The sequence below is a fragment of the Fulmarus glacialis genome, unplaced genomic scaffold (assembly GCF_000690835.1).
Source record: "Fulmarus glacialis isolate BGI_N327 unplaced genomic scaffold, ASM69083v1 scaffold9537, whole genome shotgun sequence".
In the NCBI taxonomy this organism is placed as follows: domain Eukaryota; kingdom Metazoa; phylum Chordata; class Aves; order Procellariiformes; family Procellariidae; genus Fulmarus; species Fulmarus glacialis.
In genome coordinates this window covers 7,873-73,591 of record NW_009221256.1, presented here as the reverse complement: position 1 = coordinate 73,591, position 65,719 = coordinate 7,873, and the positions used below count along the sequence as shown (strand labels likewise).

At 39.5% G+C, this 65,719-nt stretch overlaps 1 protein-coding gene across 1 annotated transcript; it reads left to right on the top strand.

The window, feature by feature from the left end:
• Positions 1 to 12,844: 12,844 nt before the first annotated feature.
• LOC104079123 (neuron navigator 2-like) lies at positions 12,845 to 64,313 on the top strand (the record flags this gene model as incomplete). Its single annotated transcript, XM_009581034.1, has 8 exons — positions 12,845 to 12,969; positions 15,549 to 15,642; positions 15,874 to 16,083; positions 28,388 to 28,505; positions 35,343 to 35,395; positions 51,479 to 51,551; positions 59,019 to 59,286; positions 64,156 to 64,313. Coding segments are annotated over exons 1-8 (1,099 nt in total), but the record flags the coding sequence as incomplete, so codon positions are not given.
• Between the last annotated feature and the right edge of the window lie 1,406 nt (positions 64,314 to 65,719).

Below are 65,719 nucleotides of genomic sequence, written 5' to 3'. Positions count from 1 at the left end.
GAGCGTGATGCTGTGGCGGTGGGAACAGAACAACAGCACCATGAAGCTGGTAAGGGTTTCGGAGCAAAACCTCGGGAAGCCTGGTCGTGCTGACTGATGGAAAAGGCATTTGCCCGGCAGTTTATTTTCCCCTGCACGTTGCGCATTAGCGAACAGGAGCTTTTGTCTGAATGAGGTAAAGAAATACCTAATAAATAGTGACATAGGTGGGCTGGAAGGGCTGATGCTGAAACGATGTTCCCTCCAAGTGGAGTGCTGTTTTGCAATAGAGTTGCAGCCGGTTCTGTTACTCATTAGTTCATCTTTTGGACTGCTTTGGGTTGTTTTGCGTGTTGGTTCATCTCTGTAGTTAAGCTCGTTTAAAAGTAAGCATAGAAACATAGCTTATGTGTATAGCTCTCCCCTTACCTTCCTTTATTTATTGTCTTTTTCACTTTTTCTTCCTGGAAACAGTTTTTCTCTCTTTCAGTCTTGCTAAAATAATTTTGTCAGCTGGGAGCATTTTGGGGTTTTGTTTGCTCAACAGTTTGTTTTTAAATTCCCTTCCCCCCTCCTCCCTTCCCAGGAAAGTAAAAAAACCCACTGCTCCTTGTAAGTAGAAAGTGTGTGGCTTCTTCATTCCTCCAGCATGAATGAGATCAGGAAACTCACGTATCTGCCTGTCTGTTTGAATTACTGTCCACACCAAGATTTAAACTCTGGTCAAAACTTGGAGAGACTTCCCGGGAGCAGCTTTTTTTTAAAAGCTATTTGATGTAAAGAATATCAAGGTAGTGCCTGTCTGAGATAGCTTTAAATTTGTTTTCTCTGTCTCTCTGGCAGATTATTTAAACAAAGAAAGTTACATTTCTGTGCAGTTTTTATGTAAAAGACTTCTTTTCCTGAGAAATTTATAATGAAAACCAAGGATTTGCTACAGGTCTAATCCTTTAGCCTTTACATGTGAAAACTCTGTTGAAATCCATGTGGGAGTCAAAGGTACTCAGCACCTCTTCATATCAGGCTCTGTGATCACAGAAATTTCTGGTGCGTCCAGTAATTTAGCAATCTCTGTTTTTACATACTTTCCTTGCGAGGAATGAGGTGATAAACACGTGTTATTTAAGGAGTATTCTGTTCTAGATAGAAAAGCAGCTCTTCACGTGGGATCAGATAGTTTCAGATATTTCATGCATGAGTAGCCACTGGAATAATGAATTTGTGAGCTGGCAGTGAAAATGTGTGGCTTAGTGTGGGGGTTGCCCGAGCTTTGTTCCAGCTGAAGCCAAGTATTTTGGAAAGGGAGGTTAAAGTGAGCCCTCTCTCCCTTTTCATATGCAAAGACCTCTCTAGGAAGCAGAAAGAGCTATGTACACAGGTGTATTAAAAAGTCTTTGCCTGTACATTGGCTTTTAAACCAGCCGCGGATGGACTTTAAAAACAGAATAAGCACCTGTAAGAATGAGCATATTAAATCAAGCAGAGAAAAGCAGATGGGAGCTGAGAAATTAAATAGCTGCTGGTATTCAAGGCACAACAAAATCTAAGCAAGTAATGCTCAGACTGTTAGAAAAGTGCTGGATTTACCAGCTCTTTTGGCAGGAGGAGAAAAGTATAAAAACCTTCACCCCGTGCCTTATTCCGGACTCCCTCTCCCTGTAAACCGGTGGACATTCATTGCTCCCTGTAATTAGGGAATTATAGAGATTGCTCTTGTGGGGCTGCCTCCTGTATGGCGGTGGTTTGCTGGGTGCTGGGGCAGGGAGAGCTGTGGGTGCTCCTCAATCCTGGCGGGGCCTGGCAAGGCTCTGCCTAAAGCGCTTGGATGAGCTGAGCTTTGTGCAGAGCTCTTCCATAGGCCTTGGCTTGTCTGTAGTGATAAAGTAGTGGATCAAAGAAAGTCAGCTTTATAATAATAATTAAAAACAAGAATCCTCAGTTAAGTAAGTATCGGAGTAAACAGACCAGATGATGCCCAATGAAAATGTCTTAGGTATCTGAAAATACAAAAAAGAAGTTTTTAATTGGCAACAACTAGAAAGAGGAACTCAATACCAGAATAAAAAATTTAAAATAAAACATAAATAAATAAATAACTGCATATCTTGCAGGAAGTAAGGTGGAATGCTCAGCTGTTTGTCATGGTACTTAACTGCAAATGAAAATTTGCCTTTTATGACAATCAGTGAAGCCGTGCTTTTCTGTTTTTTCTCTGGCCATGAAGTTATTGAATACACAATTTCTTACAGTTGTCCCTGTTTCTTTGGTATAACTTTTCAAAGGATTTCAAAGTACTTCACCGGCAGTTCACAGAGTCTTAAAATAATTTCCACTGGATCCCTGTGAGTGAGAAGGACGTCATGTCTCCTTACCCTACTACGGAAAGGCAGGCACGGGCTCTGTCAACATTTGAGAGTGGGCAGCAGGGCTTTTGCAATAGCTGAGGGCAGGAACTGAATCAGCAGTGCGCTGGGTTGGAGTCAGAGATGGAGGGTGTTGGTGTCATCAGTGGAGCTGGTGAGGGCTTAAAGGACCCGAAGGATGGCTGCAGAGCACCATTCCTGACCGATTCCCTCCCTCTTCTCCCCAGTGCTTTCTCTCCCTCCTTCTCCCTTCGGGCCAGTGAAGTTTCTGTGGAAGAACGAAAGAGAAAATGCTTGTCAGCATTTGCTTGGGGTGAGCTGATTATGGCTAGTATACCAAAAATAACCACATATGTAGTGTTGAGAGTTTTGGGTGGTGACAGCAAGAATCACTTTGTAGTTGAAAGCGTAAGATTGAGTGTGGCAGCTTAGGTTTTTTCCTAATTTGTAATATAGGGCTTTTTAAGCGGCCAGGGATAAATCCCTTTGCCTACTGTTGTCATGAGTCCCCAAATATCAGATCCTGCAAGACTGACTTAGGTAAGTTTGTAAAAATTGGGATGTTGCCATAAGAGTGCAATGAAAAAATAGGCGCCTGACTTTGTGTGCAACTCAGGGTTGGTAGCTCCTCCTCCAGAATATTGCTCTTGAACAATTTTGGGGGATGGTAGCCTAATTTCCATCACATACTGCTATACGATCCATTTAGCACCCATTTTATTTCTGTGTTTGCTTTTGCGTTATGAAAAATATGTTGGGGGATTCTGATGTTTAAGGTGCATCTTCATTACTTGCAGCCAAGGGGACTTACCATAAACTACTTGGGAATATAGCTGTAGAGGATTAGCAAGTCTACTACAGGTCCAACTCTAAATAGGTTATTGAAAAATTGGGCTTGCTACTTCTGTGGGCGTAGAAATAGATTCTAAATACAGCAGCATAAAAAATAGGGAGTGAAGAGGGTATGGGTGACTTCCATAAGATTCCTTTGTTGAGCTACTGCCATAAGCCTTTGACCCTTTTTATTTTGGGGGGGTTGGTTTGCATAATACAAAAATGTACTGCAGCATCTATTTGAGTGTTTTTCAGTCTTGTTCTAGAGTGATGCTGTTCATTTAGTACACTTGTGTTCTAGAGTGTGTTCATTTAGTACACTTGTCTTGAGAGTTAATGGTTTGGTTGTTGATGCTTGCGGTAGACTTTCCACCACTTCACTGCTTTTCTGTTAGGTACTTTTCATGCCACTCTTTAACACTTAAGAAAATTATTTTAAATATTTGGAAACAATTTGTTTCAGAAATATTTGAAAATCATTGCTATATTGGATATAGTGTTGTACACTATTGAGTTGAGGGTAAACCAACCAGACATAAGACCATATGTGAATTGTGTCACCTTCACAGCCAGCATTTCATTTTAGACGTTTTGCCTGTTAATTTAGCTTGGGAACCAAGTTGATGACATCTTCTGAAAGACAGACATAGAAGGCAAATAGTGTTTTTGTTAAGGAAAAGAAGTGTAACCAAGATCTGGAGATTACTGTCTGATCCCCACAGAGTCCTTAAGAGTAACTTTAGCTATCCCAACTATTTTTATAAATAGCATCACAAAATAATTTAGGTTGGAAGGGACCTCTGGAAGTGACCTACGCCAACCCCTTGCTCAAAGTAGACCTCACTTCAAAGAAACATCAGGTTGCTCTGGGCCAATTGATTTTGCCAAGCTCCAAAAACACACGGCTTCTGTCACGGTGTTTCACCGCTTTCATTGAGAGAATTTTTTGCCTTAAATCTACCCAGAATTTCCCTTGATACAACCTGTGATGCTTGCTTGTCTCTTGCTGTGCAACTGTCTTCTCCAACCACCCTCCCTAGATGTTTGAAGACAGGGACCAGAGGCCCCCACCGTAGCCTCTTGCGTTTCAGAGGCTGAACAAACTCGGCTCCCTCTCCTCCCAGCAGTTTTCCTTGCTTGCTTGCATTGCTTGTAGCTTAGCGAGAACTGGCATCTAGTTCCTGAAACGTTCCAGACTTGATTGTGGAAAACTTTAAAAAAATCTTAGTTTTTGTGTTAATCATCTGTTTGGGAGGGTGGGAAAAACCCTGACAAAATGTTTGTACAAATCTGTTTGTCATCTTGAATTACCTGCATAATGCAAGGTTGCTTTTACTGCTGGATATATTTCCTGGGCAACCCCGACAGGCTTCTTGCCAGTCTTTGCGGAGCATATTGATGTTATTCCTGGACATTCAGAGGAGTGGCCAGGCAGTAACCAAGATACCTTTTTGCTGAATAGACTATGCCCACTTTCTGAAGTACTGCCAACTCTCGGGAGAAAAAGAAGTGCTTAATTCTGATTTTCTTTCTGTCTTACATTTGAGATGAGCAGAACAAAATTTCAACATACAGTGTAAAACCCTCCTCTTTTTTTGTTTTGTTTAACTGTTATGAGTCAGCTACACACCTTATGCAAACACCTTTTTTTAATGTAATCAAAACAAGGATCTTTCCCACTCACTGTTTTATGGCTTTGGGAATTTGCAAGGGGTAATATATTGGTTTTGTGATGATTGAAGGTTGTTGTAAAAAGCATGTGATCCTTTCTCTTTATGCAAGGTTTAAATTATCCTGGGTTTGAGCAGCCCCCGGCCTTGTAGCATGTGTACACAACTGTGAAATCTGAGAAGGTTTCAGCCTTTTACAAGATATTTCCCTACTATTTTATCAATAGAAACATGGTAACTAGCCTATCTGGATGTAACTAGCAATAGATAACCTTTTCAGGGTTTTTTTGTATTTGGGGTTGGGGTTTTTTTGAGCCTACAAGCAACTAATGAATGAAAATGGTGCGTACGTCTTCTCAAGTAAGAAGAAATATTCAGAGTCTGACCTGGAATAATAAATGACCCCAGAATAAGCCATATTAAAAGTTTTATTTCTTTAGATGGGATAAAATAAACTTGATTGAAGAGCCACATTAGTGTCAGCAGGGACTAGCATTTTACTGTGAATGTACCATAAGCAACACTTTCAAAAACAGTTTTCAGATGCGCAAACATTTGAGCTTGTTAGGATTTTATTTAATGTAGTTTATTTGTAACTTTTTTTTTTTTTTTTTTAGGAAAGGAGTAGCTTTTGTCTTTTCTTGGTTGGGATTAGGCTTATGGAGAGAAAACAGCTGGAGAAAACTGAACAGAAGGCTGCTCAGCTTTCCCTGTTCACCGCTGTTCTTTCTATTTTCAGTTTATAAAACTTGAATGGTACTTACAATTAAGTGTATAGAATTCTGTTTTGATTTTTCTCTCCCCGTAATTCTTTTCTGTTTAGATTTTAACACGTTGAAGAACATCAGAGAAATGTGCATGTCTTTGCATAAGCGCTTTATATATAGACACCTGTAACTTATGAATAGGACCAGATTCTCATTTTCATAGCAGCAAACAGACTCTTGGTGTGGACGTGCCTTGGTGTCCACCCAGCCGGAATCTCATCCTTATTGCGAAGATATCGATGCACTTGCTCAAGCATGAGGGCTGAGGGAGGTTTTCCCATCCTTGCCCTTGCAGCGAAAAGACCCTGAGCTGCAGGGAGTGGGAGACTTGCTCCTGCTGGGATCACTGCTGCGGTCAGGAGGTGCGGGAAGGAGTTGGGCCATGTCTTCATCCCATACCCTTGTGGCTGGTGGAAAATGCCATTCCATGTGGGCTAGGTAAGAAGGAATGATGTCTCCTGCTCATACAACGTAGCTCAGTACCACTCCGAATGTGTGCCAGGAGGTGAATGGTGCCAACCGGACCGGTACCTGAGTTTTGCAGAAGTTAATTGGCCATAAGCTGAGTAAACCAATGGATTTAAAAAAAAAATATTCCTATTAAAAAAAAAAAAAAAGTTGTTCTTGTAAAATTGTGAGTTAATTCAGAATTTTCCCTGTGAAGAAACCGTTAAAAGATTTATCACTATGTATAAAATTTCTGTCCTGGTTTACACATGGCTTCCCCTGCTATTAAACATGTCCCTTTAATGCACTTACCTCAATGTGCCTTCTGGACTAATGTGTAGCATACAACAAAGAAAACATACTTATTTGGAAGAAGCACTTCATTCTGGAAGAGATTTTCAAGTGCTTAACTTAAAAACTGCAACAGAAGAATTGACTGGGATGATAAGAGGTTTGAAAAGTTACAGTTTGATAGACCTATTTTTGCTAGCTGACTTAGCTATACTTTTCATTAAGTAAGGTAAACAATCACAGCAGTTCCCTAAGCTTTTGCCATCTATATTAGTGACTTATAAGCAGTTTATTTGAATCATCATAGCGTTATCTTGCAGCTGATAATTGACGTGATGTTGGAATCGGATCACAGCCTATTACAGAGCTTTTCCAAGCCGAAAAGTTTGGAACCTCAGCCAGTTGTTAGATGTCTAGATCGAAGGCTTAGTCACTGGCACTCTACAAAGGTTAAAATAAATAGCAAAGTAAAATTCTGTGTTTCATAGGTTAGGATATTTGTGAAAGATGCTATTGCATATAATCATACATTTCCCACCCTTCTATTTAATCACAGTTCAGGAAATGTTCTTTTGACACACAAGCCTGTGAGCGTACAGTGTGTTAAAAGGACGCACACGTCTTTTTCCTGAGGAGGATCAGTCAAGAAAGGACAACACAACTGTGAACTGCAGCGTCATAAGACTGTGAAAAAGGCAAATTTGTTCCTAAGAGGTATCAGGAAAGGTACTTTCAGTAGAGATAAGGAAGTATGAATGCAGTGAAACTACCAGGAGGCAGGAGAAACCTCGTACAGGAGAAACCTTATACACAGTTGTGGTATCGTTTATGAAAGACCAGTTCAAAGGAAACAAGAGCTGTTGGGTTGACCAAGAGAAAGAAAAATCTGGTTGCTTGACACTCATAACCAGGAAAACAAGGATAATGTGGGCACATGAGTATTCTCTGTAAAGACATCAAAATACAGCAGAGTGTTTCTAATCAATATGGGCAGGTACCGAAACAGGCTCTTTCAAAGGGGTAAACTTCCACATACCTTTTAGGAGAGACTTTGATCAATTTATGACAGCAGTTCTATCATATAGTTAGTTGAATTGCTAGATACAGTGACCAAAAGGGTACTTTCCAGGTTGTGTTCCTGTTTAACTCCCGGAGCTCTGGATTCAGTAACTGGAATAGGGGTGTGTGTGCGTACTGGGACTGGCTGGGATGGAGTTAACTTTCTTCGTAGCAACCCATCTGCTTAGCTGCTGGCCGGGGTCAACCCACCACACTGTGTATTTGTTCTGTACAATATATAGATATTTAAGTATTATATAGACGATAAATATCTAAAATTGTATTTAGCAGAGTTCTTTGTTTTAAGTAAGGAGTTGACGTCATTCCAGATGACAGATTACATAAAAGAAACTAGAAAACAATTTTAATGATGTGTAAATGCTTTAATGTGCATATTCAGTTCTTTATATCTCAATGTAAATAAACACCATATTATAACTGTTTTATTACAAGCTGTGTCACATTTCAGTGCAAATATTAAAAAAAATATACTTCTTATATAAGGAACTTCAGAAGTGCAAATCTAAAAACGTATGTAGGTGCTATATGTTGCCTGTTTTAGGCTTTCTGAAATATCCCAGATTAATTTATTTGTCTGCCTTAATTTAGAATTCTGGTGCAGGGATTTGATCCTCATTTAATTCTGTTCTGTGATTATGGCAGTAAATGGAGACTGGAAAGAGATTTGAGGTAGGCTAGCCTTGAAAAAACATTCCTGTTCTGGTACAGGGTGCCTTTTGGGAGTGCAATTTGATTTTAGTTTATTTACTTCTGTCCCTCACAGGACACCGAGGGAAGATTAAAAATTATATACGCTGTTCTAAAAACCTTGTTATTTCGTTTACTCCCAATGGCATGTGGTTTTGTGCTAACTCTCCTTTATTGTAGAGCACAGAGGGATAGATGCAGATGGTGGGTATTTAATAGCATGTGAGATGGAGGGATTTCTCTTTTTTATCAATGTCAGACTTTACTGTTACAATGTACTGATTAACGTAACGATACCACCATGTTCGTGGATATAAAATCTTAAAACTAATTGGCTTGCATTCTCTTACTCTTTGTGGAAGGCTGCCCCAAAATTTTCCTCCAGCCTTACCTGCTTGGACATACGCATAGCCTATTTGTATGCATTTGGGGGGTTTTTGCCGGCATGTGTGTTAGCTGTTCTGCTCCTCTTCCCCAACGTTCCTAGGCAAAGAACATCTTGAATAAACCAAATTCTTAGAGTCTTCTTTCACAAGACAGTTTCTTAATTTCCCAAGTCTTTTTCTGTACCGTTTCTAGTCTGAATTCCTCCTCCAGGAACACAGGTGAGAAGAACTGTACGAGATTTTTCAGGTGAAGACTTACAGGGCAATGTGCAAGGCCTTTAATACGCCTTAATTTTCATTAAAAATTTACACGTGAGTGAGCATTCAGTCTCTCTGCCAACCAATACTTGCGCTTTTTATTAGCGGATAGTTTGTGGTTAGGGTCATTATGGTGAGGCTGTGACTGCTCAGATGTTTTCTGTGCTGCCCTTCTGTCTGAAAAGTCTTACTTCAAATATTCACCATTCCCTTTTGATAAGCTTATTTATTGTCATAATGGATCTGCTTTTTCATTTTGAAATGTGCACAGTTTTATTTGACAAACATAAATTGCTTATAGATTATCTGGGCAGTTACTAGATTTTATTACAATGATCCTAATCTTGTTGTCCAAGGAAAATGACCCTACATAACTTTCCTTAAATATTTCTTCAGGGTAGTTACTGTGAAAGTGAAGGAAGGAAGATGATTTTGGTGCGGAAGGACATTATACTTCAAAGAGGCTTCTGAACTAAGAAGTAGTTGTGTATCTTTTTTTATCAGTATCTTTTTAAAGGAAGTACTGGAGAACTTCAAGAGCACTCCTTGAGTATCTGATTTCAACTACCGGGGTGCGTATCATTGTTCTAGCATCTTACACCATCATGCCTACGTTGTAATGTGTTCGTCACCTGTGAAATAGATGGGCATTATAAAGCAAGTTGGTTTTCTGCTCTGTGCTTCACATGGCAGCCATTCAGAGATTCACCAAACTCTTTTTAAGGGCTGTTTCCTTTTAAAAAAAAAAACTTTAGAAGTCTTTTTTTTAACGACCAAAATGCACGTAAATAATCTGGGCTCAGAATTAGACTACCACTGGCTTCAATACAGGGTATATGAAAAGATCTGCATTTTCAAAGAATTACCTGAATTCTGGCTGGGTTTTGGCAAAGACTTCCAAAACCACGCAGGTGCTACCTTGTTCTCCTGAGCTCTGTGATATGTGTTTTAGAATTTAGAAGGTAGAAATATTTGTTGTTTGATTTTTGGTTTAAGACATTGTAGTGGAAAATTTACATTAGGAGAGGATTCACAATAAAAGATATGAGGATTCCTCAGGATGAGATGTCTGGGGAATTAGTCTGTTCTGGCCTTCCATAAAAACACTTTATTTTCATAACTAAGTGTGGATTTAGGAGGCAAATTTTTGGCCTTTTGAAAAACATTTATTTAAATCTTGAGATTGCCTAGGTTCATTTACTGAGATCACAACCATGTTGTATGAGGTGCTCCTGAAACATAAAGTTGGCAGCTCTTGTCCTGGAGGCATGTAGTATATATATGTCTAAAAAGTATTATCTAAATAAGACAGACAAGGGGTGGGAGGGGTGACAGGCATATAGAGACGTGAAGAGGGCTTTATTTTCAAGGAATAAGAAGCAGAAATACACCTGCTATTCTGGGCACCTTAGTCTCATGCAGATATGGTTCTTTTCCTGTCACTTCAACAACCTGTGTTTAAAATATTGAAAATATTGCCTGGTTGGCTTTTTCCTTTGTTGAGAGAGAGTGAATGTAAGTAATTGGGTACCCTGCCCCCACAACAACATGCGACTATATCTCTTTGTCCCCAGATAACCAGTCATTAACTGATTAACAGCTACAGCACTGAATGGCCTGTGCTGCCAGGAGAGAAAGCCATGGGGCTTCTTGCTTTCTTTAATGCATTTATATTGCATGGTACTCGATTTTTCTGCTCTGGAGTCATCAGTTGCTGGGCCCAATCCTGTTTCCACTGAGATCCGCGGCAAGGCTGAAGAATGCATGTGCTTTTGGGGCAGGCGTATGTTGACATGGGTGTTGATGGGACAATCTGAAATCTTTGTTTTGGGAGAAGCAAGCTTAAAGATGCTTTTAAGCCTGGCATCATTAGGTTATTTTGGGACCCACCTGTACTGCTAAGCCCAGCTAATTTTCACATGCGAGTCGTGGGACCTTAGGAGGGTTGTTGTTATCTTGCACCTGAGATCACATCCTCCCTCGGGCTCGCCAAGGTCCATGATGTGTTTTGTGGCTCTCAGCCGTTTAGTGATTTTGAGCTGTAGCTCTTCGGGTGAGGAACGATGGCCACTTCAACATTAGAAGATCTGTTTAAGATGGTACCTTCAATTGTTGTTTCTTAGTTGTGTATGCGAATAATCTATTTTGAAGTCTTGAAGACTGGAACTAATGAGGCGGTAACACTGTACCACTGTACACGTAACTTATTTCCTCATCGAAGGAACCAACCTGACTCTACGAAGCAGGCAGAAAATTTAATACGGACTTGAGTGGGTGCTTGGGAGGCCTTCCTGTAAGATTATTATTGCGTACATTTTGTACGCAAATAGAAGTATACAGAAATACATTCAGGGTCACTTTGAGCTAAAAAGAAAATGCTTAATAAATTTAGTTTGTACTCAGAGGTAAAAGAGTACCTTGAATCCAAACTACCTAAAAGCAATAGCTTATTTTTTATGATGGTACTTAATATTAGGCTTACTATCCATTCTCAAGTAAATTTTTTTGTTTTATAAAATAAAGATCCTTTAATGTAATTTTGAAGGTAGAGCGATTGGAGGATTGGCTACATGTGTTTAACAGTAATGTAGATGGGGCCATGTGTTGGGTTCAGTTTGGTGTCAGCTGTTCATTGCTGATCTTCGACTGGTTAATTTAATGTTCTCTGACATTTGCTCAACAAGCTTTTTTGTTGTGTTTTTTTTTGCTGACAACCGATTGCTGATGAATTGACTGATTAGAGAATAAGGGAGTCTGGAGATAGCATAAAGCAATATGCAACACATTTCGGGGCCCATGGATCGCTTGCTAAATATTGAAAAGGAGAGGGTTATTTTTAACCCCATGTAAAAGTTACAGGTTTATTATTTTGTTAGACATCTGCTTTACTGGTTAGACACAACTGATGCTAATTGTGTTTAATCCTTCTGTGGGGGTGGAGGCTGGTCCCAGGGCTAGTATGTACTTTTATGAGGTCTGTCAGTCTTAGCTGTGCCCATGGAAATACCAGTCTGCTAATCTGATCTTTGGTTTATTTGCTTTTTGAGACAAGCATCTGCAGAGAGTTGGAAAAATAAAATGTCAGCAGCATGAAGCAGGTGTCCCTGAAGCATTTGCAAAGCCCTCGCTTATCCTTATCCCTTACCCGAGTGTTGTCACATCCTAGTTTATAAAGTGTAAAGGATCACACTAAAGAGACGTGAGTTTTAAAACACTACAAATACTAACTCGTATCGATTGTCAGAATACTTTAATGTACTATTACTAAAAAAGGAAAAATTGATAAGGTACAGGTACAGAATGTATTAGATGTGCTAAACGCAATTATATCATACCTAAATGTTTCATTCAAAATTGATTGATAAGAGCTTATTTTCTGCATTATTGGTTTGCAAAACACAGGACAAATGTCAGCATATAAAACTGCACAGACCTTGCCCCTTACACAACAGGCAAGTGCTAACAACTCCTTCAGACTGTGGCTTGGCTTTACTAGCTAATGAGTTGATGGAGGTAAGTCTGATTTAGGGTACCAAGCATCAGCATTATTCCATGCCATGTTTTATACACATATTCGCTCTTGGGTTTTTTCATTTTCTGGCTACAATCTCAACATCGCTAGATTTTAAAGTAATCCCAATTCTTACCAGTTACTGCTGAAGATAGTTCATATTTAATAATTATTTCTTAGGTCAACTGTGTTGTAGTAATAGTAAATTTTTGCCTTATGCACTAATCAAATGAAGTTTGAGGACTTATACCGTATGCCAAAACATGTATCCATTCTTCAAAACCTCTAGGAACTTCTGAACAGTGCCCATATCACCATAGTAAAGCGATCTGTTTCTTTTGTAGGCACTGCTGTACCAGCTTATCAGTATTCTTTACAGCATATGTTGGGAAGTGTTTCTGCTGCTGCTGCATGCTCTTCAGAACTACATCTGCGTGCCTAGTCTGAATTTGTCTATGAACTTAAATGTGAACATATTTTTTTAAGTGCAGAAAAATAATCCTTTGGGGGTAGTGTCTGGCATGGTTGTCATCACTGCAAATGAGCTATTTAGTGTACCTTTTAAATGGGAATGGCAGAGGCTAATTTTCCTAGTCAACCTGTAGAAGATGACAGTTTCACCGGAGTACTGGAACATCTAGCGAGCATGAAGTTGCACTTCAGCCGCTCCCGGTGTTATGGCACTAAACTTGAAAGGTTGGTGATTTCATGAAATTTTGAGAGCACTTAAGGTAAAACCTATATTGATTTGCTGCTTTATATCTTAAATGGAATTATTGCTAAGGCTGATAAGATGTTGATGTGTTTTGACTTACTTCCTTAATGAAAGATGATTTTTTTTTGCCATGGTCACTTCATGATGACCTCGTGGTCTGAAGCTCAAAGATTCCTTATAATGTAACTTTAAAAAAAAAAAAAAAAAAGTATGGCCAATCTATTTTTCAGGGCATTATATAAAAGACATCAGTGAGAATGCGGTTGAGTTTAGATGCTTCTCACATTTTAAAAATGAGATTGTGCTCTGATTTACTTACAGTTTCTGCTAGAATCTTCAGGTCTCCTAGATAGTGTTGGGGCCAGAGTGGATGAACTGAAACTAATTTCTGTAAGGATCCGTTTTTCCCAACTCCTACTCTAAATATAAATTTGCCCTGTGGAGCAGAGCAGCTGCTGCCTTTGTCAGCTCTTATATAGTTCAGTGGGATTTTTTTTTTCTTTATTGGTCTTTGTGTCAGAATTGCTCTGATAGGGACAAGCATGCGCTCCTTTAATGCATGCCTATAAATGTCACTCACCTCCATGAGGTCCTTAAAAAGATGTCCATGTCTGAGCTGCAGCGGGTCTGGCCTAGAACCACACACTAATTGTCAGCTGCCTGAATTCTATCCCTCTGATTCTCACAGGGTGTCACCAGCTTATATTCTTTGAAATATATTTGTCATTTTGCTGAGGCTGCCGTACATGTTACAGTGGTAAATATGATCACAAGTAAAAGTCTAATGCCAAGCAGTCTTGCTCTTCAAGAATCCAACAGTGATGGTTCAGGAGAAAATCTGCAAGAGATAATCTGGGAAGTTACTTGTAGAGATTAAAAATGGGTAATCCATATCATCCTAGTGATTAAGAGATTGCACAAACAAAACTTGCAATAAAAGTGTTGCCAAAGGTGATAAAAACAACACTGCAAAAATGATAGTACTAGGGAGTTCTGCAGTAGAATCACCACTGTTTTTTTTAAAAAAAAAACAAAAAAACCCCCAAAAAAAACCCCAACCAAAAAAACCCTGAAAACAAACCACACAAAAAAAACAAAAACAAATGCAAAAAAAACCCAAAAAACAATGAGCTGCCTTTTTCTTTTAGGTTGTTTTAATAGTAACTTTAGATTTAATTTGCAACTCAACCATCTGCCTGTGGTTTAATTCATTTGCTACAATTCCAAGTTTTAAACAGTGCTCTTAGCCTGCCTTTTGAAAAAAATGGCCTGTAACCTAAAATCTCAACATTGCGCTACAACAGCTATTGCAACTCTTTCTTTTTTTCTTTTCTTTGATTATGCAGATCAAAATGTAGTTGACAAAGAACTGGAGAAAGTAATGCTATAAATATTTGTCGTGTTTGAGCAGGAAAATAAACAATCAGTCCTGATAGCTTTTTTGTTTTTGTTTTTGTTTTTTTGTCCTAGTATTGGTATCTCTGTGGTTAATTTCTGAATTAAGATTTTTAGGATATATATATATATGCATACACCCTCTCTCTCTGATTTTTTTTTTTTTTTTTTTTTAAACTAGCAGCACGCTCTTTGTTCTACATTCCTCCAACCCTTGCTCCAGGCAAAAAAGAATAACTGATTTTGCTGATGTCCATAAGCCTTGTTTCTAGGCTCTGTCCTCCCGAATGATTACCAGTAAATTGCTCTGATTTTATCTGCAGCTAAGCCAGTATTCTTATCTGATGTTACTTTAAACCATACTCAGTTTCATACATAGATGTGCTTTCACCTACATCCTATGGTGAAAATTTGACCACATCTATAGCATGGATCAAAGTGAGTGTTCTTGTCTGAAGGAAAACTAAGAGTTTACGAAGTTTAGGGACAAAAAAAAAAAAAGTAAAATATTTAATATCCAGTAAAATGACCACAATGGATTAGTTACAGGGGTTTATTCCCTGTAAATTCTGTATTATTTTTCTTCTCATTTAAACCTGTTACTCAGCTAATTTTAAGAACCTAAATTTGCTGGCGTCACACGTTCCTAGGTGTAGGTGTTCAAGCAGAAGCAGGATTAATGTGGGAAACTAAATGCAGGATCTCAAACCGAGAGAGAGAGATTATGTAGGTGTGCATAAAATTACATAGGAATTTGAGTGACGGAGGCCCCTGCGAGGACAGCCTGCTGTCGTTGCGTTGTGCTTCCTGAATTTTCCAGAGCTTGCAGGTCTTTTGATCAAGCTCCGTGCTGCCATATAATTGTTAAAAGAGTATTAATAAGAATAGAAATATTTCAACCATCCACATTTTAAAAAGGTATGTATTAACAGAGATCGTAAGGAACTAAAATAATAAAGTCTTAGCCTGGTAGGTCATGCTGTTCAAGACTTAGCAATTCCCCTTAAATATCTTCATGTTAAAACCCTTTGTGCTGAAAATAGATGAAATCTACAATAGATCTGCCTCATGACAGTACTACTAAAGGACTGTTCTCTATATATTTCTGAAGAAAGCTTCAGGAGCAGTGCAAAAATTATTTCCTTTGCTTGAATAATTTTTTCAGGAAGGTGCAGAAGGCCTTTAAGCGGCCGCTAGCTAAGCAAGGAAGCTCTCAAGAGGAGATGCCTGAACCTCCTATGCTTGTGGGAATTGTGCCTGTACTTTCATTTCTTGATCAACCATAAAATACTGTTTTAAATTATTAATCACTAGCCTGCTCTAAATTTTACTTTACTGGATTTTTTTTTTTTTTTTTTTTTTTTTTTTTGTAGAAGGCTACGTTAGAGGTTCAGTATCAGAAATTTTAGTAAAACCCTACAGCATTGATTTTAATCGCCAGATCAATGAAAGCGTAGGCTGGTGTCACTTCAGTGAACCTCTCTAATTAGGAGCATAGGATTTGCCGTCGCGGATCAGGCCGATGCTCTGCTGGGTCTCTGAGTCGGTTCCCAGCGCCCAGGCTGGCCGGCTTCGGTGGAAGTAAGGCTCCCCGCTCCCTCCTTCCCCAGCAACGCATAAGGTCAGCGGGGAATGGAGAAGCAGAATTTTCCTCTTATGTCACGGAGAGGATCGTTCTTCATCCCAAAGACAGTGAATTGGTAACTGGGGTCTTGGCTAGCATGTCTGTAAATGGCCTTTAGGGATAAAAATACTCATCCTTTTATATAGCTGTAAACTCTAATTACTTAGGCTAGCTGTTTCCCGTTAGGAGGGGTATTTCTTAAATTCTTCATAAATATACAAATACATTTGGCTGAAAAGGTCTCTGTGTGACACAGACTATAGTGGAGAATGGGGAACTAAGGAGTTTTCACTGTAACCTCTGTGCTTTAGTACTTCTTTTTCCTATATTCCTGTAGTCTGCATCATAGACGGGGACACTGCCCTTCTCTGCACTTTTGAGTTTGATCTGGTGCCAAATGTGTAGCTTTAACCCTTACCAGTTGTCTTCTAACTATATAATTGGCGTATAGATCATTATATAGAAAACACTCCAAACCCTTTAAATGGAAGCAGGAGGAACTAAGCTGAAAGCAGGGTCAGCATAGGCAATTTAATTTAGAAAGTTATCAGTCAATAGAAGATTCAATTAGATTCGTATCTGTGAAACAGATGGCTGACTGCAAGATGATTAGATTAGGTTTGTTATGTTTGTGGAAATTAATTCAGCACTTTATTTTTTTGTTTTGTGGAAAAAAAAAAGCACAACTTGGATGATTTGGTAACCGCTTAGCAGGAACAATTTATTAAGACCACCTTATTCTTTTGTGTAAAATATGGCAAAAGCCTGGTGATCCCTGGGTATGCAGAAAGCTTTTTGCTGTAGCCTGATTTCTAGATGTGTTAGCAATACAGTAAATGACATAACAAAACCAGAAATGCTGCCACCTATGGATAAAGGGTTGTTAGTATTTTCAAATGCAAGAATTTTATCTCAAGATCTCGTTAGTAGAACATTTAGGACCAGGCACCTGTGTGGGCTGTGTGTCCCCATCTGTCTGTCAATGCCAATATATACACGTATATATTCCTTTTTTCCTCTTCCTCATCAGAAAGTTCTCATCAGGTTTTAAAATGCTGGAAACCTCGCGCTTTTTTAGGTTTTTAAAAAGTGTCTGAAAAATTGTCTGTTTATTTTGATGGCTATGTGGAAGTTGAGCTCTTGTGATAATCTGTGCTGAACCCTTCTGAGATTCTTAGTCTTTTTGTGCGTCTTTGGGATCGAGTCTTTGCCACACAAATTAGTGCTCAGCTGTCAGAAAGTATTTTTCCCTACCTTAAAAATGCAGCTTAAAATAAAAATACGTCTTTCAAAAGTAGGTCACACCTAAGGTTTGTCTAGCCAACTGTCCCACTTCTGACAGCGCCCAAGAACAGGAGGAGCATTAGAAATAGAAGCATGGGTAGAATATACAAAAAACTTTTTAGAAAGATAATCAGTCCCTTCTCATTCTTACTCTTACCATCAATAATCTTTAGAAATAATGGAATTAATATGTAATTCTTGAATGACCAGCTTCTGTACAGTTTTCCTCTTCAGAAGAGTTAAAGGTGTGCTAAGTAATTGAGACTTGAAGCGAGTGTGTGGTTAAATGCTTCCTCAAGTTTGCGTCTTGTTTTTTCTCCTTTTGTTCCTTCTGTCTCCAGATTTTGCATTCGTCTTGCTTAGCAGCTATAGCGATGAATAGGTTGTTGGCCTTCATAACTCAGTTGCACTGATTTTTTCATCTGTGTCTTGGTTACATCTTGCTTTATGTCCTTCCAAGTGTTGGAGAGCACTACCTCTCACCGACTTCTGGCAACTTCAGAAGCATTGCCTCTTGTGAAAAATCTTGGACACTGAACTAAATTACATTTTACAGAGTGAGAAAGGCAGTGCAGAGGATTCATTGTTTTTTGAATGTCATTAGGCATCCTGGTCACGGGAGCAGAGGGTGGTTTGCTGGTGACTTCAGAGTCTTGGTATGGACTGAACCTATCCAGCCTCTGGTTTTGAAGACTCAATTTTTTAATCGAGCACTAAGCAGACCCAAAAGGGAATGCTGTCTTGTCCTTCTTGGCTGAAAGAGGGCTAGGATTTGATCTCTCGGACGAGACAAAGGCCAATTTCTGTAATTCCCTAATCCCCACAGCAAATTGCTTTTGTTAAAAATTAAGAAAATCCTTTGTAATGTTTCTGTTTTGGATCAGATAGCTTTCATCTACACACATCCCTAGGAGTTGAAATGGTTTAGAGTCATGTGCCTTTGAGACCAATTTTACTTTCATTTGGAGTTGCTTCACAACTGTGAACATTGTTTTGGTGAATTAATCCTCTAAGCAATCAAGAAAAAATGGAATAGAGGAATGAGTTTGTGCTTAAGATGCTACATGGCAAGTCAGGTTTCATTTCCAGCCCTCTTCAGATTGTTATTATCTCTTGGAGTATTTTCCTTACCCTTTCTTTCTCAGAGTCCCATACAGCAGTGACAGTTTGTCTGGTTTGATCCTGGCTGTGGCTGTCTGCCCGGAGGAGATGATGCTGAAGCCATACAGATTTGTGACCCCAGGTGAAAAATACCAATGAAATTATAGCAGCTGTTTGGAACAGGCTGATAGGCCTTTCCCAAATAGAGGAGAGTCTGTCTTAATTAGAAAAGTTCAGAAGACTTATTTGCTGTCACAGGCCAAGCATGCCAAAATGACATTGGGTTTTGGGAACTGACCACGTTGAGGATTGTAGCATTGGATGCTTAAAGCAGAAAGCTGTATTTAAGCCTGTGGTTGCCTGAAGTTAGATCTCTCTTCCTTCCTCAATGGTCAGGGTTTTGGGGGGGGGGAACCTGTGCAAACCTCCCCCTTCTCACACTCAATCCGGTGCCTGCCTTTGCATTAGCAGAGCTGTTGCTTGTGGCGCAGTCGAGTGTTCCCGGGCACGTTGGAGGCACAGCACCTAGTGCTATGTCGGTAAAGCAGCTACTTCATGTCTTGGATAGTCACGGTCCGTTATGTTCTCTTCAAACTATCAAAGCCCTGCTGGTCCCCCACCTCCCCAAAACACACACACACCTCGGCTGGCGGTGAGTGGGCTTTGCTGGAGGGGAGAGCTGATGTGGAGACAGCGTGGCTACCAAGTTATTTACTTTTCATGGAGCAGTTAAAAGACCCCTATAGCTTTTTTTTTTTTTTTTTTTTTTTTTTTTTTTCTGGCAGAAGTGTGCCTTTTGAAAAATAAACAGTTAACGTGTCAGACATCTATCCTTCAACTTGGCAAGAGGGGAGGTGAAGGAGTCATCACTTCTCACCTTGTCAACATTGGCAACGTTGTTTTTTTAATACTAAAAAATTCAAGGAAAGCAGCTTGCATGGGCCAATTCTGTGTATTTTTAAGGAACGCCAGCAACATGGTCAGACCGTGGGATTTGGGGTGACTTGCATGCGGTGGGGTCCTGCCAGAGGACAGGCAGCCCTTGCTGTCTGTACCAGTCCTTGCTCAGGAAAACAGGCAGGTTGTGCAGGTGTCCATGCGAGGTCTAATTCAGCCTTACACTTCCTAGCTTGCATTTGTGATAGATACAACCTTCAGACGTTTGATCAATATTGTGAATGCTCCAAATTTTGAAAAAGGATATATCTGGATTTTTGTTTGGCCTGTTACAAGTATAGGGGCAGCATGCAAAATTTTGGATTTCCATTCAGAGCATAAATTTCCACAGACATTGGGAGCATTTAGATGAAGGAGGTTCTCTCTATAGTGGGTAGTGTGTAAAAAAACAAAACAAAAAAAAACCCCCAACAAACAAAAAAACCACAACAATTTTTTTAGTAGTTGTCTCTTAATGCCTACAGTGTCTAACACAAAAGACCTGCCAAATTTTACACTTGCTGCGAATAGCTTCATTATTTAAGAGTGTGGATAAAAATATATTAATCCAGTTTGAAATTGATGTCAAACATTAAAACTCTGTGGTAGAGACAGTAGTAAGAGAAGGGAGCGGTGGGGGTGTAAGCGAAGAGCTGCCGGAGGAGTGGGAGTTGTAAAATGTGACAGCGTAAGAAATCTGAGCACCGTGCCTGCATGACTTCAGCTAAAATTAACTGTCCAAGCTTCACAGGCCAGCGTATATATCATCATTTAACTGTAGATGCCTTGAGAAGGAAGAGCAAGCTGGACTCGAGCAGTATACGTTCATGTTAAATATGCCAATAAGTAGTATGACCTTTCAGGTCCCTGCTCGCGGGAGAAGTAAATTTTCCTGTGACCATTATAAAACAGTAAGCGGCTCTTGGCTTCTTGATAACGGCAGCGGTGCTGCTGAACAGTAACTAACGTCGGCCTCAGAAGTTTTTTGGTTGCTTTTTTTTTTTTCTCCCCCTTCCCTTTTTCTCCTCCCCTTTTCTTCTGCAGCTTGCACCTTCTTAAGATTGTCTGTGGTTTCTCTTCGGAGTAGAAATGTATCACCTTTGCAGATAAGCCCTTTTCTCTTGCTGTTCATGTGTGATAGTAGATGTAAATGGGTTTATTTCATGTATGAGAACTGTGATATTTGAAAATAATTTGGTGTGCGCTTTAGGTAACTTTTTAGAAAACGCTTATAAAAAAAATAGTACATTTGCTTCTCTTGTTCTTTGAGGTCAATTATATTTTGTTGACATGAGATCAGATCAGTTGATTTGCCGTGGCCAGATATGATTTGGAATGGGTTTTGCTGATCAGCTCAGCAAACTAAACTCTATTTCACTTTTGGATATGCAAAGAAACTGATGCAGGTGTGAATGTAATCTCATTTCCATTCAGGACTTAAAATGTTTTGCAAGGGGGAATAAGAGAGCGGCCACCTGCTTGGCTTAGTGTGTGGTTCCAGCTTGAAGGGGATTTGTACATGGCAAACATGTATAATGGGAGCATTGAGAGCAGAGCTTGCCGGATACCAGCACAATTGCTGGCTTTGCTTCACCTTCTAGCTGGTGTGTAGGAAAATGTTGCTTTGGTATGAAATATTTACCCCCTGCATAGGCAGGGCCTGTCAGTAACGGGGTTCAGAAACTGTACAATTGGGGGGGAAAAAATCTCTTTTCTTTTATATTAAATGTAGTAAATTATTCAGTAGGGTAAGAGTAAGGAAGGTGCCGGCTAGGCAATTTGAAGTGTATTACTTGTTTAGCATCCACCAAAGATTTGCTTTACACAAACTCGGAGGCAGCAGTGCCTGCCCTGAAGCGTGGACGATCTGAGGCTCTATTACTGGAAGGGCTTGCAAGCGTGCTAAAACCTTCACACGTGGCTGTGTGTGCTGTGAGTCAGCCCATTGCTTTGGAATAGTAGTCACAGGCATGAGAATAGCTCTCCGCAGCCGGGAATAAGGCTTTAAAGAGAGAGAAATAAATAGCCCCGGTGGTGGTTGTTTAAATTACCCGTTTCTCTATTTAACTTTCGAAGGGTAGTTAATGTACATAAGTGTCCAGTAAAGTGTAACGTTCAGCAGAATACCTCCCACCAACTGACTAATAATTTAAAGCTGTTCCAACAAACACTTGCACATGTGAGTAGAATAAATAATTTAGTTTAGTTGCACTTAATAAATAATAAAAAAGCATAGTTAACCTCTGTCTCCCCAGAGAAGTGGGAACCAAAACCTGAGTTGGTTACAGCTGCATTCCCAATAGTTCATGATAACTGGAAAGTTCCAGCACTTGAGATAATTGGTAGTATTTTACTGGCATCATATTAGATGCTAATTAGTAGCTAATTATTGTGACAACTATTTTTAGGGGACTGCAAATGTATGGATTCCTTTCAGGAAGGTAATTTTACCGTCTCAGCTGCCTCTCAGAAGGAGTCCACCTGCAATCCGGACCATCATCACCTCAAGACTTGGAGTTTCTGATGGTTTCCTCCCTTCTTGCCAGTACTGGTGCCAGAGCACTGGCAGGATGGAGTAAACGAGTCCCCAGGCTCCCATCCTCACTGCCAGGGTGCTTCCAGTATCTCGGAGCGGAGAGGGGACGGGTGTAACCTAAGGCTGACGTGTCTGCGCCGGCCTAACCGTTCAGTGCCTACCCCCTGTGTCCACCTCTCACTCTGAGCTGGGGATCGCTGGGGACTCATGGGCACCCCGAAGGGCAGCGTATTTATGCTTCATATTATACTCTCTGCATACCTTTAGCTGTATCCTTAAAGAAAAGGAGCAGGCAGAACTCTTCCCTCAAAGCCCACTAATACCTTTTATTTAACACGGAGAAATGTGGGCACACAGTATCTCTTCTGTGCCCTGCTTTTTCAGCATCTTTTTTTCTCTTCCAAGAACTTACATGGGGGAAAAAACCCCAAACAGTCTTTTGGATAGCAGCACAAAGCTTCACTCATTCTAGAAGAGCCATTACTGGATGATGTAATGGGATTTGTGTCACAGTGCAGATGTACAGATACAGACTTCTTATGGGATTTAGGAAGTGCATGGCGGTGCAAGTAAGGCCCCAAATTGTAAGAAATCTCGGAAAAAATGTCTGTGACAAATGCTGTTAAACTTGTTTGTGTTTTGTTGGGTTTTTTTCTTTACATTTGCTTCTTAGTTGTCCTTTTGCCAGTAACTCAGCAAAATATCAGAGATGCTTCTGAGGGATGAATTTTTCAGCTAAACCTTTGGCTGTAGCTATTTACCTCTGGGTTTGCAGTGTGATATCTGTTAATAAGATCATTGTGTAGCGTGGATCAGCATGAGACTGCAATTAATGTTACCAGTCAAAAATTGTGATTTCCTGACTCTGCATGTGTAAACCCCATTACATTGGGCAGCAATGAGTATCTGATGGACTTTCCTCCCCGCATAGCACTGTAACAACTGCAGGCATTCCCATTAGGATCCTCTCAATATGTTGTGTCTATTTTTAGGTTTCGGGAGTTGTTTTTTTTCCCCTGTGAGCTTCAGTAGGCAGTGTGGTTTGGTCAGCAGCAACATAGGCGTTGTGTTGTAACGGGTGTTGTGGTGGAGTTCATTGGTGTGACTAACCCTGCTATTCAATGATGAGAAAAGCTTTGCTCTGCTCTAATTATGCTACATGATGTAAAAAAGATACTCTTTGGCTGGTACCAAATTCACGAGAGCCTGATTCATGATAATTATTGGAAGAAAACAATCAGAGTCTGATTAGTTTGGAACTGACATGGTGAGGGAGGGAAAGAAAGGGTTGAAAATGTACTTGGACATTTATTATAATTAGATTTTTTTGGTGGAAATGAGTAATAAGGAAGAGGTTCAGGCATTTTTTCTGCTTGCTTGCATAGAAGAGGGAAATTCTTTTCAAGTAGTTTTGTGTGAACCTTTTCATTTCATAACAAGTGTATTTCAGAATGGGCAAAATGGCAAAAAACATTGGGTAGTTCTTTCCTTCCCATTGGGAACTGAATTCCATTTAAAGGAGATCCTGGAGTACATGGTAGTACCTGGCACCTTGATCTAATTGCAGCTCCACGGATGTACTGGGTCTCCTTTATGATCGCTAAAGGGTCTTCCGGGATTCATTGCTCTCATGACTTTATTCACGCTCTGTTTCCTGGGTTTGACTGACTATGGGAACAGAGGAATATCGTCCTACAGATGCTGTGTTTGGCCAGCAGATCAGGAAGAACCTGCCCATCAGCATGTCTGAGAACCCGGGTGTCAGCCTGTTGCCTCCAAAATGGTATCTGTAGAAAGGAATACTGTGGTTTGAGATGCCAACTTCAGACTGTTAGGGCTAGCTAGGCAAGCTCTAGTTTATTTGGCTTTTTGGTTGATTTTTCCAAGGTTAAAAAGACTGTATGAATTACTTTTAAGTGGACAGAAGCGTCAGGGTTTTTGCTTTCTACTGGTCAGTATGTTCCCCAGCCCTCCCCAAGTGCTTAGTGGTAGCTGTGCATGCGAAAGGCACCTTTTCTGCTGATTCAGCGTTCAAATCTGGTGCAGGTGGCCCGAGGTGTGCTCTGGGTGTGAGAGATGGGGTCTCTTAGTACGGTCAGAAATGTTACTCGAGACTCAGAGAGGAGAAAGTGCAGAAGTCTCCTAGCCGCAAAGTAAGAATTCTCTGCCCTTCAGACCTCTCTCATCTGAAACGTGCTTTAAACAAGCAGGTATAATGCTGAGGAAAGGAGAGGGGGCAGAAACCCCACTGAATTTCGAAATGCAGTGTTCTTGCTGATGGAAGACTTCAGGCCTTTTGCTTTACAGACCACTTTCAAAAGCTTTAGAATTTGGGGGTTTTTGCTCAAAACCTTGCTACTTTGTGCAATAGTGTGTTAGCTATGACTCATAGTGTACTGAATATTTCCAAAATCAATATTTACCTGTAATGCCCTTCATTCAAACCTGATGGAATCAATCTTTACTTGTAACACATTTCAAATCTGATGGATTGGGTGGGGGGGGAGGGGAGAGAAGGAAAAAATCTTTCACATTTGTTTTTAATTTCTTTCCAGATAATTGGATTCCTAAGATCATAGACTACAGGGGGAAAAAAGCTACCAAACAGCTGAGTCCGCCTTTAACAAAAGCCAGAACTTAGACCCGAGTTAAACATTAAACTGACTGGTCTCAGGCACAAAGACCTGCTTATGGTGATAATGCCCAAATCGTGGTGTTCGCTTGATTTTTGTTAACTAAAATAATGAAGCTGGCTCCAGTGATTTTCATGCTGTGTGAAATCGCTGAGAAGTTTTAAAAGCCCATACTGGTATATGTAATAAGTCAGTATCTGTTTGGTTGTAGTGGGTCAAATATTTCATATCGCAAGATTTTGTACTTTTTAATTAGGTTCAGCTTATTTTCATGTGAATATTCAAACATGTGACTTTGTAACCTGCTTGCTGAAAATACCTGAGGAACACTCAAAATTCATGTGCAGAGATAGGCATTTATGAATGGAAAGTTTCTCAGCAGTGTTTTCCTGGTTCTTTTATTATTGTTTTCCCAATTATTTGTCTGTTTTTGAACACTTGAAAACACTATGTGCTTTGAAACGTTTTTCATGTGTCTAGAAATAGCAACCATTGTACACTTATATTTTTTCACTTGTTTGTATGGAAAAGGAAAAGCAACATTAGGAATCATATTTGTGTAGTACATTACAAAGACTTGCAACAAACAGGTTTTGAAAAGCTCCTGGAAAGTTTCCATAATTAGCTTAATATATGCCATAAAAATGAGCAGTGACCATAAAGAGCTACTGTGATATGCTTGGGTAATACCGCAGCCATAGGAATGCTTCAGAGCTTGTAAATATATAGCCCAGTCAGTTTAAAAAAAAAAAAAAAAAAATTGCACGTTATGATATTGCAAAATAATGTGGTATATTAAAGTTTTTAAAAGAGAAGCACGGATTTATTATAAGTCTATCTGCATTTTCCTGCAAAAGGCTTTCCTGATCAACTATTTGAACGAAGTAATATTCCACACCCTTAAATACCCCAGAAACAGATATTTTCTCCATACTGGTATGCATTATTGATGCATTTAATGGAATATTTTACAATGAGCATAAAAGCTCTGCTTGCAATTCGGATACCAAACACAGACATTGACTTCAGCACACAAAGTAGGAGTTACAAGAATAATTTGCCAACAGAGGGAGTTTCTTTATCTGTTGTTGGAGACAGTGAATCAGACAGCAGGTATTTGGGGTTGTCTCCTTTACCAGGAGGATTTGTTATGGGAATTTCTTTGATGCAGTTCTGTTTATTTATAGGGTATGAATATAAGGTCTAGTGTTTTTTTGCAGGAATTAGCGCAGTAGGAAACAGCTATGAAATAGCAGTTTTGCAATGCCAGCTATGCATTCTCACACTGTTAGTTGACTTAAAAATCAATCCTAACCGGCCCTCAAGGTCTTGCTGATGCTGTCATTTCAGGCTCTGCCAGAAGGGGTCTGCTCTGCCTCTCCTCTGTTCTGTGTTGTCTTAACTCTAGGGCTGATCCATTTGTTTGATTGCACGATGATCTGCATCATGGAAATGAGCCAGGCTGGAACTGATGCGTCAAAGTATAATCTTGTATTTGCTGAAAGTTGTTCTGTGATAAACACAGCCCTCCCATTAAAAGAAACTTAGTTATTGTGTTTGATAAGCTGCTTGTCAGCTAAATCACAGTAACGGTGTAGGGGTGCGTGTGGACCCTCGCGCTTGTGAAGTAAGTAGTTTTCAACCTGTTTCCTGATATGTCTTTACTTGTAGATAAGCAAGCTAGAACCGTGTGGCAGAAAAATAGGTGAAGTCAATCCTAGTTCCTTGAAGTCATTGGATCTTTAAAAATATCTTCCTGTTATGGAAAATGTTTTCTTGTAAAAGGAGCTAAGGAACACAATGTCTGGTTTGTGCAAAGTGTGGGGTTTTTTTTTCCTTTTTCTTTTTTAGGTCAGCTAGGGAAATCACTCTTGTGTAGTCAGCATTTATTTCATTGAGATGTTTTTCATTGAGATGTTTTTCAGCTCTGTTTTTTTCACGGAGGTGTTCCAGCGTGTTTTTCTGTTCAAGTCCGTGACGCTGTTGGCATAGGAAATGCACATCCCGCTGCTCTGAAGATGGAAGTAGAGGATAAATGATGGAAAATAGGGACATGTGTTTCAGATTTTGAGTGATTTGTTCATTGCTGCTACTAGTAGTGTTTTACAGAGTGAAGGCTTTATAACCAAAATAACTCTAGTCAAAATATCTGTTCTTCATTTTATCATATTAACGTTGAATCAGCAAGTGCAAGAGGAGCATGAAATTACAATCCTTGTATTATTTCCAGGTTCCTCCGTCCCCTGTGGCAAATACTTGACTCCTAGACTTGGGAGTTGGCTCTTGACTCCTATGAAAGAGGACGTAAGCCTTGTATTTTCAATGCGATGCTGAAGATGCTTCTGAAATTAGTACCCATGTAGCTTGGTGATATTAGTCAGTAATTTAAAGGATCTGCATTGATATACAATGATATATGGGGGGTTGCATAGCTGAGGAGCGGGGTGGTGGAGGGGGAATGGCTTTAAACCCATGTTTTATTTCAACAATGTTTTGCTAGCAGACAGAATCTGATTTTAGTGGCCATCGTTTACATCTGCTTCCTTAAGGCTGGGGATAGGAAACTTCATAGCCCAGTGATCACAGCCCTGAGGGCTAGGACCCCTCTCCTTGTCCTCTTTTCTTTCTAACTATCAGTTGGTGTGGAAAAAAGCAGTAGTTCCTGGGCAATGCACAGGGAGAGCTTTCCCTGGGCTGCTGGGGACTGAATACTGTTGTGCAGACATTTCCCTCCAGGTCAGTGATTCACCCACTTGTGTGAGGTGTTCGTCACCAGCATAGAGCTTTGATTTAAAAAAACAACGAAAAGCCCCCAGTACATGGTGATTTATAGGGACTGTGGAGGATTGGTATGGGTCGTGCTCTAGAAAGCACATTGAATCTACTCCTGCTTACTGATAGACTGCATTGGGATGAATGTATTTCTAATATACTTCACGCTCTTGAGAGTAGGGGTAAACCTTAATATTTGTCTGGGTATTTAAAAGGTAAAATCCCGATATTTAGTTGTTTTTACTTTACTTCTTTGGAATAGAAATAGATCATATAAAAAAGTCTTCCCTTAAATTTTGTCCTATAAGAAGAACAAGAAGCGTTATTTAATTCATAAGCAGAAATTCCTAATCGAGTATTTTTTCTTCTTTTTGATAATCTAGCATGAAAAGATTTTATAAGTTTTCTGGTGATCTTGGATAAGTTGTGCTAGCATGTGGTGAGCCGCACTTAATGCAAACTAAAGAGAGATTTTGATTGCTTTGTTTGCTTAGTTTCCAGATAATACATTTTAAAATAAATCCCAACAGTTAGAAGTTTGCATGAGATATTAAAATCAATTTAATAGGCCTGTTTAATCTGTGAGATGGAATTTATTAGAATTGGTAGATTTTTAAAACCTTTAAAGTCTTGTTGGGTAATATGACAAAGGAGTTTCCTCAAAATGAACTTGCTATATGGCTAATGTCTACCAGAATTGGTTCTTGGAAAAGAATCTTTAAAATTTCTCTATAACAGATATAGAGAAGAAATGTCAAAGGGAAAATGCAAAAAAATACTTGGGTGGAAATTGAAATCTCTTCTATGCACTTGTTACTGCCGTAGAACAGTTAATTGACCGCCTGATGATCCATTCAAGCTGTAACATGTTCAAGAGTTTACTATCGTCTTCTGCGAGCTTTGATGTCAGATTTCTGAATAGGAAAAGCCATACTATAGTAAGCTGAATACTTGATCTGCGCAATGCCTTGAATTTTAATGTTGTTGACTTGTTTCAAAGAGCAAAAAAGCAGTGATCTTAAATCAGCCTCTCGGATACTGAGAGAAACAAAGAACTCTCATTTTTGAGGTTGATGATGTAACTAATAATTTCTTTTTGTTTATCTTTCTCCTAACAGATTTATACAGATTGGGCTAATCACTATCTCGCAAAATCTGGTCACAAGAGATTGATAAAGGATCTACAGCAAGATGTGACTGATGGAGTTTTATTAGCTGAAATAATCCAGGTTGTAGGTGAGTGACTTTCTCTTTGTACCAGGTATCCACCAACTCGCTCAGAAATTCACTGTCTTTATCTTCTGCATAAACACAGGGGGAGGGAATCCATCAAACTGCATGGAATTACATAGATAATTTTTCCTTCAGAGACTTTGCTAATTAATTCGATAAAGCCTTGTCTTAAAGCATAGTGGAAAAATATTTGATGTTGCTGATAAGATCTCCTGACACAGCAATATCATTCCCCACAGCTGAATGTTAAAAAAGCAACTGATGAGGGATTTTTTTCTGCTAGGATGCTGTTAGCCTTCACTATCTCTATTTCTGATACCTTTTGGGGATTGGTTTGAACATAATTCACAGTGATACTGGCCTACTGTGTTGAACCTCCTGCTCTCAGTTGGATTTGGAAAATCCATATATGCAGCTAGGAAAGGAGAAGGGGTATAATTTTTATGTGGCAGAAAAAAGAACTCTTTCATAATGAGTTCTCAGATGAGGAAAATCATTTATCATTAGGACAAATCTCAAATATAGGCTTAGTTCTACAAAGCCTTTAGTTCCCTCAGTTTGCACTAATATTCGTAGATAATGAAGGTTCTAAACAATTTTCTCCATTGGCCCCATGTAAAGCTACAAACTCTCCCTCTTCCCTCGGGCCTGGATCCTTCATTAGTTCCTTCAGAGGCTCATCCATCTGGTACTTGGGACGCCACAAAACACAGGCATGGGCCAATGGAGATTGATGGAATCGGAAAGCCTGCTAATGGGAGTTAGGACAACTATTGTTAGAAGCAAACTGCCAGATTTGAGATGCAAATTAAGACAGCAATGAAGTAACAAGACATCAGTCCGTGCGTATTTATACGTGTTTAGATGCTGTAAACGAGCTAGTTCCTTGATTTAAGGTGCAAATCTGCAAGCCCTGTTCTCGGATGAAATTGCAAGGCATCATTCCAAAGATTCCACTGGAGCTGCACTGGCATACATCAAAAAAGATTTTGTCTCTCTGTTGTAGAGCAACGTAATATTTCAGTAGCATCCTACAGACCCGCCATGCAGCTACAGATGTATAAAAACAGGCCATGAATCGATTGGTATTGACAGGTATTCACTATGAACAACACTTCATCCTATATCTATTTCCTTATGTGTGTTTAAATGGAAAAAAAATCTGGAAACGCAGAACAGTTAGGTGTTGATTCCTTTCACACGTACCTGGCTACCCTGTGTTAACGCTCTTGTAGAAAACTTCTGTGTGAGAACACACGTTTAAGAATACGACCATCGAAATACGAACCTGGTTGTACCAGATATTTAAATGTAGTTGTTTGAGAATTGACTTCTGAAAACTCTTATGAAATTAAATTACTCCCTCTAAAACATGCAGAAATAATAGTGCTTACTGTATTTTGCTTTGGTTCGCCTTTGCATTTTTTTGAGCCATTCCTAGAGCTGCCTTTTGGCTAACATTTAAGATTAGGTCTGCAAGCTTTCAAAAGTTAAAGTACAAGGTGAAGGATTTCATTTTCAGAGAATGTTTCCCATGTGAAAGAAAGTTCATACTTAAACATTCTCAGTTTAATCCTCCAAATGAAAGTGAAGAAAAAGTCATTTGTATCTGCTGTGTATGGCCTCAGGCACGCTGCATCTCATTGTCCCAAAGATGGTGATAACTTTCACACCTAGAAGCAGCTTTAACTGTAGCCGGGGAAAATACAAGCTTTTTTCTAACAAACAAGACTGCATACTAAGAAGGTTTCTATATGCAGTGTAGGAGAGGTTTTTCTTTTTTATGCTATGTGTAAAAGCAGCCATGAAGATCCTGTCTCTTTTTTCTTATGTGCCTGGAGATTATCCACAGTCATCAAAATTGATTCAGGTTTAAGTATTAGTGATACAATTTGTCTTCTGTTCACCATCTGAGATTTACATCACAGATGTTGAATCTTGAGATACTACTTGGTAGCCAAAACTGGAAAAAGAATAAATGTGTGGTTTTGGTTTTGTTTTGTTTTGTTTTTCTTAATGCAGACTCTGTAACAGTTAATGATTATACAGAGACAGTGATCGCAATCCTTTCAGCTTACCTTTCTTAAGTGACATAGCTGTATATTTAGGGAAAAGAAATTTAAAGTTAGTAAGAACTAGGTAGTTCTTTCATCTTAGCATCCAAATGAGGAGCAAATCTAAAAAGACATGAAACCAAACATCACTGCATTTGACTTAAGAGGATATAATCTTCAGACTTCAAAACTGCTTATGATAATATAGAAGCGTTATATGATGACAGTTTTTTTCGATTTGCAAGACAATTAAAATGCATTCATAGCATTCTGGTTTATTTCAGTTCAAAATTTATGAGCCTATAAAAGAATACGTGAGTAATATGTGCCTTAGTAATGCCATATAAACATAGTAGCTATATTTAAATTCATGAATTCATGAATGCAGATATACTGGGCCTGTGCGTGCTCTGAAATCGGTAATATATCAAATTGTCAGTTGGTTCCCTGTGAGAACCTTCAATTTTCAAGACTTAAAATCGATGCTAAAATTAAACTTTAACCCAGTCTGATAGGACTTTTCCTACTGGTGCCTACAATATTTTGTGGAATATTTTCATTGATCAGATACAACCAAAGTCAGGTCAGACACAAAAGCTGCGGCTTTATAAATAGGGATGCAGACATTGTGTTAGCATTAAATACTTATTCAGCTAAATAAAAGTAGTTTTAGTAAGAAGTAAAATGTGCACATCAATGTTGTGCTGGGCAATCAGTACACTGTTACAGGAGGTGATGGGCACGTTGTTTAGTGTAGATGCTTTGGATATGCCAGGATAGCCTATCATATAGTTGTATCTTGTAACTTGTGTTCTGATTGAAATTAATTGCACTGACTTAAACAGAACAGATCTTTGCTTTAATTTTAAAAGTCATTTGCGATTACTCCATTTAACTATTCCAGTTCAAATTCGTACTGTGACATCTCAGTATAGCTTTTTTCTGCTGTCATGAATATTGTACTATTACATTTGCAGGGGAAGGTTACAGGTTTATATTTCAAACCAGAATCCTGGGATCAAGCCTAGCAGTACTCTGTAGTGATAACTCCTATCATGTTTTGGGCGGGACTTTACACAAAGGTTCATTTTACTAATATTTGAGTGGCTGTTAAGTTAAAAGCTGCAGGTGACAATTCCTACACAAATGTAGGAATTATATTGAGCAATATTCATTCATACGTTCAAGAAGAAGTTATCTAATGTCCAAGGGTATGCCTAAAGTACTGAATAATGCAGAATAGCTGCTAAGGTTGTAACTGCCCATGCACTTCATTATTATGAAGTGCATGGACTTAATTTTTGTATGGATGGTTTAACCAGCGCACTTGATGGAATGTCATTTCCTGAAGATTTTTTTCACCAGGAATCCATAGAATTCTTTGCAACTTTTTACGCCAGAGTTTCCTTTTCACTTGTGTTTTCATACAATTTTGGCTTGCAGTTTCATAATATGCCTCTTGTCAAATACATAAACCCAAATATTCTTTTAGGTACCATTTTCCAAGCTTTGATTCAGATCCAGCTAAAGAAAGCACAATGTCACTCATTGCTACTTTCGTTACAGAGCACAGCTGGTTTCTCCTGTCTGCCTTAGTACACCCCTCAATGGGAAAAGTTTGCAAACACTTAAAAGCATTTGAACCAAATTCACTGTATTCACAGTGGGGGAAAAAAAAAGTGAGGGGGGAAGCTCTTTGGACTTGCAGTCACTTTGGGAAAAATCCTCTGCATTTCACATTCGTGGTTGTGAATTTACGTCTTGCTCGAGACTGAGATAGAATTGCTGATGTAGTATTCCTTCGTGGCAAATAGAAACAGTAGCTGTGAGATGCCCATTTATCTCAGCCATAAAACTGTGCTTTCGCAGCTGTGAAATTGGACACATTTCCAAGATCCCCTAGCATTCAGTGACTTGTGCTGTGAACTGTACCGTCACGCTGCCCACACCACCACGTTGTTATCTCTTTCACTGCTATCTCTTTCTTTCCAACCATCTCCACAAGACAAGCAACTTACCTCACACCTGCTGCAAGCACTGTTCCTTGGAGCTAGGTGGAAGGGTCAAAGGTAGGGTCCAGCTTATGGCCAAGGAATGGGAGCATCAAAACAATTGCCTGGTGAATTAGGCAGATTCCTGCAAAGTGCCAGATATGCCTCTGGGCTGCTTTGATGCATCTCCCCAGCCTAGGTTGAATCTCTGAGGTCTTACCCTGCTGGGTTCAATAGAGAGGTATGAGTTCAAGTTCAGCCTATCTGCCAGTTTGCTCCACCACCAGCTTTTCTGGTTCTTCTCTATTCCACCTGCTTTTCATAGCACTTGCACCAGCAGGGAAGGGATGATAATTGCATTAATCTAGTGAAAGGAGTAACCAAGAGCCATAGGTGAGTTGGGAGTGGATTAAAAGGTGGAAAGGTAGGGCATAAACCTGCCCAGGGAAAGGTAGTTGCTGAGGGGTAAGCAGAAATAGCACCTGATGGACCAGAAACTCCAGTTCTTGTTATTCTTCTGGTTCCCACCAACTATTTCTGGTCATCTACATCCTAAATCACCTGTGGTAGAAAAGGCCAACAGCATAAAACGAAGTGATGAGTAATTGGGAACTGATGAAGAATCATCAACTGGTGGACAAAAAACTGCAGGTTCACAAGTGGGAGGCAAAATTGCCTTGGTTTAACATAGCTTTTGAGAGGAAGTAAAAGCAACTGTTTAAAAACAAAAAAAAAAAAAAAAAAAAAGAAGAGCTAAAAAAAAAAAGTTGTAATGAAATAAAGAAGCTACAAATCAGCTGAAGCTGATAAGTGGAGTACAAGAATAGCTGATGACATCTTTTCTATCTGCAAGCTGATAGAAAGGTATGAGGACAAAAGGACTAATTTCTAAGTGAGAATAGTAATATAACCACAGTGTAAAAAAGGAAGGGGATAAAGAGGTAACATCCCAAATAGTTGGTGTGTTTGATGTAAATTTCTCCTGACAGGAAAAAATTAAGGTGGCATTCATTTACGTCTTCATTTGCCCTTAATTTTCCCATGTTATAGAATGGTGTATTTGTTAGTTTATGGGGTTAACCTTTAGTGTACAGCTCTAGAACCCATCTTGTACTCCAAGACTGTAGCAACACCCACGAAGTGTAGAAGTAAAAGTGTTGAGTAAATATTTTGGTTCTACATTTGCATAGTAAAAAAGACTCAGAAAAAGTCAAATACTATATTGCAGCAGAATCTTGGAAACAAGTTACTAACAGTTTAGGCAGTTTCTAGTAGGTGAGTCTAGGTAGTTTGTGTACAAGAGCTTAAAAAGAGCCAGGTAATAAGCTTTATGGTTTGCTAACATTGGTTTTAAATACATCGTGTAACAATTTGGAAGTTCTAGAGGAGTAGGGAAAAACCTACTATTTTTTAAGGAAGATAAACCAAATGGCTTGTGTAGAGAGATACCTCTAATAACCTGTGTCCCAAACAAGAGAAAGCTCATTCAGAAGTTCATTAGTCTCCTTGCAAGTAATAATTATGAACGGTGCAAATTTATAGGAATATAGCTATCAATTTTTTAAAGTATTATAAATTTAGTTGATAAAGATACTGCATGATACTAAACTGAGAGATAGTAAATATTAAAAGAAGGATGCACAGGATTTGTAAATGGCATTTAAAGAAATAATTTTTGTTTCTGTATGAGCAAATCTGAGATTGCATTCCTGAAAGAAATGCATGCTCTTTATCTGTAGAGGCTGATAGACCACTCTGGGGAACAGTACAGTGGATTTAGCTGCAATCTTTTTCAGATTAGCATCAATTCTTAAATGCATTCCTGTGGCAGAAAGGTGTGCTGTGACACTTGGATGTGTAAGAAAGGGGAATACCAAGCAAGAGTGAAGTTATATTACTTCTTTCTTTGTCATTGTTATGACTGCTAATGGAATATTGTGCCAAATTTGATACTCCTAACTGAAGAAAGACATGAAATGAGGTGGAGTTTTGGCTGATGTCCTGAGAATATGGGACTGGTAGAAAATACAGTTTTTAATGTAAGAATCGATGGGAGGCAAATCTGTTCGATTCATCGAATGGGATGTGGACGCGTACCTTTATTACAGTGAAAAAACTGTGGGAAACCGAACTTTGATTATAACTGGTTCTTCAGTCTAGCACACAAGTCATTTCAGGGTCCAAGTCTGAAATGCGAAACTGAGCAAACTAAGACTCTAAGGCAAACATTTAACCACCTCAACAACTTAATTGTTTCACTTGGGACTTTAAAGATTGAAACTATATCTTTTTCTGCAAGTTGCATTGTATGTAAGCCATGGACAAGAAGCTTGAAAAGTAGTCTTGTGGTTTGTGCTTTAAGAAAAAAATAATTTAAAAAAATTAGAGTTATTGATCATAAATTTCCCATCTAGATTTAAAATATTTATTCACTCTACGAGCAAATCAATTGACATGCAACCATCTATACTTATGTAGCGTTCACTTTTCCACCCAGCAGTGATTCAGTTTCCAGAGTTTAAATCTCTTTTGTAGTTTAAAGGAGTTACCCGTCATTGTACAAGATGTTGCCAGACCAGTTGTTTTCTGCCCCCAGCTGTCTCTGGAGGCATGACCCACTAGAAAACTCCAGCTGCTTTTTTTTTGATGGGTCTCAGTGTTTCACACATTCACTTTGACTGGACAACTACAATCTGAAACCCCTTTATTTAGCTAGCAGCAAGTGCTCTGGAAATAATTGGAATAAACATCCTCGGTATAGTTTTTTGCTTTATCTCCTCTTTTTTGCTTTTCAGCAAATGAAAAGATTGAAGACATCAATGGCTGCCCAAAAAATAGGTCTCAAATGGTAAGTAGTAAAGAGGTCTGTTGTTTGTGTGTACATGGTTGAGTATCGAGTGAGAGTGTGTGACTTCATTGTCTGAGTCTTTTAATAACAATTTGTAATTAGTTTTTCACAGTAGTGAGAGCAAAGGTATAATCTGAAAAATATTAATATTACAGTTCTTGCCCCATTGTACTCCACAGTAGTTGAATTAGGCCTTATCATTTATCACATACTTACAATCACTATTATTCTTACATTGGTATTTTATATTTCTGTAATATCACATAGTTAAACAGGAATGTATAAAAATAAAATTTTGTTCCACTATATAGACAGTAGTATTGCAAAAGCAGAATTAGATATTTATTTTAAAGTTGAATTAAAAAGTTCCTATATCCTTTGAAAAGGAACAAAATAAATGAGTAAAACACACTAAATGAAAAAAATTCAAACTGCAAACTTCAAGACGTTTTATTTTATGCAGCTTGGTTTTGACTGATAAGTTTTAATTTGTAAAAGAAGTTGTTTTCTATCTTGCTTGTACATAATATTGAAAACTGAAGAACCAAAAATCAGTGCAGTGAATTTAAAAGCATATAGTACCTCAAGAATACATCTGCTATGAGTATTGGTGAAGCTAATATTATAGGCAGAACTGTAGTGAGAATGCAAATAATAACAAACTGATTTTTAAAATGCATCCTAGGAGTGTTTAAAATTTATGATCTTTTAAAGAAGGTTATTTCCGTCTGTATCTTGAGAAAAAACTCATTTTACAATATAAATTCTAAAAATCTCCCCTTTGCATTGCAAATGCTTACTCTGGGATACGTGAATATCTGTTGTGTGTGTGAAGCTATTTTAATGTTTTTCGTTTTTCTGACTCTGTTCCCAACTGCCCCTACCTCCACGACTGCAACTTGAGCACAATCACTCACATAGTTAGAGGAAAGATTAAAGATTTGATGAGAGTTTACCATCTTAAGTCAGAAACCACACTGTGTTCTGCTATTCTGTTTTGGTTTTTTGTTGTTTCTTGGAAGTTAGCAGTCTTACTTAAACCCACGGAGCAAGCACTCCATAAAAAGAAAGCCATCTAAAAGATTTATCATTGCTACTTTTTACTGCTTTGAAGAGGTTGGTTGCTATTCTTATCGAAGCCACGGCAGCTGTCTAGAGTATAAATAATTGGGGAAATTTTGACAATTGCTATAATTTAATGTTCCACAAGTGTATCATAAGAACTGAATTTCATTCAGGACTGGAGTCTATAACAAATTCCAGGACATTGTAGCTAAAAGTCACTTTAAGTCATTATTCTCAATGAAGGAACAGTGGTGTTCTGTTGGATAGTCGGGTGCACGCTCTAGGTTGCTTATAGAAGTCAGATCTGGTTATAACCAGAGGCATGCTGGGCACGTGCTGGGTCAGGAATTGTGAAGAGTGCTGGAAGGAAGAGTTTGCTCTGCGCTGCCTCCTCTGAGGCTCTGCTGTTATTCCGGCTGCTCGTTCAGGAGGGTGGAGTGAGTGGGACTGTGCACCCTGCTCACGAGACGTAGTGCATCAGTCAGAGCTAGGCATCACAAGACATTGTGCATCAGTCAGAGCTAGGCATCCCCAGCGGTTTTCCTCACATAAGAAAAACGAGGATTATGCTTATGGTTTGCTTTGATTAAGTGTGTGTGCTTACAAAGCTCTTTATAATCTTACAGTAAAGATAGTAAGGCAAGAATGTAAGTATCTTCACAGAGGTTGTGTTCACGCAATTGCTTGCAGTGTTTAAGGAGACAACCCTTCTCCAGATCTCCTGCGTTCTAGGAAAAATGCATATGTTACAGCGGTGGGTTTTTTGGTTTTTTGTTTGGTTGTTTTTTTTTTTTTTTAAAGATACGGCAGTGTTCATCTTTTGCATTTCAGTGCACTTTCCTCTTAATGCAGTTTACAACCATTCTCCAGAGTGTGGGAACTGGTGTTTGTGTCTGGCACTTCTGGTTCAGAGAGGTGGCAGAGGCAAGGCTATCCAGTCAGTTCAAACACTCAACCAGGTGATGTCTGGTCTTATTTTTTCAAATGAATCTTTCAGGTGTCCATATGTATATTGTAGTGTCTGTAAGGTGGGCATCACAGATGAGTAGATTTGGGGGGGAGGGGGCAGGGAAAGGCGCCGTAAATGAAGATTTAACTTTGCTCATTAAATAGAAATACGACAGAGTTTAGAGGGAAGCCTTCTACCATCATCTTTCTCCCTGTGGCAGTTATCTCACTTGTAGACTGATGATGCCATGAGCAGAGACACGTGTGAGCCGAATTGTGCAGAGCCAGCTCACGTCCAGCCAGATGTATCGGCTTAGAAAGCTGGAGCAAATTGAGCCCATTAAAGGGGGTGTGAAAGCAAGTATATTTGCTTCCATGTGGCACAGTCCTAAGCCAGTAAAGCCCGCCAAACCTTAGAGAGCCAGATCAGGTCTCTTTGCCTTGTTGTTCCCATTGCTACAGTGTTGGAGAGCATCATACAAATTTGCCCAAATTGAGCATTAGAGACAGCTTGGGTCTGTCAGGCTCAAAGCCAGTGCTAATAAGCCTTGTCAAATTAAGTTTGGTACTGCAGAACCGTTTGGGACCATCAGTGCTTATCAACCTAGTCCCACTGCCAGAAATGACATGACAAGGACCCCCACTGGCTCCATGAAAAATCACGTAGGTGAGAACCTATCCCCCCTCGTCATCTTGTCCGGGTTTCTCTGCTGTGGGGAGTATCCCTGTCTTCCTTTGCTCCAGATAAGAGTTGGCTGGCTTTTATATAATGTTACAGACTATTCTACATCTTGTCCTCTGCGTAAGTCCTGTTTCAGGGTTTTTTTTCCAAACCTCTATGGTTTTGTACTGTAGTTATTCCTCTAAACAAAAGCCTGTAATTGTGATGATTAGTTCCAGCTGGCATGCAGAAAATCCTGTGGTTAATAGAAGATGTAGTAGTACGGAGCACAGGCTCTGAGGCCAAGAAGATTTGGAGACCATCACCACAACTGCAGTTAGGTTTTTAGAATGAAGCACAAGAAAATACTGGCATGGTTCTTGAGAACAGGGCAAAGGAGGGTAAAACAAGACTGGTTTCCTCTCCTACGCGCTCCTGAAAAAAAGACTGAGGTCAATAAACCTGGGTAGGGCTATCTCTGCTTATATTGTTTGGTTGTAGAAAAACACAGATCTCTCTCTCTCTTTCAATCTGCCTCTTGTTTTGGGAATGATATTAGAGCTCAACATTTGGCGTCCTGCAGAATCTGGACTATATAGGAGGTACTGATAATGTCCATTCCCTTCTAGGCAGCGTAGATGATTCTTATTGATGTGGGTACCTTTGCAAGTGCTGAATGTTACCTATCATAAAAGGATTCAGAGCACTTATATTTGTAAAATGGTAAAGTAAACAAACAAGAAATAGAGTACTTAAGTGAGCTGTTATATGTTATATATCAAGTCTGGCTGTAATGGCAGTCTGTAGAAATCTTGCTCTATAGGTGCTGCGTTCTGTCTGTGAAAAAATATGTTGTGTAAAATGCTCACAGTTTTTGAAGGAAGTTTCACAGCAATGTTTTAGCACAGTGCGAGAGCTGAGCATTTTATTATCTTGTACATTAATGTATGCTTTTTGCACAGCAGTGCAAAGAGGGAGAGAGAGGGAGGTGGTTGTGTTACCTATTACATGCAAGTGATAAATCATAACAGATGAGATAATGGTAAAGATTAGATGATATAAGAAGGCGGCAAAGGACAAGATGTTGGAAAGATCAGAGCATTAAAGTGGAGAGCGAGGTGAGGAAAGAGAAGATCCATATCAGCTAGACTAGAAGCGACTGGGGAGAGAGCCGAGTAAAGAAAGTTAATTTTTAAAACATGGACTTGAAGACAAAGAAGAGAGGAGGTACTTGCCAGTGAAGGGATATGTTGGCAGACACAGGCAACAGTTGAAACACAACTGAAGATGCGACTGGAAGAAGGGATAGAAGAAGTAGCAGCAAGGTGTCTTATAGGAGAGGTAGGCGGTTTTTCCCACCGTGAATGTAAAGGTAAGAAATACTGAATATGGCAGGGGAAAGATATAAGACATACCTCTATATATATTTAAGAAAAAAGTGTGAGAAAAGACTAATGAGAAAACAATTTTTTTTTTCAAGGTTCAACATTTAAAAAAAAAAAAAAATCACAGATTATGATACTCTAGAAAGAACTGAAATGTTAGGTGTGAAAGTCTGAGAAGTGATGGTGCATTACCCTTGAAGCCTGAAGGAGTGGAGCGGTAGCAAAGCTGTCAGTGCTGAAGGGAAGAGGATGGGGGAACCTGTAGGTGGATAAAGCAGACGCTCATCTTTCCATGCTAAGCCTGGGGAAGTTGTGGGACACCCGAGATGAGAATTTGGAGCAGCAGAATGTAGGCTGAACCAACACCACAGTTCCCTCCTATAAATAGAGTAGGAAATAACTGTGGTTCTCATGTGGGTTTGTGGTTGGGTTTTATTATTTTTCAGGATGATAACTTTGGGTATATAAGTATCTGTGTTATCAAATAACAAAGAGGAGGTATTTATTTTTTTCGTGTGTTGACCAGAAGTTTTTCAAGAATCATCCCTTTCTGATGAAGATACCAAGCTGTACTAGTAAAATAATATGGCTCAGTCTTTCTACTACTGTTTGTCTTGCAAACATAAAGAATCTTGTAGCGCAACATGGGTCAGAGCCTGCATTTCTTCCCAAGGATTTTATGAAAGTCGAGATGAAGGCCATGTTTTCAATATGTTCACTGTCTTTGCAAGGAAACCTTACTCCCGTGATGGCAATTTGACTATTCTAATTTGATCGATTTCTTGTATTCTGAAACTGAGCTGTTCTGTAATGTATGTGACAGTCAAAGAACTTTGTATGAAAGTTTGTATGAAAACTCTCCAGCCTGGTGTAGGGGCCCTGGTTTGAAGTGAGCAGCACTGGGAGTTTTAATTCAGTTGTTAGAGCCGGGTGTCCACTTCCCTCCTCAGTGTGACCCTTGCCAGCTCCATCCCCTTTATGAATCTTTATTTTTTTATTTGGAGAAAAGAGCATGAGATGTTGAAGTCTTCATTACTGGTTGTGTGTATGGCCCATGCTATACATATTTCTGTGTTCTTTTTCTCAAAGAATTGAGATAATAAATGTGAATGCTGGTGTGATATGGCCCATACTTAAAGGGTATAGCTGGGTACACATCAATGAGTTGGTTGGCAGGAATAATATGTGCTGAAACCACCTGTATCACCTGAGCAGCTAATTATGTCTGTGTAATATCCACTAAGTGGGTGAGCTCATGTGTTTTGTATGATTGCTCAAAAAAAAAAAAAAAAAGAATTTAAATATTCTTAGTTACCTGTATTTTTCTCATGGACAATAATTCTATCTTTGCTCTTCAAGAGCAGGCATCCACTTTAATCTGCCCCTCTAAACATTTTGAGCATTTTTGTATACCCGGTGTTGCCTAAACGTTGCCGTAGCTAGCTGCAGTGATTTTGCAAGGCTGCAGCTCCAAACCCCTCCGGGTTGGTGGGGCTGAAGTCTGGTTGATGGGCTGCCATTCCCCAAAGCCGAGGAGGGCTCTGCTGCCTGGGCATGTGCTGCTAATTCAGGGGAGCAGCTCTGCCGGGAAGATCAAAAGCATCACAAGTATTTTTTTTTTTCCCCTCTTGCAAATTCCTGGGATGGGATTTTTGGAGACATATCCCAGTGGTTAAATATAGCCATATATTTTCAAGTTATCCTACCCCAAGGTTGTTCTGAGAAATGTAGTAAAGGGAACTTTTCTGTCTTCTGGTAAGCCTTCCCCTTGCTTTGCTTGGGAGTTTGTATCTTACTGTCAGTGTATGTTTAGGAATTTAATCTGTTTTAACGTTGCTACAGTAACAAATGGGTATCTTTGGCCTTAACCCGTGGTATGTTTCCTCACAGCTGAAGGTTAGCTGGAGGGGAAGACGTTCCCCGGAGCCGTGCCAGACTGGCCAGCGGCAGGCACCAGCTCAGCTCCTTCAACTGCCTGTGCAGGCGCTTGGCCAAATATTGAGCTTAGGAATGTTTAAAGCATTTTCTCTAAGCCTCCTGTGTTTCTGTTGATCATGTATGAACCCGTGTTGTCATGTAGACGAGAATGATTTACTACAGAGGTGATCTGCCAGGTTGCTTGCACTTAGATGTCCTTCTTCCTCACTTTATAATGGCTACTGCTCCTAGATAAGATTCGTTTTACTGTCTCTATTTTTTTCCAAAGATCCAGACTGTTGTCATGCTATTATGCTTACCATTTGTGTATTATTATCAGTGAGACAGGCGTGGTTGGATCCTAGGTTTCTGTGTTGCAGAGCTTGCAGTCTAAATAAAACCACAAGCTGCCCCCTCAGCCCCACCATCACCCTCCATAGAACATAACATGATAAGTAGAGCTAGACTGGATTGGGAAAGGTCAATGTATACGTCTCCCTGCCATAAGGCATGATAAAGTGTCACTAAACAGATATTTGTTTAATTGCTGGAGGGAAAGGCTTCCAAAACTCCTCCGCCTGTGGAGGTGGGAGATAAGGCAGTATGTGCGTGCTGTTCTATCCATTGGGTGGATGTATGTGGTACCTCTGGAGACATTGCTGATGACAGTCTGTCATTCCCATAAGGGATCGTCTTTGTGGTCCCTGAGGGTGTGCTGTAATTCTTTGCACTATACAGTGATGCGAGAACTTGGACATCATCTGTCTCTGAAACAGTGTGAGGTTCGATAAAGAGCAACAAGAGAAATTAGAAAGTAATTTTTATGGAAAAACTGGAAGATGTGAGCTTAACTATAAAGACATAATTAGATTCTATTTGATCATTTATTTCATTGTTAATATAAGCTGAATTAACACTTTTTGAATACCTGTGGTTCTACCCACCGTGTGGACTAAATACATGAAACAGCAATGCACTAAGAGGCCAGGGTCATTCCACGTACGCATGTGGAGATCTCCGTATCTTTCACTTATGTATTTATACCTGCACCAACGCCTAGAAAAATAATTCTTTTTTGCCATACTTATTATTTATGTAAAACTATTACATAAATATACCTTTTATGCAGTACTCTGCAAGCACATAGCTTCTTGCTGTGTTTTGCGTAAATGGGGGAAAATGGGAAATTGTGGATGACATTCTCTAACTTCCCACGCCTGTGCGTTGGGGCATATGCAACGTATGAAACTGCATTCTTGGTGAGGCCGTATTAGGTGCAGTGGATTGTATTAACTTCACCGAGACTCTGTTGGTGTTGAATTTGGTACCATGAGCAAAAATTGCTCTCAGACTAAATTTTGTGTGGAATCTGTGAGGGATAAATTATGTTTTTTATTCAGGGTTAACTTCATCGGAGCATTTTCTAATTAAGGAAAAAAGGTTAAGTTGATTTGAGGACAGGTGGAAGTAAAAATTCAATTCTTCTTCTGCTTTCTGGGAAATTAATTTTTTTCTGAACCCTGGCTGTGAAGAAAACTTCGTAGTCTTCCAGAACGGCAGCAGAATCACAGTAACCCAAGTTTAAAGTTTAGGTTGATAACAAAAGGTATCTGCTCATGTTTACATAGTTTAATTCTGGTTTCTGAGTCGTGCATCATTTCTCAACAGAAGCCCCACTGTCTGCTGCACTGCTTAAAAACAGTACAGTGAAACTTTGTATTAGACATGTTTTAAATTTCTCTGTCACGTTTGTGATGTAAGAATTAAAGCTGTTTGTATGGCAGTTTCTTCTGGTGCCTAGGTCTTTGTTTCTTTTTACAGGATACGTAGTACTAAGCTCTTCACTCTTTAATATCTGAAACAGGACATAGCTTTTACAAAGGATTATACAGCCCGGAGAAATAAACTTTTTGCCTATGTGTCTTGTCATAAATCTTTGATTTCCCGCCATTGCTTATATACTGTAACTGTGTGACAATGGTTATTTTGATTAATTAGTCTGTGAAGGTAATACATATCCAGACAAGTTTATTCTTTTGCTTTTTATGTAGGATTATTTTTATATATTTAACGTCTGAGCTAAACAGTACTATTGTGCTTGTGCTAAGCTATTACGCAGGAGAATTTCAGTAGGAGATGTTATCCAGGATCCAGGTGCAAGGAAGGAGGGGGCACAAATGTGTTGGTGTCTCTCCAGCCACCAGAATAAATCAGTTGGGAACAGGTGAAGCTGTGACCCTCAGTCACAGAGACATAAGTATGCAGGTCGGCCAAGACGGAGAGGGGACGCCGCGCCTGGGAACGGGCTGCGGCGGTAGCTCCCTTCCCGGGGATCGTTTTTAGAAACGAACAACTGTTAATGACTGTATTGCAAGAGGGCATTCACATGACACGGCCGTGAGGTGACCATTTCTACTTCTTTAGTTGCGTGTATTTGAATAAACGAATCCAGATCATTTGCTGGTGTACTGTCATCCCACTCACCATAACTGAGAATCTGTAATTTACTTACATTACTGAAAATTAATTTTTGATTGGTAGGTTATTTTATTTTTATACATTATTATACATTATAATACATCATTTAATAGAGTGCAGCAGTATTCATACAAAACTTTTTTCTGAGGTAAAAGCTCTGTTTGTGATAAAATGTTCTGTGTAGTTCTTTCTACATGAGTTTCATTAAACTCTGGATTACTGCTGCAAATTCAAGTTAATGATACACAGAGCCTTCAGCACTTGAGCTAGTATTTGAGGAAATACAACCGTGTACGAGAGCCAGTGCTTACTGCATTGAGTGGTTTTAGTGTCAGTCCTTCCTTTTAAGCATTTATGCTCTTCTAAAAATAGTGATTTCTTTAGGATTCAAGGCTGTTTTGGGAAGAAGTCCAGGTTCACTAGATATTGGTCATATTTTACATTTAATGCCAACAGCACAGCACTAGAAACATAACTTTCAGTCTGGAAGCCCCAGCTAGAAAAGGGTCTCCTGCGAGCAGCCAGGCAAGGTGGAAATGAAGCGTTAGTAGGATCTGCTACCCACCTCGTTATGTACTTACTGAGCACAGCCGTGGCTTCTCCCCATCTGTTCCAGTCTTCAGTTATACATAAGCAGAGATTTAGTGCCAGTAATGTACAGTTAGTGTGGTATGTGCGAAAATCTAGTCAAGTGTCTGTTGAGACCAGCGAAGTGTTTCATCTCTTTCCTAAATTAATGATTCTCCAGAGACAGGATACTCTGTTAATACTTGTTTTGCAAAGTTGAACTTGTTGCTGAACAAATTGTAATTTAGGACGTCTCAAGATTTCAAATGCACAAATTATCCACTTCAACTTTTCAAATATATTTAAGCCCTGATTCTGAAAAGATGATCCAAAAATAATATTTCCAGGAATATTTTTCAAAGAAGTTACCCTTTACTTTTTTTTTCCTCATAGGAAAATTTCAGTTTTGAATAAACAAACCTGAAAAAACCCTGAAAAGCTGAATTTCAAAATAAAGTAGGAAAGTTTCTACAACCCTTCCATCTGCCTCTCCCAGACCAGATTAGCTATGGCAAGCCTTGAGTCGCGCAGGATTGCCTGAAACCATTCACAAGACAAGGACGCCCTTTGGATGCTCTTTGATGTGATTAGAAATCTTGGCCATCATGAAATGCAGCTTTCTCTGTGGTGCTTGCTGCCCCCATTTCTATTTATATTAGGCACGTTGTGAGTGAATATTGAATCTTAACAACATATTGTAAAGTAGAGAAATGCTATTTGTCCCATTATTTCCAGAAGAAGAGCTGAGGCACAGGAAAGCTAAGGTTTTACCCAGCGTCACAGAGAAGGAGATGCAAGAGATGAGGCTGAAACTATTTCTCCAGCCTTAGGTTAGTGCCCAAACTGTCCTTTCCTTTAAAAACCCAAAATAATGTAATTGTAACAGAGAGGGTCAACGCTTCACATAGATGTGAAAACAGTGTACCTATGACAATAGGTGCTAGACTGTGGCTAGATATGTTACAACCTGGCTTCAGAATATGGTTAGCTTCATTTGCCCTTATGTTACACATGCTGTTTAATTTATAAGATATCCACCAAGTTCTGTCAAAATCCTGAAACTTAATTTTGAGAGACCTTTTTATCCAAATAGTCAGGAGCAGCATATGAACACTTGGAGCAATGTATTATTTTCTTTAAAAAAGGATACATTTTGATTGGGATAACTACAAATGACTCTATATTTTAAACAAAGCAATAATAGTTAGTATTTGTATCCTTCTGGGGAAAATAGAATTTGCAATTTTGCCTTTGGTATTTCTTATATATATAGAGTTATGTTTAGAAAATAGTACAAATGGGACATTATTTGAGGGGAGAATCCTCCCTCCCCCAAAACTCCAGGGTTTTAAGGATTGTCAGTGTAATGACTTAAGATTTTAAGGCTCTTCCTACACTTTGACGTAAAAATATTGAGCGTAAAAGCTTGATCTGAAAATACAGACAAGGAATACATTTTGCCTTAAACAACTTGCTGTAAACAGATTGTGTTAGGCTCTTTCCTTGTTTCTACATTGTATGTGAAGTCTGCTGGACTATTGTGTAAGGGTTTGTGAAACTTTAAAAAATTTCACATGAAATTAATCTTCTTTTTCCTCCTTTGAAAACTGATATACTGGACGTAACATGGAGCCTCAAATTAAACAGAAAGCACTGTTTCAATTCAATGTAAGTAGTGGGTTTTCTGGATAAGCTCATAAAAACGCCACATCTATCGCTGTAAAATTTGGGAGCGGAGGTCTTGCATCATAACATGAGAAATTTCCCATGGTTTCTAAGGAAGGAACCTACAGTAAGTTTAATTCTGATTTTTGTTTGAGAAAAACATCTGTATCTGCCACAAGGGCAGCACTAGTTGTAATTTACCCTGTCTATTTGACTTGGCGTAGTTGGATGTACAGCTTTGGCCATAGACAGTTTCCATATTCAAGTCTTTGTCTATCATAGTCAACGTTCAACATACCTCGGTGCCCATGTATGGGTTTCCACGTACAGGCTACAGGCTGAGGATATTTGTCTTGTTTTGTTTTGTTTTTCTGGTGTGTCCTATTCTGCTTATACAGGCCAGGACATGTTTCCTAGCTCCTTTTCTTTCTAGCATTGACAAGAATAGAAACTTGCTGTTATATGACAAGTGCAAAAACTTGTGTGGGTGTGGTGGCCAGTGTTGTTGGAAATGCATAATTACTGTAAGGTACATTTGAGAATAGAGGGAAATCTGAGTAATATACCTGGGAAAGTAATAGTGGAATGAGAATTAAATAAATGTATTCTGATCAACTTGTAGGAATTCAATGAAGCTATTAAATTTGTGTGTACTTGAGTTTCATATGTGTAGAAGCTAGGAAGGACCGAGGAGCGTGCAGGTGTGGTAGGAATGTAAACGATGGTGTGGGATAATGTCCTTTACAAACGTCCTTAGAAATCAGTACATATGTGTGACCACTAGCTTGTAGTCCTACTTTTCCAGCAAGAGGCTGATGGCCTTACTGGTGTAACAAAGCAGCTGCTGCTTCCGCAGGCTGGTCTGGAATTTGAAAGTTAGGCACGTGCAATACTCCTTAGCCACGATGCCTTCTGCTCCCGTCTTGGCAGGTAGCAAATGCCATCCAGAGACTCACGTTAAGAGGAAGTTTTCAGGTGACTGAAACATGTGTTTTGCTTCTGTGAATATGAGAATGGGAGCTGTGACACTTGATATGTTATGTCTGAACAAAAGTTTAATTCTATGGGTTTTTATTTTTTCATATCATCTCCTAGTTAGGAGAAAGGAGGAGGAGCCCCTGGAGGCTGGCAGCCCCTCGGGTGCGAGCTCAGCTGTCCTTGGCTGGCGTTTAGGGACATTTCAGAATAAATACCTGTCAAACAGGGACTGATAATGCACTTTCGTAGTTGACTATACCTGAAGTCTATATGTGGCGGTTCAAAATTGCAGATTCATTTGATGCTTTTGGTCAGGAAGTGTAACAAGGCAAGGCTCGGTTTTGGACATAGCCAGTAACGTGTCCGAGTGAGATAATTACTGTGGATGTCTGTCCTTGGTTTTCCTTCTCCTTTTGCACAGCTTTCTGTTATTTTGCGTAGGCGGGAAATGAGAGCATCCAGCTGCCATCTTGCCTGCTTTGCTTCTGCTGTGTTAAATGTTGCTGGCAAAGCAAATGAGAAATCAGAATTGTCAGCCAAAAACCAATTGTAGCTCACAGTGAGAAAGAACATATACCCTCCCCTTCGGCAAATCCAGTCTTTTCACATCTGCTTAAAGGGTTTAAGCAATACGCGGACTTGGCCAAAAAAGGGCCTGTAGAGTCTCAGTGATGATTTGCTGCTGAATACTGTAATTTGAAGGAGGCAGCTGTACTTTGTGTTGGAAGTCACCACGACGCAGGGTCGTTAGGTCTTTCCTTAGCTGAGATCTATCCAGGAACTTCACTTCTACCCTAGGTACACACATCTAAATGGTCTAACTACCATGCTTCTACTTCAGAATAGCTTGCTATCTCCAACCCTGTATGCACTGGGGGAATCTTTCTGCATAAAACAGTATTTGCAGATTATAAATAGTTAGTTCTTATGTTAATACAGCAGGGCCTAGAGACAGAATCCTTCCTTGGAGCTTTTACAGGTGAAATTCATTAAATGTTATGCTGTTGGAAACTCTTTTCTTTAAACAAGCCACATGATTTCTGATGCATTAGACTAATTCAGCCAAGCTTAGGATTCTTCACTCGGGCCAGTGGCCGCAAAATAGTATTCACACCTTAAGCTATTTGAGAGATGAAGATTTCAGTAGCTTTCTTATCTTCAGTTTTTACAATAGGAAAAATCAGTGATTGCATCCCTCACACATCCCAACATCACTCTCTCCATTCTCAGCACCTCAGGGGGTAGAAGACAGTTCCCTGGTCGAGCCTTCACGGCTTTTGCCTCCTGTGAGACTCCGAAGTGCCAAGCGAGAGTCAGCCCTTTTCCACTGGAGCTGGATAGCAGTCACAAATCACTTTTGTGTGGGCCACCAGCCAGTCATTGTGTGGGAAGCACCCTAAATTTCTACCAATGCTAATTTTTAATCCTTTCTGCTATAGACCTGCATTCTGCATTTCACTTTCTTCTTGAATTTCCCCAGATTTCTTTCTGTTTTCCTTTTTGGGCTCTATTTTTTCTTCAAAATCAATTAATTGCTCACATTCCTGTCATTCTGCCATGTAATGTTGTTAGTATCAGAGATGATCCTGCGTAAATGTTAACAGAATGATTGATGCTTTTTTGTCCTTCAGTTATTTGTTTTTTTTTTTTTAGTGAATTCCTTGTAAGTGTGATGCTGTACATCCCAGTAGGATCTTACCATAGTACTTTATTTTCTCAATGTAAGAGGTTTGCTTTTGCAGTCCTCTGTTATTACCTCTTTATTTCATCATGCCTGGTTTTAAGTACTGAAATAGGATATTTTCCTGTTTCTATAATGTTTTGCTTCTTAAGAGTTCTTGAGTGTAAAATAATCATATGTAATCATATGTAAGTCTATGTAAAATCATCGGGTTTTGGTAGTCCACTTCCTGCAATCCTTTTTCTGCATTTTATATTGCTGTATTTTCCCCCCCCCCCCTCATTCTTTTTCTATATCTATATCTCTATATAGCACCAAAAAGCCCCTGCTTCTTACAGCCGTTAGCCAGGCATTTCAACTGATGTGGCAAGGTAGCCCATCTGTCCAAGGCAGCGAGGTCCAGGTCACTCAACCTGTGTTCCAGGTACACACCTCAAGCATTAGTGCTCTGCTGGGGAGTCATCCATCAGTCTGGGCATGGGAGCTGTATATCGTAATTAGGTGGCTAAAACGCTCAGTAAAAAACATGGCTTTGTCCCAGGGAAGAGGTGGTGGGGATTTTAAAGGGGGCTCCTTGAATCTGAATTGGCTCTGCAATAAGCACGAGATTAGGAAGTCAGCCAGGACTACTATGTAGCACCAAGAATGAGGGCATGGATGAGGAACTTGCTACCCCGAAGTAAATGTTAATCCTGTGGTCACTCTGTCCTAAAGGAGAGTTTGAGCTAAGATGAGGGACCTGGGAAGAGAAGCAAAGCAGGACTGAAAGAGCTACTTGAGTTTCTACAACTGCAGATCTGGCGTTGAGATGAGATATTGCTTCTCTTTACTCACTAACCTAAGTCATCCTCCTTATTAGGAGAGGAGAAATCTATCCACAGCTGTGGAAGACTGGAAATGTTCTTGGAATGATGAAGACTTGTTAAGTGCAGGTGGTAGAAGTGGATTGATGATTTTGTGTGGTGTTTATTCTTGAAAAGGTAAACTTTGGCTTTCCGGCAAAGTGCCAAATCACCTCAATAAAAGAGCCATGTTGAAAACTTGAAAGGGTTGTTGAGCACTGAGGAAGGAAACGGGTAGAGATTGACTGTCGTATCATATTGAACTGTGGATAAATGAACCTTTGAACTGCACCCTGCTACAAGCTTTAAGGTCGGAACATTACAGGAAATGTGTTCTTTGGTAACTATCTGGGTTGGAAGTATACTTAGATATAGTATGTCTCAAAGTATAATGAGGTTGATAAAAGTTTACAGTATATCAGTGTTTATAATTGTTGAAATCACAGTTAGGTAGTGCAAATAACTTCCCCACTCCTCCCCCCCCCGATAGAAGAGAATTTTTTTATTGTTATAGACAATAAATGAAAGTACCTTGAGAGCAATCCATGCTGGAGGTTTTCTGGCAGCTTCCCTTGTACTTTTTTATTCCTTTGAGAAGGATGGGAAGCTGGTCAGGTGCTGGGAGCTCAGCCTCCAGATTGCCACACAGCCCTCACTTGTATATTTTTTTGAGGGCAAAGGAAAGCTGGATCTTTCACGTTCCCTTTTGGTGTCTCCAAACTTCACAGAAGAAAGGTAGTTACGTGATAGCAAGTGTGGGGCTTGGTGTCTGTGTACTTTCTTATCTATAAAGTGAAAGCAGTGTTTGGTGCAATGTTTTGGGAATTAATAAATTAACGTTTGCAAGATGCTCAAACATGGAGACCCTATTTTATGACTTACTGATTACCATGATAAAAGCAAAAATTGCTCAGTGGTATTATCCGAAAGTCTTCTGTGTAACCACACATGAAACACATGATATTTCCTAAAATGTTTTTCCTTGCAGCTTCTCAAGGCATCTAAGCGTAGGCTTCTGCATGGAAGTGCTGTGGTCAGGGGGGGCTGGCATCTCTCTGCGTCTTCTGAATATGGCAGCAGAGCTTTGGTGGTAGCCTCGTGGGAAACTAGGTGTGAAGCTACTGCAAGATCTCTATTGTGATGTTGAGGTGCAGGGGAAAAAATGCCTAACTCGTCCAACCCTTCTGGAGTTCGCTTTGTTAGGTAGGATTTGAGTGCAGTCTGTATATAGCAGCTGTAGTCACTAACAGTCAGACTTGTTGGCAGAAGACCCTACCTGGTCAAAATTCATTTTATCCCATGCAGTTTAATGCCGTTGTCCCACCTCTCTGAAGGGCAGGATTTGCCCCCCAGTGAGCGGCCAGGGTTGCCTGTCATTTCTGACATGCGGGGGATGTGGCGAGTGACCATTTTTTGGATTCCAGCTGAGGTTTCCAGTTACAGTTTTTATATTTGACTGCTTTTGTGGCTGGAAACTTTTGCCAGCTGTCAACTTAAGAGCAAGTGGCAATCTGCCTTCTCAAGCAAATGTGGCCTCCATGTTTATTTTCGGTTTCATGTTTGTTATACTTATTGTAGGCTAAAAATCCTGGCATAACATCCTTGACCCTCTAGTAAGATATGTAGTGATCCTCTTTCGTGGTTAGAGTATTAAATAACTTGCTTCATGCAAGTACAAATAACAGAAAGTCCTGACCCACGTAATACTTAACCAATTTAGGACCTTAGTAACCGAGGAGGTTTCATATTATGGTTTCCACGTAATGAGCAAAGGGACTTTTTATGTGATACAAAGACTGAGTGCAATAAAGGGTGGTGGGAGATGAAAGCAAACGATTATTACAATGCATTTTCTTTTTGTGTCTCTTTTTTGTTTGTTTGTTTGTTCTTGAACAGATTGAAAACATAGATGCATGCCTGAGTTTCTTGGCTGCTAAGGGAATTAACATACAGGGGCTGTCAGCAGAAGGTGAGTCAATCAGTTGTTTAAAATTTCATTTTAAATGAGGAACCTGAATTATGGCTTGTGATTGTAAGCTGCACATGGAGTGTAATGGAAGATTAATGTGGGTAATTAAACTTTTGACAGTCTTTACTCCTTTTTTCCCCACCTCAGTATGAAAGGTAGGTAAAAATATATATCTAATCTCCACACAGCTGACTTGTAAAAATAATCAATGAGACCAAATTAGAATTCAGTCACTTCTTTGTTTCTTTCTGTTAAAAACCAGAAATTTCTCATCTAAGTTCTATAATTGGCACATTGATCAGAGTATAGATTTTACAGATATTTAAAGTGAACTGCTGGCGGTTGTTTGCCTTTTGAGAGAGAAATTTATTTCCTCATTTTTCAATTATTCTCTTACCTGAAGAAGTATCCGGCTTTCTTTTCTTTTTTAAAGAAAGATTATTTTTTTTTAAAGTTTGTTTCCAAATGCACAAAACAATAACATCCAAATGTTTTGAATCAAAACAAAGGAAAAAAAGACATTTTGACCTCTAATTCATCACTCTGCTTTTGAAGAGCACCAGAATTTTTCTGAAACCCAAACATGACTCAGCATATTATATTCCTTTATGGCAGTGCATGATATATGTCAGGCTGTATGGTACCTTTTGGCTCAGAAGCTGTTTAACTGCTGTCTTATTAAGAGACCAAACAGATTGCTGTCATCCTTAGCACCGGCTTTCACTTACATTTTCATTTAAATATTCTGGAAAAGCAATTGGATTCGGTAGCTGCTAAGGCAAACTTTGAATATATTCTATGACATCTCCTTCAGAGCTTCACAGAGCAAATAATTGGATGCGTGGCATCAGGTGAGACTTTTAAGTTAGGTTTGGTGACTAAGTCTCTTTGCACACTTAGTTTTGAGGAGAAGGTTATAATCATCAAATCATGCATGTATGTTTACTTATGTGTGAATAACTTAATTGCCTGTATGTTTAAGGCTGTGTTTTCTTCCTCTGAAGGAATCCTATAGCTCAAACAAGGAAGGCAAGACAGGATATGTAGGTGTGGTGGGCTGACCCGGCCAGCAGCTAATCCCTGGAGAGAATAGGAAGAGCAAAAGTGAGAAAATGCATGGGTCAAGATAAAGATAGCTTAATGAGTGAAGCAAAGAGGGAGAGAAAAACAAAACAAGCGATGCAAAGGCAATCACTCACCGCCTCCCACAAGCGATGCCCAGCCAGTTTCCAAGCCATGGCTACCTCCCAAACACCCTCCTGCCATCCACCTCGGCTTTTATTGCTGAGCATGACGTCGTGTGGCATGGCATATCCCTTTGGTCACTTGGGGTCAGCTGTCCAGGTTGTGTTCCCTCCCAGCTCCTTGCCCACCCCCAGGCTGCACACTGGGTAACGCCCTGAGAAAAAAGAGAAAGCCTTGACGCTGTGCAAGTATTGCTCAGCAATAGCCAAAACGCTGGCGCCTTATCAACACTGGTTTAGTCACACATCCAAAACCCAGCACCATGCGCTTCATGGTCATGATTGGAAATCTTAGCTGAAACACACTTTCCCTTATTGATGGTAAATGATCTTAATGAAATGTATTCCAGATAACCACTGCGGATGAACTTTATGGTGAAACCGTCATGTACACAAGTTTTATATATGTACATTACATTTAAAAAATATTACAAAAATATAAAAACTTTCATAAAATTGCTATAAAATTAATAGCTTTAATTAGTTTAAATTGATAGTTTAAAAGCTGTTGTTAAAATTACTATTTAAAATTACATTTTGACAATTTGGAAAATAGCTTAAAGAATTCCTTGCTGTCCTCAGAAGGAAGTCCCCTACCTCATCATAGTCTGAGATCTTACAAGCCACTTGAAAATGTGTATTTGAAATGTAATTTCACTAAGTTTGAGGTGGTTTGTAAGCATGGAAAACAAAGTAGCAGATATTTAGTACACGTTGTTCTAACCTGCTGTTACCACAACTAGTAGGAGAAGGAGGGGGCTGAAGGTTAGCTGTCTTTTTTCCGTGGTGTATCCTTAAGCTGAGTTAGAACACCAATAACAAGTGTTTTCCTCCAAAGAGAAGCTTTAATATGGTCAGCCCAAGTACTGCCTGCATTATGTGCCTTGATAGCTCAGTTATAATCAGAAAGATTCTTATGTCAAGAAAAGAAAGTATGAGCTAAAACTTGTAACAGCGGAAAGTTTGTTTACCAGGAAATGGTTAAAAAGAAAATGCATCCGAGTCCCTAGTAAAAGCCAATTTCGACCTTGACATGATACGTAAATATTGTAAAAATGTCATAAATTTCACATTATTTACCTGTCTTGGTACAACGCAAAATCTAAGAAAAATAGCAGATTAGTTGATGGGAAGACTGTCTCAGCGTGCAAAGTTGGCAGGGTAGTGTTGTTCACACTGGGGAAGGGACAACGTAGTTAATGTTCATTGCTCTCCCGCCAAATCACAGGTCAGACTCAGCAGGATATAGGTTATCCCATGGCTTCCACTGATTTTGTATTTCTTCCTTTCTTTTATACTGTCTAGGAATTAACATATTAAATCATGCGGAAGCTAAGGAGACACCAGTAATGTTTGCCGCCAACATGTGAATGAGGACGTTTACTGGCTCCACCACTAACATTGAAGGAAAAGAGTGACAGCTAGAGAGGGGGAGGGAAATAAAGTTAAAAGACTTGAATTCAACAATAAATTCAATTTCTGTTCTTAGTCACTCCTTAACTCTGCTGAGAAAGGAGGCTGAACAAGAGAGAACACAGAATCACTTAAAATTAACCGTAACCAAACAAGCCAGTGTTTCTGCGCAAGTTGCCAAGACTTTGCTAGGTCAACTGCAAATAACTTTCTTTGCTTCACTGGCAGATCCTCATCTAGGAGGAAGGAGAAGATTGCGATTGCTTCCAAATGGAAATAAACACTGAAGTTTCTCCTGGGTTGCTTGAGAACACGTATTTTTCAATAGTACAGTTTTAGCATGGAGGGAAGTTAATGATTCAAAACTGGAATTGGATGAGTCCTAACTGTTGAAATAATTTGGGACTTCATGTATCGTATCCTTCCAGTATTAAAAAACCCTGCTTTGATATGTGCGTGCCACTTGGACATAGTCTTTTTTTATGGATGCATACAGTGAAGTTGCTAAGGATCTGCAATCACTGATGATGCTCATGCTATGCTAGAGACAGGCCCCACCTTCCCCAGCAACGTGGAACCAAAAAGGCATTCCCTTCTCAAAGATTCTTAAATCCTGAAATCTCCATTTGTGGTTACTAAAGAAGACTATGGGGGATGCTGGGAAATTCTTTTATCATCTTGCTGCAATTTTTTATTGTCCATTGCTTTGAGCTGTCTCTCCATACCCACGTTCTTAAACTTGTTTCCACACTGAGTTGGGTTTTAGACTCCTGGAATTGCAGCTGCCCAGCTAAGCTTGCCCTCCTTCACATGATATCTCCTCGCTGCCAAGATTTTAAAGACTATGGAGAACATAAAAGTCCAGTAGAAACTCAAATTGATGTCACAGATAGCAGCTGCACCTCTTCTGGGTAACAGATTGGCTGGATAACGATCAGCTGAGCAAATCATGAAACCATAAAGCGATGAAAGAAAACGTCTCACTAGACTTTGGAACAACCACAATTCAGCTTAGATTTTGCCTCTGAAATTATATTCACGCTTCTGTAGGTACATGAATTTCAGTGTGCACACTCTGCAGTACTGCAGTTCATCCATTTTAGGTCCTTTAGGTCCTTTCCAGTGTCAAAGTGGAATTTTTGTTTCCGCAGCACAGATATCCCACAGCGCTGTTTTAAGCATGCCTGAATAGGGCACTTACCGTGCTGCCAAATTTTGATGATACCACACTGAGTACAGCTATGTACAGTCTTCAAAAAATGACTTTTTAATTATCAAAAATGCCTGCAGATCTAGTGTGTGTGGTGGGAATTAATTCCTCCTTGCATTTCCCTTCCTCGTTTCTGTGAAATTCCCAGCATTGTTCATATTCAGATCACATTCCTCAGCAGAGTCTACAAAGTTCATCCCAGAGCTGTTTTGGTAGCTTTGGATCCCTAAAGCCATCTCAGAGGCCAGCCACCCTAGGGCTTGTGCTGACTGAGGTTGAGTGAGTTTGTCTGTACTTCGTGAGGTGTCCTGGATTGACCGTGAAGTATACCCATTTCGCAACATCTTGTCTTAAATTCAGACCTGCTTGTAGTTATTTTGACCCTTTCTCTCTTCTCCCATCGTTCTGTGGGACAGAATTTCCTGATTTTTTTTCATTTTCTGTTCAGCCCACCATCTTGTCTCACCTCTTAAATGAACTAAGAAGGGTTGATTCTGCATGCAGAATCCCTCAGTGGTCAACCCTAAGAGGCTAGTGCAAAGCAACAGAAGCAGGCACCCACTATCTTTAGGGGTGAATAGTATGTATATATGACAGCCCTATTTTCTGGCAGGATAGATGCAAGCTAAGGAATGTGCAGTGATTCTTAATTTGTACTCCTGCTAGCCAGTTTGGCTAACCAGTCTCGTCCATGTAAACTAGTTCTGTTTTTTCTAGTCCCACGTGCTTTACAGAATCAGATACAAAATAAGCTATGCAGATGCAAACAAGCTTGACTAAATAAGTGAGAGACCATTTTTCTTCTTCATTGGCTTGCTTTGATCTGTATTCTGTACATAATAAGTAACTTATGATCTGCAGAAATTCCATTCTTTACCTTTTCTTTGTCCTGAACTTTTTTTTCCCCCAATTTCCACTGAGTCCAGTGTATTTTTGTGAAGACAGAGAAGGATGGTTGGCAGCCTACAGTGGTGGAAGTTCCAGCTGTAGGTGAAACAAGCAGCAACGGAGATATTCCAGTATAGAAATTTCCAAAGGATAGATTTGTGTGAATTCTCTGAAAACCGAATTCCAGTTTCCTCTCAAATGTCTAGAGTGTCTGTATCAAATATACAAGACAAGTCATTTTGGGCTCCGAATTTAAAATGGGTGGGTGACATGCCTGTCCTAATTTAAGTTAATATGCGTATTTAAGCATGGACTGGAGGGGACTTAAAGCAGGAAGCAGTTGAGACTGCACTGATGGGCAGAGCGCAGTGAGGGTGAAGTACTCTTTGAAATACTCTTTTTGTACAAAGTGCAGCGGCAAACTGCCAGGCGGATTACCTCAGTCCGTCTTTAAGATAAGAGAAACAAAACTACCTCTGAAAGTCCCGTTTGAAATATTTTGCTTAAACCCAGAAGGAAAGAGGCTGCTTCTTTTGAAACTCATTAAAGGTGTTTTTCTTTTGATTATTATTTTTAGGTCACCTTAGAAAAATGTCAAAAGCAGGTTGTTCTTCTGATAAATACAGCAGAAGGCAGGCAGACATAGAAAGCAACAGGTTTTAGGGGGGGTTATTGTTACAATCACCTCTCATTTCACATTGAAATCAAGTCCTCGTTTCCAATTGCATATGGCTTTGCTAAGTTTAAACATGCAGACCCATAGTAATTTCTATTATCTTCTGGCCCGTATTTGTGCAGTTAAGCTTCCCAGCGCCTCTGGCTCTGTTTAGTTATGCTTCGGCCTGTGATTAAGTGCTACTTTCCTTACAATTCCCATGAGTAATGCGAGTTCTCTACCGAAGATAAGGAGATCCTTTTTAGTGTGCTTTGCTCACTTTTGTGTCCGTTTTACTTTATTGTCTACGCCTATCCGTGTCCTCCCTAGCTAAACACAGCCAGACTGGAGAAGGAACCTGCCTGATGCTGGTGGCAGTTGGAGGAGGCTGGGTTTGTGGTATGACACTGCATGGGAGCAGGAGTGGACTGGGAAAAGGGGAAACAGGCAGGATTCATTGGGACCCCACTGTCCAGGCAGAGACTAAAATTGGCTAAGAAAACAAAGGAAGACAGAAAATGGCTGCTCAAGGGCCCTGGGGTTGCCAATCACTTAAACAAGGGAACAGGGGCAGGGATGGGAAAGAGCACCGGTGGAGGGGCCAGGCTGCAGGGAGGAAAAAATGGGTAAGGAAATTTGGTCGAGAAGTAGGGGAGGAAAGGAGAGGAATATCCTCGGTCTGGGTGGTGTCCAGGACCACTTAGATAAGGTCTAGGAGTTGCTGAGGAGATGGGCATGGGCCAAAACAAAATTAAGGAAGAAAGTAAATTAGATTAGTTGCTAGGAAGAAAAGGTGGATTGAGGCACAGGCAGACAAGGAGACCAAAGCTGGAAGCTGGTATAGAAAGGGGAGCAAAATTTTAAGTTGTGAGCCTGAGATTTGCTGGGTAAAGGGCTTGGGGTTAAGAACAGAAGCTTGTTACACAGCAAAGATGAGCCATGTGAGCAGAAGTGTGGCTAGGAGAGGGAATAAAGGATAGAGCAGGGTCTGTCAGTCAAGAGCAACCTACAGCTTGCAACCTACAGACCCACAAAGTCAGAGCAATCTTTCAGCCAGAACTGGGAACCGAAATTAAAATTCCAATTCTCAGTTTTGTGCTTGGCCACTGTCCTGCCACGTGTCCTTTTCTTCTCTTCTTGCACTAATCCATGTAGAGGGATTTAAAAGAATAGAGCAATAGTAAGTTTTATTAGTACAAGTGGTCTATATAGTGCATGCAAAAGTTCGGCTGTTTGATGTAGCTTTTTTAATTCACTTTTTTAATTTAGGAAATTAAACATGCTAAATAATTAAGTTGCAGCACATTATTAAGGTTGTCCGCAAGACTGACTCGGCCCTCTTGCATATTAATTATGATACAGTTGTTAAGTGCATATTCTGGTACATCTTTGTATTTGTATTTCTATTTGTTTTTACATTTTCACATTTGATATTGCATAGAAGAACAGGATGACTTTCAGGAATTGAAATGTTTTTTCATTCACTGTCAAGCTATCTTTAGGTACCTTGGGTGTCCATTCTTTATCTGCTTGTGATAGTATCAAACTGGTAATTATCTGTTTTAATACAGCTACTTCACCCAATAATCATATTTTCTAGTGTAAAACTTGCATCAGATTTTCTTAGTGGAAACAATTAGTCTGATATTCCAGAAATGATATAATACTGTGTGATAACTGAGTAGTTTCTCCTCCTCATGCAAATTTAGGACTGAAAAATCATTTACAGTGTGCCATTGTTAATACACTTCTTGTTGTGGGGTTTTTGTTTTGGTGACTTTAGTTTAAAGGAACTATTTAAAGGAACTATCTTTTTACGCACACTGGCGTTAACATACAGACTACAGCAGAAATGGAAGACATCGTGCAGTCGCTGCAGGGGAGAAATTAGTTATTTATTTGTAGTTGGTGCTCACTGGTAATCAGCTGTAATGTCAATTAGATGTGCAGAAAGCCTGTCGTATCCTTCAGACTGCGTTACAAAGAGTGCAGCGGGGGAGAAGAGTGGGGAACCATGACTGATGGCTGACGAGTGACTTCTGAACATTGCCTTGCAGAAATCAGGAATGGGAATCTAAAGGCCATCTTGGGCCTTTTCTTCAGTTTATCTCGATACAAGCAACAGCAACAGCAGCCACAGAAACAGCAGCCACAACACCATCCATCCCAGCAACCTCCCCCAGTGTCCCAGCAAGCAGGGCCTCCATCCCAGTGCCAGGTCGGGGTACCGCAGCAGCAGGTGCCAGCTTCGCTCCAGACTCCGTGCCAACAGCCCCCGCAAGCTGCGCAGCATCAGTTCAAAGCACAACCAGAAATGCAGTCAAGGTGGGGGAATTTCCTTTAAGTCTTTTTTTTTTTTTTTTTTTAATTGTTTATTTCTTTTTTTCCTTCTTGTGAAAGGTCTTCGAAAGCCAAAGAAACTTCTTTCTTTAGTTCTATTCTAGAATAAAGAGTGTGTTGGAAGTTGAGTGCTGGGTAGCAATTGACTTCACACCTTTGGAAATCAAAACAGATGTGCTTAAATATGTTCTCAGTGCTGGAAATATGCAGTTCAATGGGTTTAAAATACCTGGTAGACCAAGTAACCACAGTATTTTATAAGGACATTTTTCTCAGTATTTGCTTCTTTCTACTCACAAAACACGTATATCGTTGCCATTACAGAATATATACTTTGGGCATGTGAAAACCAACTTCAGTTCTCAGTTTACAAGAATTTCAGTCCTAAGAAGTGGAAGCTTCTGACAGTGGTAAAAGAAATAGAGCTTATCAGGGCTGGTGACAGTCAAAATCAAAGCTAGGCTTATTGGTCAAAAATAATATGCTGCTGGCTTACATGAAAAATAATTTTCACAACTGGTGTTTGTTGGCGCTCCCAGCTCAGAATACAGATAAGTAGAGAGAGTCTTTGTCTCTTGAATGTCTTTAATCCTAGGGGTGCTCTTTCCAGGTTAAAATAAAAGCAATTTATGAAGGCAGTACCACCGTGAATGCATGTACAGCCTTCTGCTTGTCTGACCCTTCCGCTGCTAAGAGAGTGAGGGGTTTAGTGGGGATAAGTGGGCAGGATTAAAGGCTGAAGCCATATTTGCACAATTACTAAAGTATGAAGGCTTTTTTTTAATTAAATATCTCAAATTAAGTTAAGGCTTATTTGTGTTAAAATAACACACATTAAAGTGAACACTAGCTTAAGTGCTGCTTTATGAGGAATATAAACAGTTTAAATGAGGCCTTCCAAGTGAGACTACTGAGAGCTTACTTGGTTTTTGCTTATGTCTTTCTTCATGAATCATGCTCATTTTCGGTGTAAACAATATTTTCGTATAATTGAAAAACATAGTGTTGCTACAGCATGTATAAACTTGTACAGGAAATAATTACTGTAAAACAAAGATGTATTTGAACATATTTCTGCGACTTCCCTGTCAAAAACGTGCAGAGGTGCATGCGACCATTTGAATATTGCTTTGACATTTTCAGTCCATTGTGTGGATTGTGCTGGGTTTTAAATAATTTAAAAATATCTAACCTGAAGGTCCTAAATGTCATGTTTTCTTAGTGTATACTAAAGTGAAATTGCTCAGATTCTGCAGAAAAATACATATAATAAAAATTGAGAGAGAAAAGAATAATAAAGTTGGGGTTTGCATGCAGAATTGCATGTTCATTACTCTCTAAAAATTAATTCATTTCAGATTTTAGGAGTTTTGACATAAAGTTATACTTAGGCAAGAAGCTTTTTTCCCCTATGAAATTCATAAAAACTCTTTCTTTTCTAAAATTACGTGCTAAGTTCAGTGGCTTAAAAAATAAAAAGTGTCTTTGTTCAATGTTATCTTCCGCTTTTTCTTTCCTGTCGTACAGTGCATCTCCCAGGGACTCATCTCAAAGCAAAATCATCCGATTCACTCTTGGTCAGAAAAAGTCTTCTAGGTTAGCATTTCTTCATCTTCTGCAAAGCATGAATAATCCTTTTGCAATATTTCTGGATGCATGTTTAGGATTCCTGTTGAAAATAGTTTGTAACTAGGCATTTTACGAACAGCTAAAATGTGGAAGTGTTAGATGGATTTTAATTTTTTTTTTTTTTTCCCCAAGGTGTGGAATGCATTTTGGCCTGCAAGAAAATAATTTGGTTTTCTTGTCCTTACGAGCTTTTGCTTTTGAGAACAAAACATGGTTCTGGGAGTACTCTGCCCACTGTACACATCTGTATTAGTGTATTTAGATCTGCGTTATTGAAACTAGTATCAGGCTAGTGTCTTAGCTAGTAAGGAGAGCATCACGTGCACCACGTGTGCCCGGACAGCACCGTGTGGGTCTGTCTCATCAGAGCTCCTGCACTCCCCAGTGCTCTGAAGCTGAGCACATCTAATCTCCCTGAAAACAATTAATAGTATTTCAGTCAATTTTTTTCCTGAATCCCAGCATGACTTGCATGTCAGCTCGTATGACCATCTCATCTCAGTGATCACAAGGGTCGCTGTGTTATTAAAGTGGTTATTAATCATGTTTACTTTTACTACTATTATATATTAAAATATTTTACTAAGAATTTTTATATAGTTATACATTGGTAAACTATACTATACCATTTTTGCTAACCTTGTGAACTATTACTTATGATTTTTATTCCGCTTGGCAAGTTTGTATAGATTGTTAGTTCTGCTGTACAATGTGGATTTATTTCCCCCATCTTACTTCTTTTATGACAGCGGTGAAGGTCTGCAGTATAACCTCTGTTAAAATGTCCCATGTTTCCTTTTCATGTTCTCTCTTCGTCGTAATTATGGCTTTTCAGTTTGTTTTTTCCTTGAAGAGGGGCGCTGAAGTGCAGTAATGGAGAGTATTCTCCGAGCTCAGTACCTTGTCTCTAATAGCAAGAAGCTAGAAACGTCTCCCTGAACCTAATTTTTTTCCCTAATTTTCACAGGCACTGCTGTGAAATGTCTTGGCCTAGTACCAAAAGCAGGGGCTTAAAATCAGTCAGTTAAACTAAAGGGGAAAAAAAAGTCTAAGAGAAATTATACCTTATTCAAGAGCGTTTTTAGCACGTGTGTTTTTTATTCTCAGTATGTTTTTATTGGCAGTGACATTACTGACTTAAATCGAAAAATTGTCACTTTTTGAGTGGTCACATGGTTTGAGTAGCTTTATTTACTTTAAAATCTGTCAGATTTGCAAAACCTGTGTGGGTATGTGTGGGGAGCCTTTTCTTACCCATCAGTACAAGAACATTATCCCTTCTCTCCTGCCAAGCCCTGCTAGAAAATTCCCCTCCCAGTACTGGGGGCTCCAGTAGCCTTGCTGCAGTGGTTGGCCCGTACTCGCAATGTTTTATCACTGGGTAGAAACTTTCAGCTGAGGTATCTTGTGCGTCCTTCCTACCTGTAGGAAACCTAGCTCATTTCCTATTAAGCAAAACAAACTCTTAATGAACTTTCTTGTCTTGGTGACTCCCAAGTTCTCAAGAACAGCATTTGTCCCTGGTTTGCCTCTGCTTCTTCCCATGTAGTCTCCTCTACAGTGGATGAAGCATCTCTGGGGTGTTCTCATTTACACCTTGCTGCGATGATGAGTATGTACAACTTTCTAGCACCCCCCAGTGTTGAAAAAGGCTGGATAAATTGAGGAGCTCGTCTAAAAGGCTTCAGCAAAGTCAACCTCAGAACCATGATGTGCTGTGCCAGATCTGTGGTGGTTTGAATTTGTAAATTAATTTTTGGTTTTGTATTTGAATGATGCCCTTATGTCTTACCCTATTTTGAGCTTTGAAAGCATGTGCATGCAGCTGCTGACATTTTTGCTCTTTTCCTTCATGTTTCTTTTCATATTTCCTATTTTCTTCACTGGTCTTGGAGAGGTCAGTTTGTTTAGGAAGCACTGCGAGACTCCTTCCTGGCTTCTCTTCCTTCCCATAGGCATGACGGTGATGTGGTCGGTTGCATTCCCATTCTCTCTGACAACTGGGATTTCTTCATTTTAGCCTATTATTGGCACAAGTTATTTAAAACAATTAGATTTCTGTGTTTTATATAAAGAAGTTTTAAAGAGATTCTACCATAGAGAAAACACAAAGACAGCAAAGAGTGGTCCCTTCCGTTGCTACTTGTAGGTGACGTGAACTGGTTCTATCTTTTAATGTGGTGTCCTTGCTTTTCAAAACAGTGAGCTGTTTCACCAACTCTCTTCAGTATGCATTTTGAGCAACTACCAAGTCTTTCAATTTTTAATATTTCATCTATTTGGAATGTAGAAATATGTGCTCATTCATGCACAAAATACAGTGCGATCATGGAAACTTTATGTATGAAGTTTGACTTTGAAGGACTCAAACACACATATTGTTCTGAGATGTGATGCCAGTGGCTTTCCTAATTCTGTCGGGCTTTGTAGAAAAGTCTTCCCCTCCCCTTTTGCCTGAAAAGCATGAAAGTAGTATCCCTCCCTGTCTACTTATTCCAGAATCTTAACTTCATTTTTTTTCTAGGTAAACAGCTAAATCTTGTAAATACAGGCTACGGTAAGGAATTGCTGGATGAGACTGACCCAGTTTAAACCAGAGGCTTATACCAGCTCACTGATAATGTGGTTGCCCTAAGAGGGGCAACTTAAGCTTTGTGTGATTTTTTTTTTTTTATAGACTCAAATAATTAAACCAAGTTAAAGTTTCGCTGGGCTTGGCTGCTAGACTTTGTAGCTTTCAGAGCAGAGATGTGATGTATTTCTCTGCAAGGAAAAAGGCAGCCATGTTCTGTCTCATTGTTATTTCCAAAATAAGGGTAGCCCTTATGTGTCCAGCATATAAATGTCCATCAATCTGGTTTAAGAACAGTAGCGTCTCACTTAATCTTAACCTTGTACCAGTGCTATTGCTCCACTGAATTTACTTGCAACTAACTCTGATTCACAAGATTTATGGCAAGTGACTATTAATTTTGTTTGGGGGGGGGGGGGGTGGGGGGGTGGTGTGTGTTCTCTGATGTAAACCAATTCAGACTGTAGCTTGTTTGCCATATATTTTTCATCTAGGGTGATTTTTTGATTTGTTCTTATGAAAGAACAAAGACTCTTATGAGTATATATTTGTGGTATTGATCCTTTTCTTTTCAGCTTATGATTGGTATTCCATAGTTTCTTTCCCAGAATGCTTTTAAAATATATTTAATTGTATTGTAATTCTTTCATCAGACTTCCAGGCCCCACCACGAGGGTGTCCGCTGCAGGCAGTGAGGCCAAAGCTCGTGGTTCTATTAGTGCCAACAATCGACGCAGCCAGAGCTTTAACAATTACGACAAATCTAAGCCTGGGCTTCCCCCTCCAACACCAACAAGTAGCAATGACAAAGGTAAGCACCTGAGATTTTGGCATCCTCAGATTTTTCTTAATAGTGGCTTCGTTCGGGGGAAATTGAATTTTCCATTAAGCTCCAGAAGCTGTAAGACTATGTCAAAGCTGTATGTTGTAAGCATGACATTTACAATGCCAAAACCAGCTGGCTTTCCTTGCAAAAGGTATCGTCCTTCTTTACTGTAACTGAAGTTGTGACTTACTGGCCTGAAGGTACAAGCAAAAAACAGCTTCAAGAAAAACTGGCACTGGTTTTTCATTTTGCTTCAAGCCCAGATAAGGGGGAGTGAATTAATCAAAAAATAAGACATTTTGATGAGTAGTTTGACAGGAGTGGAAAATGACCACTAAAGATTTCTTCAATGTTTTTATATGATAAGTAGTACCATTTGCTTTCCTTTCCTCCACTATTGTGGAAGATCCTTTAAGTTACAAAAGTACAATTTAAATCTAATTTCAAGAATCATGTAGCGTAGGGTTTGAAGGCAGGAACATGTTATAGTTTATAAATGTTGCAGTGAAACTGTGTCTATGGCAGCGCATCAGAAATGCCAAGTACCCTGTTCTGTCTGAAGAGCTGCTTTTTTGAATGACATTTACTGACTTTGTGTCCATTCACTAAGCTAGTAATCTGACAGCATTCATTAGCTTGAGTTTGTAGCTGTGAGCTCTATAATGCAACATTTACCAGCGGGGTTTTGGGGCACATGACTGGTGAGAACTGAGCAAATCACTCTAGTCTGATACGGTCAAATTGTTGGCGTAGGCTGGCAGCTAATTCTATATCCTTAACAAAGTCATTGCGCTTACAAAGATAGATCAGCATTGGATTTCAGTACGATATTCTTGCAGTGACTTGGCAGTTGCACCCTTTAGGCTCAAGTCTCCTTGTTGCCCGTGCATAACAGTATTAACAGTATTGAGGCTTTTTTTTGAGGGAAAAATACTGGTCTGGTTCAACTTGCCTGTGGTTCTCATGCTTGTTTCTTTTCAGGAAATAGTGTTTTTCCTTCTCTAGAAACTGCTGTCCTATGACTGCACATCATTAGATTTTGGAATGCAGTTGCACCCTTTAGGCTCAAGTCTCCTTGTTGCCCGTGCATAACAGTATTAACAGTATTGAGGCTTTTTTTTGAGGGAAAAATACTGGTCTGGTTCAACTTGCCTGTGGTTCTCATGCTTGTTTCTTTTCAGGAAATAGTGTTTTTCCTTCTCTAGAAACTGCTGTCCTATGACTGCACATCATTAGATTTTGGAATATTCCCCCATCTAGCCATTACAGCCCAAAACCTCATCCTGTGATGATGCCAGTGGAGGGTCCTCAGCATCCTCCAGGGACATTCTGAATCTCCCTGATCAGACCTTGTATAAGAAGAAAATTACATTCACAGCTGTATAATTATT